Raw genomic sequence first — 72,089 nt, forward strand, 5'->3', positions numbered from 1 at the left:
AATAAAATTAAAACTTCACTAATTACTTTGGAATATTCAAGGAAATTAATTTTTTATTAACCTGCAACAGAATATTTCATACATAAAGTAATAATCACAGATGAAAAATTTATTGCAGCCTTTCATGTCTCAGTCCATCCTAGTACATGTTAAGTTCAATCTCAACGGTTTCCCTATCAAATTAAACGCAAAAAGCACAGAAAGTTTAAAACCAGACGGTCGACTCCCGAATAATTAAAACAGACGGAATCACATTAAAGTTAGTGGTCTGAAGCTCATACTGACAACAACCGAGTGAGATGACCCAATGGTAAGACGTTGTACGACGCTCCCACACCAACACGTTTAAATCACAACGACAGGGTGATCGTAACCGATCGATTTAGAAACACTGTCGGAAAGAGATGGGAAAATTCACATCTACTTCTGAAGCCTACTGACTCCCCTCGCACTGAGCTCTATATTAAAAAAGGCATGGCAGTTTTAATACACGTAGTGCCAATCAATATAAGCTTGTAGGACTTCTGAGTATTTACGTTTACCAAATTAAAAGAAAACGAAATAACTATTACAAAACATTTCGATCGAATGTCCGCAATGGACAATTCCACTGCGCAACTAATTATTCCAACAGCAGTAGTTTTAACTTGACGTACATGCATTTGTTATTAAGTAAATACTCTTCTGTATTACCTCATCCACTATCACATTGTTGGAGGAAAAGACTTTCGGCTCAAACATTCGCCACGTGTTCAGGAACCACAATTCGCTACATTCACACTCGATGCATTGCAAATAGCTGATGCTGATGAAGAGGTGTGTTTCATTTTACGGCATTTCAAAAAGTTGTGTCATATCATCGACTGCTAACCAAGATATGATCGTATACAATATTTTCGCAAGTATGGTACTGGCTCGATTCATTTTTGGTTGATGGAGCACAACGCGCTGTATATGGGGGACGAATGTTCCATAGAAACGGCACTATATGTATAGTATATGTGAATGTAAATACACTCTAAGATGATTAGGTAACACAGCTTTCTTAGGTAACAACTAGTTACAATGCACCACACAGTTACGAAGAGGTGATGTGTTTTCACGACAGTGTACAGCTCTTCATTGGAAGGCAATTGCTGGTTACATATTGTTTAAACATTTTTAACAAAAACGTTTTGTGGACAAGATAACTTGTAAGTAACTCTAATTGATGATTAGTATCAGCTGATTGTACAACCATCTTCAGATCATAAATGATATTTGAAAGTGCACTGAAAGATAGTACCCAGAAAGGATTACAAAATAGTTAATAGTATTATCAGTAGGTCAGTTACATGTTGTTGTTGTGGTTTTCAGTCCTGAGACTGGTTTGATGCAGCTCTCCATGCTACTCTATCCTGTGCAGGCTTCTTCATCCTCCAGTGCCTACTGCAACCTACATCCTTCTTAATCTGCTTAGTGTATTCATCTCTTGGTCTCCCTCTACGATTTTTACCCTCCACGCTGCCCTCCAATACTAAATTGGTGATCCCATGATGCCTCAGAACATGTCTTACCAACCGGTCCCTTCTTCTTGTCAAGTTGTGCCACAAACTTCTCTTCTCTATTCAGTACTTCCTCATTAGTTAGGAGATCTACCCATCTAATCTTCAGCATTCTTCTGTAGCACCACATTTCGAAAGCTTCTATTCTCTTCTTGTCCAAACTATTTATAGTCCATGTTTCACTTCCATATATGGCTACACTCCATACAAATACTTTCAGAAACGACTTCCTGACACTTAAATCTATACTCGATGCTAGCAAATTTCTCTTCTTCAGAAACGCTTCCCTTGCCATTGCCAGTCTACATTTTATATCCTCTCTGCTTCGATCATCATCAGTTATTTTGCTCCCCAAATAGCCAAACTCCTTTACTACTTTAAGTGTCTCATTTCCTAATCTAATTCCCTCAGCATCACCCGACTTAATTCGACTACATCCCATTATCCGCGTTTTGCTTTTGTTGATGTTCATCTTATATCCTCCTTTCAAGACAATGTCCATTCCATTCAACTGCTCTTCCAAGTCCTTTGCTGTCTCTGACAGAATTACAATGTCATCGGCGAACCTCAAAGTTTTTATTTCTTCTCCATGGATCTTAATGCCTTCTCCCATTTTTTCTTTTGTTTCCTTTACTGCTTGCTCTTCAGTTACATAGTGATTAAAAAAAAGACACGTAGTTCCTATGGAGCAGCTCTCGAAAAACTAAATTGTGTCCTAATTAATGCCTCAGTCAATTCAGTAACACAACTAATTGAAAGTTAATACTAAGAAATTCATTGTAGTATGCAGATTATTAGAGTAAATGCCAGCTGTTGCAAAAATAACTAGAACTTCATATTTCATTTACTTCTGGAGGAGAAATGTGTAATTTTGAGTGATTAAAAAAAAAATAGAGGCCCTACGGGTAGAATGGCAAGTGCATCATAGAAGCGTAAGAACTGAAAGCCTGGGTCAGTGGCAGTAATGCTCTGGGTTGGCGCACTGTTTTCGGCTGGTATTTTGCACTGTGGAAGGCCAGGGGCTGATCTCTGTGGACTGTGGAGCTGGATTCAGAAAATCAGTCATACGGACGCTTTCCAAAGATAAGATCTGCTAAGGGATGGCGTGACACCTTGAAGTGTGAGAAGTTCACTTTCTGCATTAAGATCTCTCCTGGCTCAAAAATAATGCCTAAAGTTTGTAAAGCTGACTCAATGGGTTCATCATAATAAGATTGCAGTTTGAGAATGAGACTCATACGCGCCTGTCAGCACAATGTTTATTTGTCAGTGACATAAGAAGGGAGAAGGTGTGGAAATAATTTTCTTTCTGCCTCTCAGCTCCTGCAGTCAGTTCGTAAACAAAAACTTGTGGTTAATTGTGGGTACTGATGTCTGTATGTTGTTTTCTGGTCCTGATTTTTCACTGTACGATTTATGTAGACAATGTTAATTTCCTTGCTTATCATCACCTCCATTCCAAGTTTATCCTCCTTCACCAAGGTATTATTACGAACGTTAATATAAGTCGTTTCTCAAGTCATAAACGTTAGTAGTTACTTGCTTTACCCTTTTATTGTTTAAAGGCGAAGTCCTTGGATATTAATAGCAGCACGGCTTTATCGTGACTGCTAGCTTATTCCCTTTGATTGAGGGAACCCTGTGCTCCTATCTTTGTGAGGTCCCCAGCTTCAAGTCTTAGTAGCATTCAGCGACAAGCTATTTCAATTTGTACCGAAACCAGATGGCAGTTATAACAGTCGAGGGGTATGAAATAGAAGCAGCAGTTGAGAAGGAAGTGAGAGAGGGTTGTAGCCTATCCCTGAGGTTATTCAATCTGTATATTTAGCAACCAATAAAGGAAACGAAAGAAAAATTTGGAGTGGGAATTAAAAATCCATGGCGAAGAAATAAAACATTGAGGATTCCCGACAACACTGTAATTCTGTCAGATACAGCGAAAGACATGGAAGAGCAGCTGAACGGAATATACACGAGGATATAAGATGAACATCAACAAAAAGCAAAACGAGGATAATGGAATGTAGTCGAATTAAAGTAGGTGGTGCCGAAGGAATTTGATTAGGAAATGAGACACTTAAAGTAGTAAATGATTTTTGCTATTTAGGGTCGACATAGAGAGGATATAAAATGTAGGTTTCCTATGAAGAGAAATGCGTTTCTGAAGAAGAGAAATTTGTTAACATCGAGTATAGATTTGTCAGGAAGTCTTTCCTGAAAGTATTTGTATGGACTGTAGCAATGTATGGATGTGAAACATGGACGCTCTACCGGTTAGACAAGAACAGAATAGAAGCTTTCGAAATGTAATGGTACAGAAGAATGCTGAAAATTCAGAAGGATGTAGCTTGCAAGGGATAGAATAGCATGGAGAGTTGCATCAAACCAGTTTTTGGACTGACGACCACAACAACAACAACAACCCCTTGCCAAATAGTGGCAAGTAAGGTAACAATGATGGAGATGGAAAGCAGCCACGCACGATTTTCTCCAGAATAAGGCACAGAAGCTCAACAGTGCTGAGATATGGTGACCTCAATGGCCAGGGGAGACGCGACGGCCTACTGAATCCATTTCTGGACTACGAGAGGTGAGTGACAAGAGCCCAGTCGTCTTGGAACAAGGGATTGCTTTATGCAATACCCACTGCAGCATACAGTGGACCTAATCAGTCAAAATGATCCAATAATTCTTGGCAGTTATGTGACCTGTCAGAGTAAGAATAGGGTCCATGGATTACCATGATACGACTGCCCAATTTATCACCGAATCCCTTCATGTTTAACTCTTGGGACATGAAGTCAACCAGACGTTCTTCCATCACTCCACAGTCCAAGTTTCATGCCTTCGGTGACACATGTCTCTGTTACAGACAATTGCATCACTAATGAGTGTTTTGGGAATTCCCGCTCACCCTGCATTTCGCTGCTTCTGCAGCTCCGTTCGTGTCGTTTGGAGTTCAAAGGGTTCGCGAGGGCGACATACAGTTCCGCAAAGACCTAATCAACTGCCGTCGTACACTCCTGGAAATGGAAAAAAGAACACATTGACACCGGTGTGTCAGACCCACCATACTTGCTCCGGACACTGCGAAAGGGCTGTACAAGCAGTGTTCACACACACGGCACAGCGGACACACCAGGAACCGCGGTGTTGGCCGTCGAATGGCGCTGGCTGCGCAGCATTTGTGCACCTCCGCCGTCAGTGTCAGCCAGTTTGCCGTGGCATACGGAGCTCCATCGCAGTCTTTAACACTGGTAGCATGCCGCGACAGCGTGGACGTGAACCGTATGTGCAGTTGACGGACTTTGAGCGAGGGCGTATAGTGGGCATGCGGGAGGCCGGGTGGACGTACCGCCGAATTGCTCAACACGTGGGGCGTGAGGTCTCCGCAGTACATCGATGTTGTCGCCAGTGGTCGGCGGAAGGTGCACGTGCCCGTCGACCTGGGACCGGACCGCAGCGACGCACGGATGCACGCCAAGACCGTAGGATCCTACCCAGTGCCGTAGGGGACCGCACCGCCACTTCCCAGCAAATTAGGGACACTGTTGCTCCTGGGGTATCGGCAGGGACCATTCGCAACCGTCTCCATGAAGCTGGTCTACGGTCCCGCACACCGTAAGGCCGTCTTCCGCCACGCCCCAACATCGTGCAGCCCGCCTTGAGTGGTGTCGCGACAGGCGTGAATGGAGGGACGAATGGAGACGTGTCGTCTTGAGCGATGAGAGTCGCTTCTGCCTTGGTGCCAATGATGGTCGTATGCGTGTTTGGCGCCGTGCAGGTGAGCACCACAATCAGGACTGCATGTGACCGAGGCACACAGGGCCAACACCCGGCATCATGGTGTGGGGAGCGATCTCCTACACTGGCCGTACACCTCTGGTGATCGTCGAGGGGACACTGAACGGTGCACGGTACATCCAAACCGTCATCGAACCCATCGTCCTACCATTCCTAGACCGGCAAGGGGACTTGCTGTTCCAACAGAACAATGCACGTCCGCATGTATCCCGTGCCACCCAACGTGCTCTAGAAGGTGTAAGTCAACTACCCTGGCCAGCAAGATCTCCGGATCTGTCCCCCATTGAGCATGTTTGGGACTGGATGAAGCGTCGTCTCACGCGGTCTGCACGTCCAGCACGAATGCTGGTCCAACTGAGGCGCCAGGTGGAAATGGCATGGCAAGCCGTTCCACAGGACTATATCCAGCATCTCTCCGATCGTCTCCATGGGAGAATAGCAGCCTGCATTGTTGGGAAATGTGGATATACACTGTACTAGTGCCGACATTGTGCATGCTCTGTTGCCTGTGTCTATGTGCCTGTGGTTCTGTCAGTGTGATCATCTGATGTATCTGACCCCAGGAGTGTGTCAATAAAGTTTCCCCTTCCTGGGACAATGAATTCACGGTGTTCTTATTTCAATTTCCAGGAGTGTATTATTTATCAGCACTGCCCTCTTCAATAACGACACGATCACTCAAAACAGAGTTTAGTATGGGTAGTGACTTATCGGATGGTGTTTTGTTTCATTATGCGATATAAATCTTTGATACTGTGTCTCTTGAAACGCTAAACATTTCGGACGACTTGGCTATGGAAGAATCTACAATACGAGCAGCAACAATGTTTTCACTTCTGAATTCAGTTGAGCCTCATATAATGCACTCACAATTACATGAATCACTTTACTGACCTCAACTGGCACTTACAACATATTGAGGACATTACATAGGTGGCGTTCGTGCTCACTCGCAACAGAGAAATCTCTGAGCTTAGGTAGCAACTCCATTTACGTTCAAGTATGCATTTCTCACGATTTTTCCACAGCCCTCCATGGTATTATAACTGCAATGTAATTGACCTTTTTATTAAACAATTATGGTTTATGTAATCCCCCCTGGTAATCGTCCACAGTAGAATTATCTGTTATTATTCCAGATCATACAATGGCCAAATAGTCAGCTGAAAATAATCATCACTGTACGTTATTTACCTGTTATCTTGATTATCGAATCATTTCATTTAATGAGACCTACGTAAATCTTTCCGATCCCCTTTGTCCATCCCACCTGTCTCAAGAATTAACAGTAACATTCTGATTGTGTTGGTCACTACTGGAGCGATGCGGCACTCTTTGATGTTTAACTAACGATCGCTCTACTTACGTGTGGAGAATCTGGTCACCCTTTGCTTCACCTTTATACCTCATATTTCACAATGTACAGCCTGCTCGAATTTACAGTGCCACCGGAACTAAATACTGCCGCTTTTAATGAAACGTGTTTTCCTAATGCATAAATTATGCTATGTTATCGAGCTGCGCTCGACATAGTTAAATGATATAGTCTTTTGTATACGTTCCCGTTTTCACTTGATAGTAACGGACTCTATTATATTCACACACTATGTGATAAAAAGTATGACTTACAAATTCTTGTCGCCCTCCATGGGTAATCCTGGAACTCAATACGGTGTTGGCCCACCCTTAGCCTAGATGACAGCTTCCGCTCTAGCAGGCATTCGTTCAATCTGGTACTGGAAGCTTTCTTGGAATGGCAGCGCTTTCTTCACGGAGTGCTCTACTGTGGAGAGGTATGAAGTCCGCCGGTGAGGCCTGGCACGAAGTCGGCGTTCCAAAACATCCCGAAGCTGTTGTGTAGGATTCAGGTCAGGTCTCTGGCAGGCCAGTCCATTACAGAGATGTTATTGTCCTGTAACCACACCGCCGCAGGCCGTGCATTATGAACAGATGAAAGATGCAATCGCCGTCTATAAATTGCTCATCAGCAGTGGGAAGCAAGAAGGTGTATAAAACATCAGTGTAGGCATCTGCTGTGATAGGGCCACGCATAAGAACAACTTGTGCATGTCCCCTCCATCAAACAACACCACCTCCAAATTTTACTGTTGCCACTACACACGATGGTAGATGACGGTCACCGGGCATTGGCCATACCCACACATCTACAGCCCGGTTTACCGTTATTCGTCACTCCGCATAACGTTTCTACACAGCTCAATCATTCAATGTTTACGCTCCTTACACCAAGCAATGAGTCGTTTGGCTTTTACCTGTGTGATTTGTGTCTTATGAGCAGCCACTCGACCATGAAATCCAAGTTATCTCACCTCCCGCCTAACTGTTACAGTACTTGCAGTGGATCCTGATGCAGTTTGGCATTCTTGTGTAATGGTCTGGATAGATGTCTGCCTATTACACCTTACGATCCTTTTCAATTGTCGGCAGTCTCTGTCGGTCAACAGACGAGGTCGGCCTGTACGCTTTTGTGCTGTACGTGTCCCTTCACGTTTGCACTTCACTACGACTTCGGAAGCAGTGGACCTAGAGATATTTAGGAGCGTGGAAATCTCGCCTATAGATTATGACACAAGTGACACCCAATCACCTGACCACACTCGAAGTCCTTGAGTTGCGCAGAGCTCGCCATTCTGCTCTCTGGCGATGTGTAATGACTACTGAGGTAGCTGATATGGAGTACCTGGCAGTAGGTGGCAGCAAAATGCACCTAATATAAAAAATGTATATTTTTAGTGGTATCTGGATACTTTTGAACACATAGTGTATTTGACCCCCCCATGAACCATTGACCTTGCCGTTGGTGGGGAGGCTTGCGTGCCTCAGCGATACAGGTAGCCGTACCGTATGTACAACCGCAACGGAGGGGTATCTGTTGAGAGGCCAGACAAACGTGTGGTTCCTGAAGAGGGGCAGCAGCCTTTTCAGTAGTTGCAGGGGCAACAGTCTGGATGATTGACTGATCTGCCCTTGTAACAATAACCAAAACGGCCTTGTTGTGCTAGTACTGCGAACGGCTGAAAGGAAGGGAAAACTACGGCTGTAATTTTTACCGAGGGCATGCAGTTTTACTGTATGATTAAATGATAATGGCGTCCTCTTGGGTAAAATATTCCGGAGGTAAAATAGTCCCCCATTAGTATCTTCGGGCGGGGACTACTCAAGAGGATGCCGTTATCAGGAGAACGAAAACTGGCGTTCTACGGATCGGAGCGTGGAATGTCAGATCCCTTAATCGGGCAGGTAGGTTAGAAAATTTAAAAAGGGAAATGGATAGGCTGAAGTTAGATATAGTGGGAATTAGTGAAGTTCGGTGGCAGGAGGAACAAGATTTCTGGTCAGGTGACTACAGGGTTATAAACACAAAATCAAATAGGGGTAATGCAGGAATAGGTTTAATAATGAATAGGAGAATAGGAATGCGGGTAAGCTACTACAAACAGCATAGTGAAAGCATTATTGTGGCCAAGATAGATACGAAGCCCACACCTACTACAGTAGTACAAGTTTATATGCCAACTAGCTGTGCAGATGACGAAGAAATTGAAGAAATATATGATGAAATAAAAGAAATTATTCAGATAGTGAAGGAGCCGAAAATTTAATAGTCATGGGTGACTGGAATTCGAGTGTCGGAAAAGGGAGAGAAGGAAACATAGTAGGTGAATATGGATTCGGGAAAAGAAATGAAAGAGGAAGCCGCCTGGTTGAATTTGGCACAGAGCACAACTTAATCATAGCTAACACTTGGTTTAAGAATCATAAAAGAAGGTTGTATACATGGAAGAACCCTGGAGATACTAAAAGGTATCAGATAGATTATATAACGGTAAGACAGAGATTTAGGAACAAGGTTTTAAACTGTACGACATTTCCAGGGGCAGATGTGGACTCTGACCACAAGCTAATGGTTATGAACTGTAGATTAAAACTGAAGAAACTGCAAAAAGGTGGGAATTTAAGGAGGTGGGACCTGGATAAACTGAAAGAACCAGAGGTTGCACAATGTTTCTGGGAGAGCATAAGGGAATAATTGACAGAAATGGGGGAAAGAAATACAGAAGCAGAAGAATGGGTAGCTTTGAGCGATGAAGTAGTGAAGGCAGTAGAGGATCAAGTAGGTAAAAAGACGAGGGCTAGTAGAAATCCTTGGCTAACAGAAGAAATGTTGAATTTAATTGATGAAAGGAGAAAATGTAAAAATGCAGTAAATGAAGCAGGCAAAAAGGAATACAAACGTCTCAAAAATGTGATCGCCAGGAAGTGCAAAATGGCTGAGCAGGGATGGCTAGAGGACAAATGTAAGGATGTAGAGACTTATCTCACTAGGGGTAAGATAGATACTGCCTACAGAAAAATTAGAGAGACCTTTGGAGAAAAGAGAACCACTTGAATGAATATCAAGAGCTCAGATGGAAACCGAGTTCTAAGCAAAGAAGGGAAAGCAGAAAGGTGGAAGGAGTGTATAGAGGGTCTGTTCAAGGGCGATGCACTTGAGGACAATATAATGGAAATGGAAGAGGATGTAGATGAAGATGAAATGGGAGATATGATACTGCGTGAAGAGTTTGACAGAGCACTGAAAGACCTGAGTTGAAAAAAGGCCCCCGGAGTAGACAACATTCCATTGGAACTACTGACGGTCTTGGGAGAGCCAGTCCTGACAAAACTCTACCATCTGGTGAGCAAGATGTATGAAACAGGTGAAATACCCTCAGACTTCAAGAAGAATATAATAATTCCAATCCCAAAGAAAGCAGGTGTTGACAGATGTGAAAATTACCGAACAATCTGTTTAATAAGCAACAGCTGCATAATACTAACACGAATTATTTACAGACGAATGGAGAAACTAGTAAAATCCGACCTCGGGGAAGATCAGTTTGGATTCCGTAGAAATACTGGAACACGTGAGGCAATACTGACCTAACGACTTATCTTAGAAGAAAGATTAAGGAAAGGCAAACCTACGTTGCTAGCATTTGTAGACTTACAGAAAGCTTTTGACAATGTTGACTGGAATACTCTCTTTCACATTCTAAAGGTGGCAGGGGTAAAATACAGGGAGCGAAAGGCTATTTACAATTTGTACAGAAAGCAGATGGGAGTTATAAGAGTCGAGGGACATGAAAGGGAAGCAGTGGATGGGAAGGGAGTATGACAGGGTTGTAGCCTCTCCCTGATGTTATTCAATCTGTATATTGAGCAAGCAGTAAAGGAAACAAAAGAAAAATTCGGAGTACGTATTAAAATGCATGGAGAAGAAATAAAAACTTTGAGGTTCGCCGATGACTTTGTAATTCTCTCAGAGACAGCAAAGGACTTCGAAGAGCAGTTGAATGTAATGGACAGTGTCTTGAAAGGAGGATATAAGATGAACATCAACAAAAGCAAAACGAGGATAATGGAATGTAGTCGAATGAAGTCGGGTGATGCTGAGGGAATCAGATTAGGAAATAACAGTAGTAAAGGAAATTTGCTATTTAGGGAGCAAAATAACTGATGATGGTCGAAGTAGAGAGGATATAAAATGTTGCCTGGCAATGGCAAGGAAAGCGCTTCTGAAAAAGAGAAATTTGTAACATCGAGTATAGATTTAAGTGTCAGGACGTCATTTCTGAAAGTATTTGTATCGAATATAGCCATATATGGAAGTGAAACATGGAAGATAAATAGCTCGGACAAGAAGAGAATAGAAGGTTTCGAAATGTGGTGCTACAGAAGAATGCTGAAGATTAGATGGGTAGATCACATAACTAATGAGGAAGTATTGAATAGGATTGGGGAGAAGACAAGTTTGTGGCACAACTTGACCAGAAGAAGACATCGGTTGGTAGGACATGTCCATGAAGGGATCGCCAATTTAGTATTGGAGGGCAGTGTGGAGGGTAAATATCGTAAAGGGAGACCAAGAGATGAATACACTAAGCAGATTCAGAAGGATGTAGGTTGCAGTAGGTACTGGGAGATGAAGAAGCTTGCATAGGATAGAGCAGCATGGAGAGCTACATCAAACTAGACTCAGGACTGAAGACAACAACAGCAACAACAACATTGTATATGACGCGCCTATGCCTCAGTTACAGTACCTTACTTGATGATTCTAGTACTAGTCAGAAATAACTAGAAATAACTCTCATGAAAATTATTAGTCAAATACTCACATATTCAATAGCTTTCCACCAACGGTAGATAGTTTAGTTACTAGTAGAGAGTAGTTTGAGAGGAGCTTAAGGGTATATCGATTGTCAACTTATTCATACCAACTGATGATATAGGATCAGTTGATGTATATATTCGTGTTAGTCACTATACCTGATAACATGTACAAACTGTTTTCCCTAACCATGGCATTGTTTAACTGTAGTGTATGTATTCTGAGATAATACGGTTTCCCTCTTGGCTGGATCTCATGTTCTCATGTTCTGTATATGGGTACACCATATGTTTCTATGATTGTTTTTATAATATGTTTTGCTACAGCATCGTAATGTTCTTCAACTATTAGTGACTGGAACGTGTACTTATACTCACGATTGTAATTAATAATGATTCACAACTGAGCTGAAAGATGTTGCCTGAATATAACTGCAACTTAACTGGCAAACAGTGGGATTAGTTTCCTAAAAACGAGATGGTGTAATTCTTCGTGTATCTGGAAGAATACGCTCCACTGACTGGAGAATATCTTCTGCGTAACCTACATATTTATAATTTTATTTCCATGTAAATATAGAGTTTTGGGAAATTTAAAAATAACATGAAATTTCATGCAAATCCGAGCTATTCTTTTGGAATACAGCAGATGACGAAACTTGCTACACACTTACACACATTTAGGAAGTGCATTTCCACTGCTAAGTCTATGAACAAAGAGTTAGCAACATATTTAGTGTAAAAGAAGTAGAGATACTGATTTAAATATAATTCACAGAGGGGAAGCATAAAACGAGGCTGGTATCTGATTAAGGCATAATCTAATGCTCCGAAATCTGATCACTTGTTTTTATTCACATTTAAAACTAAAAATGATTCACGGTACCACTTTCTAAATTATTTCTATGGTTCCTTAAACATTCGTTACAGTGAAAGGAACTCTAGTCCAGAGGACTTCAAGTGAACGATAACGCCCTTATAATTCGGTAATTAGTGAGTGAAGGATGAACTTTGAGTCCAGAAACACGTTTCCTGTTACCGAAGTTGCTGCTCAGTGCTGATCAATCTCTGATAATTTCGGTGTACAAAGACGTGCTACTTCATTTTCTCCCTGCATTTAGCTACCTTTTTCTCTTCCTTCATGTTTATCCTTTCTTGTGCACTCCATCCCCTCCACTGCTCTCCGCCACTCACCATTCTTTTATTTCTCTCCACGTTTCTCTTTCTTTGCTTCTATGACTCTCTTTTTTCTCCATCACCCCGTTTCCTAATTTTTTAACATGTGCACAGAGCTAATTCTCTATTTCTTTCCTACTACCTTTTTCTTTTCTTTCTCTTTATTCCTCTGTTTCTGATTCCTTGCTCTCTCTCTCCCTCTCCCCCCTCTCTCTCTCTCTGTCTGTCTGTCTGTCTGTCTGTCTCTCTCTGTTTGTTTTGTCATGTATTTGTGGCTGTGAGCAGACATACATACATAGATGTGCACGCAGAGTACGTGCCACATTTTCCTGTCAAAAGAAAATCGATAAACACTCTTAATATAAGAGTTGTTCGTGTCATTAAGATTTACACTTGTTTTAAAATCAGAGTATGTAATTCAGGAAAATGTCGGCAAAATGATCTTCCTTGGGAGTGAGATACAGAAAAAATGAAAAACTTTTGATAATTATGCGACTGATCCGATTTTATTCACGCAAACTGGACATCCCTTAAGACAGATAACTGAAGAAGACATCATAGAACTGTTCCTTTGGTAGATCACCTGGGAGCTCACTAATACAGATATTGATGGCATCACTTGCAGAGAGTCGAAAGCAAACACGTAGATGTTGGGGTTGCCTCCAGGGGATTACGTGAAGATCGGTTTCTTGACAGAAGGATATTCAGTACTGGGTACATATCCAGAATGGTATATGCCACTCCGAGGGTAGCTGGTGTTGTTTACATTCACAGTGGGCCTGAAGCTGTTGGCGCCGAAATTCACACCATACACTCCGATGTGGCCTATGGCCACAGGCTTTCCTTTCTTCTGTGGCTGAGAAGAGCTGGTTCTGGGGCTGACATATCCAGAATGGTAGGTGCCACGCAGAGGGTAGCTTGTATTGTTTACATTCACAGTGGGCCTGAAGCTGTTGGCGCCGAAATTCACACCATTCACTCCGATGTTGCCTATGGCCACAGGCTTCCCTTTCTTCTGTGGCTGAGAGTGGCTGGTTCTGGGTATAACATATCCAGAATGGTAGGTGCCACGCAGAGGGTAGCTTGTGTTGTTTACATTCACAGTGGGCCTGAAGCTGTTGGCGCCGAAATTCACACCATACACTCCGATGTTGCCTATGGCCACAGGCTTTCCTTTCTTCTGATGCTGAGAGGGGCTGGTTCTGGGGATGACCGTCCTGGAGCCAAAATTCACGCCATAAACACCTATGTTGGCTGTGGCTTTGGGTGGTTCATTCTGTTGTGGGCTGCAGGGGTTGGCTGTGGTGGGCTCTGCAGCGGCGCTGACAGCGGCCACCACACTGAGCATCACCATGGTGAACACCTGCAGACCAACAACAACAGTCTTAAAGCCTGCTCACACTGGGCAGTGATGGAACTCAACAGAATGGCAGGTGAGATCACCATCAAATGGCAGTTTGTCCACAGTAACAGAAAGTAAACTCAAAGATCAAAGGGAGGTATGAGATTACGATCCAAGATGCTAAAAGTCGTATCACAATAGCAGAATTAAGGAATTAGCAGTGATGAAGTGTAGTGATGGCAAAGGAAAACTTCATGACAGATGATGCTGATAAAGTTTCCTTAATGAAAAGCAACATGAAAGGTTCTGTTCAAATGTTATAACACACTGACATGCACATTTGAGAGAAAATACATACACAAAACATTAAGTGATCCTGCCAATCTTACTCACTGCATTTTTTCCTTTCTAAATTTCAAATAACGTCTAAATGAATGTACTCTTGTCCTGTGAGAGAGCTGACTTTTCCACTGTTTAAAAAGATTACTTGATGAAAATTCCTTCAGGTCACTTATGTTACTATAATATACAGCCATATACTGTTATATCTAGTCATTTATATTGTTATTACTTACAGTGTAGTGTTTTTCTCTGTGTATCATATTTCACTTTCAGATAACGGTCGTCTCATATGTATGAAAGCGGTATCTCCTTAATGAAACATTTCCATTGCGTTACAAGATTAAAGCATACGAGTGGAAGAATCAAAGAAGACCCAAGATTAACAATGAAGAGCAAAACAATGTTTTACATTACATGTTATGTGATGCAATTTGTGTGTAAATCAAATAAAAGTATACATTATGGTCTAACCAAATGAAGCAATAGAGCTGTTAAATTACCTTTTGTTAGGGAGGGTGAATTTGATATGTCTGGTCATCCTCACGTAGGTTTCCTTTGGTTTCTTTAAATCATTCTAGACAAATTGCCCGATAGTTCCTTCATCATCCGCAACTAATCCACCTGTCTGACCACCGGTCCTACTCTCTTACAGCACACTTGTGTATGTTTTGAGATGTTTATTTCAGGTTCATTGCCATGATTTTTCTTATATAATTGTGAGATGGTCCTTGCGTGAGACAATTAATCAACAAATTAAAAAAATTGCAGCATTTATGCGCATAGGGGATGTATTTATGAGAGATGTTGAAACTGAAAAAAGTTATGTCTTGGACGCCAAACGACTTTTTATTTGATTTGAAGTGGGATTAATCCTAAACAAGAAAATTTTGTTCGACTGAACTTCATTGTCTGTGAAGCACCACATATCACAAAACCTTTCAGCCGTTATGTGACACCATTGTATCGTCCTATCTCTTCTGGTTCCAGTGTGCATCCCGAATGACAATTGTTCTATGATTAGTGTCCAAACAAAAATGTTTCTCTATACAAAATAAGACATCTTTCATGATGTTTCATTACACTCCTACTTCTATGTCTATACTAAACATGTCATAACGAAATGTGTCCCAGAGGCTATTATTTCGTGTTCTATGGAATTATTGTCCTCCATTTCTATTCGAGGGTAGAATGTGATAGTTATTTCGGCCTGTCCACTTCTGTGTGATGTATTACACGACAAACTTCATCTACAGCATCTCCAATGAGATACATTAGCGACGTTCCGTTATTACTAATCAGAGTAAATACATGTACTTCTCAAGCTTTCTGGAGATAATAACGCTTTGCTGCTGCACGACCTGTACCAAGCATGGCCTGCGTAGTAAAACGTTTTCATTGGGACAATTTTTCAGTTGGTTTTTGAGTATCGGTTTTTGAGTGTTCTTCATTTTATGTATCTAAGGCTTCATACAACTACATAATACTTTTCATATTCCCCCTTGTAATGTAAATATGTAGTTATGTGTCATATAAATGTTTTAAATACATACATTAGATTAAATACATTTATCAGTCCAATATATGTAAAGTGAGGAGATCCTCCACAATGCCAAACATGTCAGAAGTAAACAAGACTCCTCAATGCATATATATATATATATATATATATATATATATATATATATATATATATATATATATACTCAGTAAAATAAATATGCTAATCTGCCTTTCACAAAATCCAAGTGGATGTAAAATACTTCAAGAAAATTTAAACCAAATATCCATTTCAATATACCAAATACGTTGTCGTAAAACGTCTAAATGTTCACTATACTGAGGTGCAAATGATACGCCAAAGGATGTTGTAGCCAAGTATTATCATATTGAAAAATCATTTTTAAAAGATTTATTTACAATGTGCAAATTAATTCTTCTACCTACAATGTTTTTTTTTTGCGACTTTAAATCTGAATAAGAAGGTAAAAATGTTGGTGAAAGAGAACGCATCACACTGCCAGCAGAAGAAGAAATACATACTTAAAAAAATTAGAGAGAATGCATTGAACCATATGCTGTTATTATGGCATGAAATAATTCTTTCTTTATTTAATGTGAGTTCAGGTACTGTCCCAGATGACCTAATTGACACGTAGCAAACACAGTGATGTAAGATAATGCTGTTGATAATTATCAATGAAAAGAGTTTGCATAATAATAATAACGATAAAAGTAATAATAACAACAATAATAATAGTACTGCATTCAGACTTCACTAAAAACGCAGTCTGTGGATTGTCTTACAAATGATGAAATGTCTGTAGTGTACAATGCTTAACTGTGTACAAACGATAGGGTAATGCACTCAGCTACAAAAATGAAGTCACACTTGACTTAAAATTTTTATTATTTTCCAAACAATTTATTATAAAGGACTGACACAACCTTCCAGCACTGACCATCTAGAATGCAAAAGGACTGCACATCACTTTTCGTTTTTCTTTTAACAAAAGATACAAAATGTTTTTATAGGCGATTATGACATCGATATAAAATTCATACTCAGAAATATAAGCTTATCTCTAATAATTTTGATACACAGTGCTTGTTACAAATAATAGCATTACTGGGCAACATTTGTACAGAAGTCAGACTGTACTGTTACGCAGGCAAACAACAATATTAGTAATATATACACATCATTTGGGTGTACTTAGAAATTCAGCAGTGAAGTGAAACGATGTACTGTCCTCTAAAACTCAACTTCATTAATGGTTAAACTTCTTATGGCCACAGTCTAGTTATTGAATATGTGTTTTCCTTAGTAATGGACACTCTTCTCTACAAAAGAAAATGGCATTATAACTTCTTATTTGTAATATGGAGTTCTCTATTGTGATATGTTTGTTTGAAATAGGAAAATATTTTTAGTGAGTAAAGTCATTAAGAAACAACCTTGGACACAGTTGCTGTTAAGCATAGTTATTGGAACATGAGCCTGCAGGATTTTATTGCGCATCATAAAAACTCCATTTAAACCTTGTGATGCTGTCAGTATTGATGCTTTATTTCATCCCTACGATCAATATGTTTGGCGATCAAGTGTATCTTAGTATCTGCCCTGAAAAATGTAACATAAAATGGTCGAAGTAGGTTTGTATGAACTGTACAACATGTTTGATCGACTATCTGTCAGATAAAATGTTTCATGATTTCTGTTACTGTCTCTCCTACCGATGAACTCAAGCCTGCCATTCACATTACTTGCAGCTCAGCCTGTGTGGAAAAAGAAATTTCATCTTTCGTCGTTCATACAATAGACGATATTTCAACATAACATCTGACATCCATCAAAGACTTAGATGCAGTACTGCCCAGGTGTAAATAATTACCTCACTGTAAGTCATTTAAATGGTTTTAAAATCAATCACAAAGTTAGTGGAGTATGAAAATTATGATCCGAATATATCATTTAAACCATAGTGGAGTGTCAGATAAAATTTACTCTTTATGATAAAACATTGTCATTCACTTTTGGGTTATTGATAACAACCTGTGCTACATACGTGCTCCAAGTATGGACTTTTGTAATCTGATAGCAGCCATAATAGGAGTAGCGCCTATACTAATCACATTAAAACGCCATCTTACACCGTTCAGAGTGTTCGAAAGCTCATGCGAAGTTTATAGGTCGACCTGGCCCAGGAGGTGGCGCAGTGGGTGAGACCCTTACATCGCAGTTCAAACTAGCGTCCAGATATCCAGAGTCATCTTTTCAATAGGTTTCATAAAATCACTTAGGGCATTCGTCGGGATGCGTCTTTTGAAGTAAACACATTAAAATTCCTTCGCTGCCCTTCCCCAATCAGAGCTTATGTACTGCCAGCAATGACCTGGTCGTAAACTTGGCGTTAGGCCATAATCATTTTAGTTATTTTGAAAATGACATGGAATATCTCAAAATTGATTGCACAGACTATGAATTTGCGTCAGCAGCTATCTCAGGTATACTTCGAGTAATGTGGAATTCACAGTAAAAAAGTCCCCTTCAGGGATACGTAGAAATTTCAATCTCTGACGCACATATTAAAATATTACATGCATTAACATTACTGCGAAAATGATTTATGCCTAGAAACACTCCAAGTGACTGGTTAAAATTATACGATTGCTGTGGATGGTAAAAATTAATGCATTTCCTTTAGTGCTGAACTTAGATCCAAGATGACTGCCGAGTGAGATAGAGAGGTATATTTAGTCTACCAAACATACGAACCTAATATTAAATAGTGTTAAATTTATTTAGTTTTGTATACTTGATCTTGTTTTTCTTCTTGTTACACAAGGGAGTGCTTAGAGTTCCTAATTGATTTTTATTGATAGAATTTGTGTTCTTGCACAATGTATAATTATTATTAAGTACTGCAGTAGGCTTGGTATTTTCGAACCTTATTCTGAGGCTGAAACAATGAGGCTCGATCCCATATCAGATACCATTGGTGCAGACGCTACCATGCCAGAACTAATGGCGGGCGAGGGAACTCATGGATATAGCAGGCAAGGCGGGAAAGAATTCCAGTGTGCGTTCGGTATGTCTGGTATCGTCCGTGATCAGGAGGAGGCCGTTCCAGAGCCTATCGTGCGCACTGAGCGTAACCGGTTGGTTGCATGTAGTGGCAAATTTCTGCACGAATGACGCCTGCCGCTTGAGTTCTGACGCCATCCTCGCTCCTTTGGTGACGTAACCTAGCATCGCACGCAGGGTGCAGGCTAAGCTGTCTTTGTAGCATCGTACCCAAGGTTTATCGCTGTCGTCTGGTTTGAAGAAGAGTGGAAGATCCAAACCAGAGCCTCAGACGCCTCTGCGACCGTATCTGATGCGGATTCCTCGACCTCCACTCTCGGGTACAGAATTATAGGGTTCCCCTTAACAAATGAGGCGTGCACTACACACAGGAAGCGGCTACTAGGGTAGAGAAGTATGTGTGGTGTGCACATGGGTCTTTTTTAGGTTAGAGGAACCCCCCCCCCCCCCCCTTGGGAGCTAAGACGATTTGCCTGTTAAATCAGCCACAGCGACCGCAGAGAATCTTGTTCCTCGTAGATCAGAGATAGAAAAGATTAATATGATTTTAGTAACCTGCAGGAGCATCCAGGGAAAGTTTCCAGAATTAGTATCGCTTACTGAAGGTTATAATGCACAGATAGTATTGGGAAAACAGACCTGGTTGAAGCCAGACGTCAATGACAACGAAATCAAAAGTTCAGACTGGAAAGTAGGTCGTAAGGATAGGCTAGTCGCCAATGTTGTCGGCGTGTTTATTGCAGTAAAGTATTCGATAATATCTGGCGAGATAGTCACGGATTCCGAATGGGAATTAATCTGAGTGAAACTGAGTATCAAATAACGGTCAAAAATGGTGAATGGAAGCCGTTACAGAGCACCTGGGTCAGGATCTGTAGTTGTAGAGCGCTTCGGACAGAACTTGCAGAATATCACTTGTAATTTTCCTGATCATGCTGTTGTAATAGGGGGTGACTTCAACTTGCTAGGTACACATTGGGAGCCAGAGACAGAGAATCGTGTGGCATTATTCTGGATGTCTTGTCCGAAAATTACCTTGAGCAAATAGTTCGAGAACCAGCTCGTGAGGGTAACGTCTTAGACCTCCTGGCAACAAACAGACCTGAACGTATCCAATCAGTTAACGTGGAGGGAGGTATCAGTGATCATAAATCTGTGACAGCGTCTATCACGATGGGTCCTACAAGATTAGATTAGATTAGATTAGATTAGATTAGTTTTTCGTTCCATAGATGTGTGTTGAAGAGATCCTCGTGGATGTGGAACACGTCACTCTTTTTTAAAACTGAAATAACAATACTAATAGTATGAATATATACAAAACATCATTTGTTTCTATTAAAAAATTCTTCAATGGAGTAGAAGGAGTTGGCCACTAGTAAGTCTTTCAGGCTCCTTTTAAACTGATCTCTATTTGTAACTAAATTTTTTATGTTTGCTGGAAAATTGTTGAAGATGAGTGTTCCTGAGTAGTGGACCCCTTTTTGAACTAAAGTAAGTGCTTTTAAGTCCTTGTGCAGATCATTTTTGTTCCTGGTATTGTATGTATGAACTGAGCTGTTTGTTGGAAAAAGAGATATATTATTTAGAACAAATTTCATTAAGGAGGAAATTTACTGAGAGGCAGTACTCAGTATACCCATTTTCTACAAGACGTCAGTGAGTTTACTCCACAAATAATACGTATTACTCGCTTTTGGACTCTGAAAACGTTTGTTTGACTTGAAGAGTTACCCCAAAATATTATACCATATGACATGAAAGTAGACAATGTATGCAAGCTTTTTCACTTTTATGTCGCCTATGTCTGCTGATACTCGAAGTGCAAATACAGATTTGTTAAGGCGTTTCTGCAGTTCTGTGGTGTGCTCCTCCCAACTTAATTTATTATCAAGTTGTAATCCCAGCAATTTAAGACTGTCACCCTCTTCTATCTGCTCTTCTTCGTACTTTATGCATATGCTGGGTGGAAACCTCTTACAGGTTCTGAATTGCATATAGTGAGTCTTTTTGAAGTTTAATGTCATTGAGTTGGCTTTAAACCATTTATTAATATCCATGAAAATATCATTAATAGATTGTTCTAGAACTACACTCGACATGTTATTTATTGCAGTACTCGTGTCATCTGCAAACAAAACAAACTCTGCTTCTGGCAGTGTAACTGATGAGAGATCATTAATGTACACAAGAAAAAGCAATGGCCCTAAGATGGATCCTTGTGGGAAACCACAATTTCTTCCCATTCTGATGATGACTGATGACTTAATTCACTAGTCCCTTGCACTGACACCCTCTTTTTCCTGTTAGTGAGGTATGAATTGAACCATTTTGCAGCACTGCCCGTAACACCATAGAATTCTAATTTATTTAAAAGGATGTTGCGGTTTACACAATCGAATGCCTTTGACAAATCACTGAAAATACCTGCTGCTTGTAACTTGTTATTTAATGAATTAAGTACATTTTCACTGTAGGTGTAAATAGCCTTTTCGATATCAGAACCCTTCAGAAATCCAAACAGTGTTCTTGATAATATGTTATTTGTGGTCAGATGGTTGAGAAGCTGCCTGTGCATTACTTTTTCCAAAAATTTTTAGAATGCTGGCAGAAGTGAAATCGGTCTGTACTTTGACGGTATCTCTTTATCCCCTTTCTTGAATAGAGGCTTAACATCTGCATATTTCAGCCAGTCAGGAAATGTCCCAGTTATAATTGACTGGTTACACAAGTAACTTAGAATTGTACTAAACTCACAAGAACATGTATTAAATAACTTTGTTGATATTTCATCTTAACCACTAGAATGCTTTGTTTTTAAAGATTTTATTATGGAAGTTATTTCTTTTGGAGGAGTGAGTGACATATTCATGCACCTGAAGCTATTTGTAAAGGCTAGTTTTAGATAATCAAGGGCATTATTTACTGATCCTGACAATCCCATTCTATCAGTAACGGATATAAAGTACTTGTTAAGTAGATTTGTCACACTATGCCCATCGGTTACTAACGTGTCATCTGCCCTTAGTGCTATTTGCTCCTGTTCCTTTCTGGTCCTACCAGTCTCCTCTTTCACCATATCCCATATTATTTTTATTTTGTTCCCTGACATTGCTGTCTACTTCTCGTAGTGTATTTGTTTAGATGTCTGAATTACTTTTTTTAATATTTTACAGTATTCGTTGTATTTAGGTAAATCATCAGCATTGAAGCTATTCTTGGTCGACAAATACACTTTTCTTTTTGTCTTACAGGAAATCTTTATTCCTTGTGTGATCCATGGTTTAATTATAGACTTCTTTTTAATTTGAGTAACTTTTAGAGGAAAACAGTTTTCAAACATGGTACTGGCATTCTTCAAGAATGTGTTATGTTTTGTATTCATGTCATGAGCACTATAAACATCTTCCCAGTTCATATCTTTGAGCAGTTTTCTAAAACACTCAATTTTTGGATGATTGAATACTCTCCTGTACTCAGATTTAGCAGTCTTGATAATTTGCTTCGAATTTACATCTAAAACAAGGAGCTGCATGTCATGATCTGATAGTCCATTTATTACAGGTTTTATGATATGATTTTTTTCCTTTGATTTGTCTATAAAAATGTTAGCAATGGCTGTCCTTGAGTATTTAGTGATCCTAGTTGGAAAGTTTACAGTGTGAGTTAGATCGAAAAACAACATTACTGACTGTAGTAAATGTTTACTGGAAGATTGAATTACAAAATCTGTATTAAAGTCACCTGCAATCAAAATTAGTTTGTTTCTTACTGTTAAATAACCCAAAAGAACTTCTAGATAATTTATGAATTGATTATAGTTTCCTGCAATTGTTCGGTAAATAGTTGCTATTATATAGGATCTGTTATGGTACTATACTTCTGTTGCACATGCTTCTAGATGCTGCTCTAAACAGAATTTATTAATGTCAATATTCTTGAATTTATGGCAGTTTTTAATAAATGTGGCAACTACTCCTCCATCCATATCTACTCTGCAGAAGTAGGAAGCTAGCGTAAATCTTGAAATATCAGTGGTCACTTGATGTTAAGAGAGGCAGATTATGTCAATTGGGTAGATGAATTCATTTCATCGATACAAATGAGTAGTTCATCAACTTTATTTCTGAGTCCCGGAATGTTCTGGTGTAATAAAGATAACTGATACTGCATACTATTGGGATTATAACTGCTTTGGTGAAGATGAACTGGCAGTTTCTGATTACTTTCTGTTAATCATTGTTTAAATGGTGGCTGTATGCCAAAATCTGACTCCTGTTCATCTATTTTCTCAATCTGAGTGTGTCTGCCAATTTCTCTTAAAACTCGTTTTCTACCCCCCCCCCCCCCCTTCCCTATCCTAAAAAAGACATCCCTCTCACACCTGTGACCACTGGTATTTTACCACAAGGTATGTTAAGAAAAGTAGGAAGATGCACTCCTGGAAATGGAAAAAAGAACACATTGACACCGGTGTGTCAGACCCACCATACTTGCTCCGGACACTGCGAGAGGGCTGTACAAGCAATGATCACACGCACGGCACAGCGGACACACCAGGAACCGCGGTGTTGGCCGTCGAATGGCGCTAGCTGCGCAGCATTTGTGCACCGCCGCCGTCAGTGTCAGCCAGTTTGCCGTGGCATACGGAGCTCCATAGCAGTCTTCAACACTGGTAGCGAGGGCGTATAGTGGGCATGCGGGAGGCCCGGTGGACGTACCGCCGAATTGCTCAACACGTGGGGCGTGAGGTCTCCACAGTACATCGATGTTGTCGCCAGTGGTCGGCGGAAGGTGTACGTGCCCGTCGACCTGGGACCGGACCGCAGCGACGCACGGATGCACGCCAAGACCGTAGGATCCTACGCAGTGCCGTAGGGGAGCGCACCGCCACTTCCCAGCAAATTAGGGACACTGTTGCTCCTGGGGTATAGGCGAGGACCATTCGCAACCGTCTCCATGAAGTTGGGGTACAGTCCCGCACACCGTTAGGCCGTCTTCCGCTCACGCCCCAACATCGTGCAGCCCGCCTCCAGTGGTGTCGCGACAGGCGTGAATGGAGGGACGAATGGAGACGTGTCGTCTTCAGCGATGAGAGTCGCTTCTGCCTTGGTGCCAATGATGGTCGTATGCGTGTTTGGCGCCGTGCAGGTGAGCGCCACAATCAGGACTGCATACGACCGAGGCACACAGGGCCAACACCCGGCATCATGGTGTGGGGAGCAATCTCCTACACTGGCCGTACACCTCTGGTGTTCGTCGAGGGGACACTGAATAGTGCACGGTACATCCAAACGGTCATCGAACCCATCGTTCTACCATTCCTAGACCGGCAAGGGAACTTGCTGTTCCAACAGGACAATGCACGTCCGCATGTATCCTGTGCCACCCAACGTGCTCCAGAAGGAGTAAGTCAACTACCCTGGCCAGCAAGATCTCCGGATCTGTCCCCCATTGAGCATGTTTGGGACTGGATGAAGCGTCGTCTCACGCGGTCTGCACGTCCAACACGAACGCTGGTCCAACTGAGGGGCCAGGTGGAAATGGCATGGCAAGCCGTTCCACAGGACTACATCCAGCATCTCTCCGATCGTCTCCATGGGAGAATAGCAGCCTGCATTGCTGCGAAAGGTGGATATACACTGTACTAGTGCCGACATTGTGCATGCTCTGTTGCCTGTGTCTATGTGCCTGTGGTTCTGTCAGTGTGATCATGTGATTTATCTGACCCCAGGAATGTGTCAATAAAGTTTCCCCTTCCTGGGACAATGAATTCACGGTGTTCTTATTTCAATTTCCAGGAGTGTATATTTGCTCAACAATGGTGACAGGATAGAAATTTCAGAATATATCATCAGTCAGCATAAAATATTCAGTGATGAGGACGAAGATGTGGAGAACAAATTGAAAAAATTCAAAGGCGTCGTTCAATATGCCCTAGACAAGCATGTTCCGGGTAAAGTTTTGAAGGATGGGAAAGATCAACCAAGGTTTAATAGCCGTATCAGAAAATCGCCATCTATACAAAGAGCACTTCCAATGGTTCAAATGGCTCTGAGCACTATGAGACTTAACTTCTGAGATCATCAGTCCCCTAGAACTTAGAACTACTTAAACCTAACTGACCTAGGGACATCACACACATCCATGACCGTGGCAGGATTTGAACCTGCGACCGTACCGTTCGCGTGGTTCCAGACTGAAGCCTCTAGAACCGCTCGGCCACTACGGCCGGCAAAGAGCATTTGTTCTCAGACTCACGGGTAGTAAAAATCTAACTGACAAACCAAAGCTGAACGAATAAAAAATGAGCGTAAGGAAAGCAATAAGAAAAGCGCTCAATGATTTTGAAAGTGGGACGTTGTCAACCGAACTGAGTAAAAACCCTAAGAGATTTGATCGTATGTAAAATCAGTAAGTGGGCCAAAATTATATGTTCATTCTCTCAGCGGCCACAACGGTATCGAAACGGAAGGTAACAAAGAGAAGGCCGAAATACTAAATTCGGTCTTCCAAAGTTGTTTCACCACGACAAATCATAGCAGTGCCCCTTCTTTAAATCGTCGTACGAACGTGGAAACTGCAGATTTTGAGATAAGCGATCGCGGAACTGAAAAGAAGCTCAAATCGCTTGGTAGTGGAATGGCGTCAGGACCAGATGACATACCTAAGAGGGTCTGTAAGGATTATGCGGAAGAACGTGCTCCCCACCAAGCAGTAATTTATCGTAGATACCTTGAGCAGCGAAAGGTACCAAACAAATGGAAAAACAGCGCCGGCCATTCCCGTTTTTGAGAAAGGCCGTGAGACAAATCCACACAATATATCGTTGACGTCAATTTGTTGTAGAATTACGGGAGAAGTTTTATGCTCAAGAACTATGACATTTTGGAAGATCAACATCTCCTCTATAAAAATCAACATGTATTCCGCAAACAGAGATCCTACGAAACTCATCTCGCTGTGTTCCTTCATGAGTTCCACAGCGCAGTGGAAAAATTTCACTAAGGCATTTGACACCGTCCTGAATTGCCGTTTAATGGGGAAAAAAACGAGGTTACGGAGTACCGGAGCGGACCTTCGATTGGATTCCAAGACTTTCTTGCAGATAGAACTCATCACGTCACTCTTAAAGGAACTATATCGACAGATGTAAAGGTAATATCCGGAGTATCATAGGGAAGTGTGATAGGACCGTTGCTGTTTACAATATATATAAATGATCCAGTAGGAAGTGTTGGATGCTGTGTAAGGCTATTCGCATATGACGCTGTTGAATACACCAAAGTAGCAACGCCAGAAGATAGTATGAATTTTCAGAACGAAGTGCAGAGAATTGATGAATGGTGCGGATTCTGGCAGTTGACCCTGAACGTAAATAAATGTAGGATAATGCGTATACATAGCAAAAGAAATCCATTACTGTTCAGCTACACTATCGATGACAAACAGCTTGAGACAGCGTCTGCCCTAAATTATCTACGCGTAACTATCCCGAACGACCTTATGTGGAATGAAACAGATAGTGGGAAACGCAGACATCGGACTCAAATGCATCGGAAGAATCTTCAGGACATGTAACTCTTCCACGAAATAAGTGGTTTATAAGGCGCTTGTCTGTCAGATTCTTGAGTATGGTTCATGTAGCTGGGATCCGTATCAGGGAGGACTGATGGAGGAGGTAGAGAGGATCGAACGAAGAGCGGCGCATTTCGTCACGGTGTCGTTTAGCTGGCGAGAGAATGTTACAGAGGTGCTAAACAAACTCCACTAGCAGACGATACAAGAGAGGTGTTACTCATCACGGAGAGCTTTACTATTGAAATTTTGGGGCAGCACTTTTCAGGAGGGATCAGACAACATATTACTTCCCCTAACGTACATCTCGCGTATTGACCACGAGGAGAAAATTCGAGAAATTAGAGACAATACCGAGGCTTACCGACAATCATTCTTCCCACGCACTATTCGCGAGTGGTCATGGTTGGAGGGATCAGATAGTGATACCGAAAGTACCCTCCGCCACACACCATTAGATGGCTTACGGAGCGTGATGTAGATGTAGATGATGTAGCTATAGATGATGTAGATGTAGATGAACCGATATGATATGAAACCAAAACAGATAATCAGATGTAGACTAGACAAGTAGAGCCCTGCTAGGAGCCTGACAGGTCAATTTAGTTTGCATCAGAGTGTAGAACAGGCCATTTGGAAATGTTGCGAAAATGTGTGTAGTTCTCGCAACATATTTTGTGAAGAAATGGGTTAGCTGCAGGCGAGGAAATATTTCTACAGTGCAGTATACGTAGAGGTCTCAAAAGGCCTCTAAACGAGAAAAGGGACCATTTGGACAGACTCGAATTCCGTATGTACTGAGACATGAAACACTTTACAAAAAATTGGTAATAGCTCTTTTGAAAGTTGGCATTAGAGAATACGTAATTTTTACGCGTTTGTAAGTTCTCATTAAAAAAGGATGTGCCATATGAGGTACTATGTAGACAAAACCATCTACATCTACATCTACCAGAGTGGTTCCCTAAGCTGAGCGGTAGCATCCGCAAACTTTCGCATACTTACGGCGTTCATGTTGGCTGGACGAGGATATACGACAGCGAGGGCCGTGTGTGTCTTCCTCTCATGGCGTCTGTTCTCTTATATGCATTCGGCAGCTGATGCTGGCCTCGGAGTGCTTTTTTGTCGCCTCAACGAAGAATCAGGGAGGACGAAGGTGGGAGCGACAAGTCGCTATCACGATGTGGTTTGCCTCTCATCCTCCAGTTTTACGGTGCAGAACTCGTTTTGTTGTTTTCGCACAAAGGCTCTCGTAGCTAGCTCCGAATTCTGAGAAGCATGACTTAAGAACGCCGCATGTTGCGCTGGCGCAGCGCTTAAAGAATGGCGTGTGAAGTGGCGGTCAAGAGTTACGTCAAAAAGCGGATATCAGATAGTAACAAAAATTAGCCCAGTTACAGAATCCATTTGGAAACTGTAACGATGTTAAGATTTGTGTACAGTAAAAAATGTATGTTTGTACTTCATTTCCTCTAACGCCATGTGTTTCTCGGCCGACCTAAATGTCTTTTTCCATTTAGTTTAAAATGAATTACTTCTTTAATTATACTCCCTTCTTACATTCTCTAGTCATGTTCTGGTCAACTTATGCATCTTTACCCTACTTTTCCATTCACACATTATAGCCTTACACGAAATTTTCCTCCGTTAAAATTGTTAAGTGCTTGTTGCCCCACTGATTTCAATGACTATGCTTAAAACTCTCGTTTCAGACGACTGTATCCCTCATTTTGTAATTCTAAGTCCTGGATTCATTCGTTCTTATTACCGCAGGGGTAGATATTACTTTGTACTATTTCAACGTTATATACTTCTTTCTCTTGTCAGATTGTTTTAATTACACTCTATTGTAAACCAGTTGAAATTTAGCTAGAGACGTTGTTTTAATACACATGGGAAGTGTCATGCTATGGAGACTTCGTCTTCTTGTCTGTTGCTGCGTGTGAGATTCTTAAACACTGGTCAACTTTCTTGTCAGCTTTGATGTTGTTTCTTTGCTTACCTAAGTTCCAGTCAATGAATCTCCGCATTATATCAATTCCATTTCCCCGCTAGAAATCATTTATATCTCACTAAGGGCTATTTCATGTGGAATGGCAACATCTACTAACAGCAGGAACTCGTTCGTGTGGGTTGTCCGTTTAGTGCAGTGGTGGCCAACTTCTTCGTGGAACATTTCGTAACACAGGCGCTGGACTTGGTACCTTTAAACGTAAGTTGTTGTGCAGATACGCCAATAATACCTTCGTTGTATGGAGCCATGGTGAGGAACAGTATCTGTGCCACCACAAAATTAACTATGAGGTAGAAAATGAACAATAGTGATCCTTTCTAGTTTGGTTCAAATGGCTCAGAGCACTATGGGACTTAACTTCTGAGTGTCATCAGTCCCCTAGAACTTAGAACTACTTAAACCTAACTAACCTAAGGATATCCCACACATTCATCCCCTAGGCAGTATTCGAACCTGCGACCGTACGGTCGTGCGGTTCCAGACTGAAGCGCCTAGAACCGCTCGGTCACACTGGCCGGCCAATCCTTTCTAGCTGTGCTCGTTACGAGTAATGGCGGAGACCTGGATCGCAGCGTGTATCGAAAACTCTAACACAACAAATGTCAAATATTCACCCGTGCCAGAAAAGAAGATGATTAATACGCTAGTAACGCGCACAAGACGAGTATGTGAGCCGCAGCACCTCAGACATGAGACACAACTACTGAAAACGATTCACAGGATCAGCGGGTACTCCATCAGTTATTAAGAAGAGTCACTGAATCAAACAGTCGGCGAGGTAACACGTCACAAGAACAAGAAAAGTCTAACATGGCCTTTCTGCCGTACATCCCCAGGGTGACGACAAGAATGTTCTGTATATTACGCAGAAACAGCGTAGAAACCCTTTATAAAACAACAAAAAAGTCAAAGGCTGTCACAGGTCGAGGAAAAGGACGCTGTTGCAAAGTTGGGAATTTACTGCATATCACACACGTGTGGTTACGTCTGTGGTGGAATGACTGGACCATCAATCAACACCATGATCACCGAACATAGGCGCCATTGTGGGGTGGGACAGATAGAGAAGGACACGTTATAAAATTCGCCGACACGAAAGGTCTTGATGTGGAGAAGAGCTGTAACATCTGCTTCTTGCAGAAGCTATAGAAATACACGAACTCGACCAAAGCTTCTACAAGAAAGAGGAAATCGTCAAGGTGAACGAGTCCTGGATTACGTGCTGCAGCGAACGACCGTTGTAGATAGCAAGCGAAGAACGCAGCGGTAAAGACCAAGGAAAAGGCCTCCGGCTTTGGCACACCAGGGACATGAAATCTGCGGCTGCGAGCTCCACTGGAGACCGCCACAGGCAATGGAGGGTGAAGCTTTGAGAAATCCATCCACTCGTACTGACGAAACGCCAGAAAAATCATCCGACAAATTTCGGTGTGAAGAACCCAAGACAGAAGCTAACATGCAATTTTTCAACAATTGGCCACAGAAGCCTTACCAGTTTTGTTACGTATAAGAGTTCCAGTAGTTATAATAACGAGAGGGAAACCTAAAAACGAGAATGGACCGAGGAACTTATTTTTCTTCTGGCACACGAAGTGTTCAAACATCTTATGGGAATACAGCCGAATGATGTCTATGACAACCGGCGACATTTTGACTGGAATGGCGCAAAGGCTACGAGTGGCGCTGTGGAAGGCAGTTTAAAACCTAGGTATGCGAAACTACACCGATTATGACCAGTATACGGTATATACAAACAGTTCATATACAGTAGCCACTGTCGATAGCTCCTGACGTCTTACATTGTGGAGTATCGCTAGTTGTTCACCAAGTTTGTGTTGTCATTCTCCTGAATTAGAGATCTAGCCGCTTCTATGGTTGGCCAAACACAGCGTTGCGCAGTACAGGTGTTTATAAGAGACTGTGTTACTGCGGCAAATCCGTTAAAGGGCAAACCTCTCGTCTTGTTCAGGGCCGCTTTGGGGAACACAAGTGACATACTCGCCTCTTCCAAATTTGTTAACCAGATATCGCAGAACACCGTTTCTATTGATCATTCAGTGAAGTGCAAACCAAATGAAATTGTGGCGCTGTCTTCAAACTTCTGTGACTCCGTTAACAACAGATCTCTAAATACGGTATCTGTAGCCTCTATCAAGCGGGATGGCGGTTTTCAGTTTGATTTCGCATGGAATACTGTCATACAAAAATTTCTTGCTGTTCATAAAGGCGTTGTTCTGTGATATTATTGCGCAAAGACGATCTATCTGACATGAGTGAGATGAGTTTTCACAACGGAGCTCTCAACGATTCACAGACTTGCATCAGAAGTGAATTCATTACAGAAATAAATTCGCAGCAACAAGTCGGTCGTCACACAAGCGCCGATTGGATTTCAAATAGGGGAGCTCAATGTGTTGTTACCATTACTAATGATAGACACTACGGACTGAAAAAAATCGATTCAGTCTGTGTGGTTGAACAGCCAGAGTCAGTAGAGGGCTCCAAAAGCACCGTAGTAGAGAACAGTGCTCGTTTGTGAATTATTTGTACGTCCTTCAGCGAGGAGCCGATTATTTTCGTTTAACTGTGTGTTAAGTAATTTAGTTGGTAAACTTCTTCCTTTTTTGTGTACTTACTAGGCAGTAACTAGCGGTTTCATAATTCTGAGTGTATCCTTCATCCATTATCTAAAATGAATAGGTACTGTGATTTCTTCGTTCGGACGCAGGCTGAGTTCGTGACCTTTCGTTCACAAGTCCAGACGGTGCTGACTTTGGTCAAGCAGCTTGAGGCGGTTTCCATTTGGTATCACTGTGGAGGACCTGACTCGAGGCTCCAAGTGATGTCCAGAATATCCCACTTGTCCCCTGATCCGTCCACCACTGTGGTTGTCTCGGTTATTAACTCATTGATGCTGATTCCTCACCTGTGGTCAAGTGGGAGGTCATTGGAGGTGTGGCAGGAAACGAAAGACTTTCTGGGTGAGGGGGGATGATCGAAAGGCTTCTCAATTTTCTCTGGCAAAAATGTCTCAGGCGTTTGATAAACGTGTTGAGCTAAATGCAGTCGCTTGCACTTTCTCAGATAAAGTCTCTCCGCTTGCAATACCTTATCATCCACAGAAGAGAGTAAAGAAGAAACGACTGAAGATTAATATTTAACGCCCTATCTAAAAGATAGTTAGAGACAGAGCAGAAGCCTGGACTGTTTCAGGATGGGGAAGGGAATCGGCCGTGCTCTTTCAAAGGAACGATGGTGTCATTTGCCAGGAGCGATTTAGGGAAATCACGGGAAACTTAAATCTGGATGGCTGGACGCGGATTTGACCCATCTTCCTGCCAAATGCGAGTCCTGTGTGCTAACTATTGCGCCATCTCGCTCAGTGCCATTCACAGACGTTGCGAGCTCTAATGTTAGTCATGTAATTAGTCCCCTTTATGATTAAGCTCTCAAATTTGCTCGACTCTGCGACTTTCAGTTACCTGCAACCCTCTACAACGGTACCCAACATAATCAGACATGCACAGTTGCAGAGTGGAAACGGAAAATCTGAAAGCGGTCAAATAGATTGCACAGGAATGCTCCAAGGCTCGATTTGTCGCTCTACCTTTTGGGACATCTCACTCGGGTCTTTGTTCCATCTCACGGTCGACGACTCACGCGTTGTTGAGATGGTGGTACGCCGGTGACTCTTAGTGGTGATTTATGCAGACAACCGGTCGTCTCTAGAAAGCAAAGCCAATGGTATCCTAAACACTATACAATATTTGTGCAACACGAATAATCACAGCCCACTAGAGAGCATACATATTTCTTAACGCTCATTACATGACACCCATCTATGAAATATACATTGATGAAAAACATATTTTCACCCAATAAATACGCATAAACACCAGAAAATCAGAGGAAATGCTGTACAAAGTACCTCACATAAAGAAGACACAGTATAAAATATCCATCACACATAACAGAACGTACCATTGAACTCTATATTAATCGTTGGTAAGATTCAGAATACGTATATTGGCACATAGGCTTCCACTAGTGACCAACATGAGAGCAGCGAATCGTGGACAAAGAAATACACTCATGATGATGTCATGGTGGAGGGAGGTGAGGAATGCGCACTACCTCAGCACAGGTGTTTGTGTGGTGTTTGATATCTTCTCGGTTGTCTTAACGATCAGATATCTAGATTCGTGCTGCTGGTTTACGAGGGAAGACATGATAAAATCATGGATACGAAAACTGAACAGCTGGCAACTGAATGTCTTGCAGCTGGAGTGGGAGCAAAGTGACAAAGCCCGTAGCGTGTACACATTTTCTCCGAACGTAGAACGGATGGTTCATGCCATGTCCTAGTATGCTACTGTTCATTACCTGTTTGATGATGAACGGTTAATGTACCAGGAATTAATTAGACTAGCACATCAACATATCTTAGTGAGTAACCTTGGGACACATTTCACAGAAGTGTCGGGCTCGTGGATGCATTCCGTGACCTCCTCCATGGACACTGCAAGTGAAGGGTCCTCTACTATTCAATCTACCATATTTAGACGCTCTTCTGAAAACGGTATATTTTATTTATAATTTCCTGTTTTCAGTGTGACGTGTAAGACTTTTGTGAGTATAATACATCTACCTTTTAGACAAATACAGAGGACAAAAGGTCTCCATACGGGCCCACGTCCACCTGGTGCAGCATGCGAAACGGAAATAAAATTTCAAATGTATGTGAAAACTTATGGGACTTAACTGCTATGGTCATGAGTCCCTAAGCTTACACACTACTTAACCTAAAATATCCTAAGGACAAACACACACACCGATGCTCGAGGGAGGACTCGAACCTCCGTCGGGACCAGTCGCACAGTCCATGACTGTAGTGCTTGAGACCGCTCGGCTAATTCCGCGCGGCATGCGAAATGGAACCTATGGCCTTACCTGCACTATATGAGAGCTGCACTGTGTGTCCCGTTGGTTCCTGCTAACCTGGAATGACTGGAGCACCACAGCCCACACAGAACTTGCTAAATGGTGGACCCTAGTATTCCAATGCAGCATGAAGAAAAAAATGCAGTGCAGCATGTCAAGGAGGGGATGAAATCCAGTAGGTGCTCTTTGTGTATCATAGGGGGATTCTTGTGCATTCCATGAATAGCACATCGTGCACCAAAATCAGATGGTGGCACACTTCAGTTTTAATGATGTGTGTCCCTTAGGTTCGCCGGCCGCGGTGGTCTCGCGGTTAAGGCGCTCAGTCCGGAACCGCGTGACTGCTACGGTTGCAGGTTCGAATCCTGCCTCGGGCATGGATGTGTGTGATGTCCTTAGGTTAGTTAGGTTTAAGTAGTTCTAAGTTCTAGGGGACTGATGACCTCAGATGTTAAGTCCCATAGTGCTCAGAGCCATTTGAACCATTTTTTGTCCCTTAGGTTCAGAAGAGTTTTTTTGTAGTCTGCTTTTCTACCTGAGATGCCAGTCTTGTTTGCAAGATGAAAGCGCAGTTCACCATGTCTATCATCAACGTAAGGATTCACTGCGGACTTTTCGTATAAAGCCAAGTGGAGAGTCTGAATCAGAGGCTCAGACACACTATGTGATCAAAAGCATCCGGACACCTGGCTGAAAATGACTTACAAGTTCGTGGCGCCTTCCAACGGTATTGTTGGAATTTAATATGGATTTGGCCCACCCTTAGCCTTGATGACAGCTTTCATTCCCTCTGGCATACGTTCAACCAGGTGCTCGAAGGTTTCTTGGAGAATGGCAGCTCATTCTTCACGGAGTGCTGTACTGAGGAGAGGTATCGATGTCGGTCGGTGAGCCCTGGCGCGAAGTCGACATCACAAAACATAGCAAAGGTGTACACACGCTGGCAGATGACGTTCACCGGGTATTCGCCTTACCCACACCCTGCCATTGCACCACAATATTGTGTACTGTGATTGGTAACTCCACACAACGTTTTTTCACTGGTCGATCATTCAGTGTCTACGCTCCTTACGCTACGTTTGGCATTTACCAGCGTTATGTGTAGCTTATGAGCAGCCTCTTGACCATGAAACCGAAGTTTTCTCATCTCTCGTCGACCTGTCGTACTACTTGCAGTGGATTCTGATGCAGTTTGGAATTCTTGTGTGATGGTGTGGATAGATGTCTGCCTATTACACATTACGACCCTCTTCAACTGTCAGCGGCCTCTGCCAGTCAACAGACGAATACGGCCTGTACGCTTTTGTGCTGTACACGTTCCTTCACGTTTCCACTTCACTATCAAATCGGAAACAGTGGACCTAGGGATGTTTAGGAGTGTGAAAATCTAGCGTACAGCCCTATGACACAGGTGACACCCAATCACATGACCACGTATACGGTATCAGGCAAATCTGACACCTTCCATGAAAACCCTGACATGATAAGATAATCCGGCAGTATGTCACATAGCTCCGAATAAATCCTAACATTAAATTAACCAAAGTAATACGATCAACGAGTGAGCAAATGCAATACCACAGACTAACACAAGAACGCCTAAATGCATGTCATACCTTCCCACCGTGAAACAGACGCAGTCCCGAGGGAAAAAAACAAGAACAGGAGCCGAGAGCAGCTATGTTAAAATCTGAAACACGATGATTTATCTGCTATATAATTATTCAGAAGCCACATCAGACACTGTAATTTACGACAAGTTAGATAAGTAATTAAAGATAATTGAGTGTCAATGTAGACCATTTTGATAGTTTTCTCTTTCGTGGAACTTAATTTAAACCTAGATTATAGACGTGATACATCATAGGTCATCCTTCGATACATTGTAGAACTTGGAAACCCGCTCGAGGAATATTGGTTCACGTTTTTGTTGAACGCAGTTGGTTTTTATATTCCTGTATTAAAATATTTCCTTTTATCAATAGCGCAATTTATAAACAATGTTATGTAAGTACAATAAAATTTCCAATGGTAAACTCTGGACAAGTTAGATAAGTAATTAAAGATAATTGAGGGTCAATGTAGACCATTTTGATAGTTTTCTCTTTTGTGAAACTTAATTTAAACCTAGATTATAGACGTGCAATGTCATAGGTCATCCTTCGATACATTGTAGAACTTGGAAACCCGCTCAGGGAATATTGGTTCACGTTTTTGTTGAACGCAGTTGGTTTTTATATTCCTGTATTAAAATATTTCCTTTTATCAATAGTGCCACTTATAAACGATATTTCTAAGTACAATAAAATTTCCAAAGGTAAACTTAACTGTTTTTTCGACGTTATTTTACCAGCTAACTAAAAATAGGAAAGCCTTGAACCCCTTCCTCTAAATTTAGTTAGTATTAAGATTCTTTTACAGGGAGTGCAGTGGAGCTGTCGCTCAAATCATTAAGTATTTAGTTATATCATCGCTAGTCTCACTGAACTCTTCTGAACTCCACATGTCATGTGTGGTCTGGCGTCTCCTTACCAGCAACAGGTCCCAGGTTCAAACTAGTCAATTCCCTAAAAAACACGGTCAGAGCATCGTTACGCGAAAGTGATAGGGAGACACGACTTAGAACAAACAGACACCACATAGAATGTTAGAGAATGCTGACCCTGTTAGGATGGTAAAATACACTCCTGGAAATTGAAATAAGAACACCGTGAATTCATTGTCCCAGGAAGGGGAAACTTTATTGACACATTCCTGGGATCAGATACATCAGATGATCACACTGACAGAACCACAGGCACTTAGACACAGGCAACAGAGCATGCACAATGTTGGCACTAGTACAGTGTATATCCACCTTTCGCAGTAATGCAGGCTGCTATTCTCCCATGGAGACGATCGTAGAGATGCTGGATGTAGTTCTGTGGAACGGCTTGCCATGCCATTTCCACCTGGCCCCTCAGTTGGACCAGCGTTCGTGCTGGACGTGCAGACCGCGTGAGACGACGCTTCATCCAGTCCCAAACATGCTCAAGGGGGGACAGATCCGGAGATCTTGCTGGCCAGGGTAATTGACTTACACCTTCTAGAGCACGTTGGGTGGCACGGGGTACATGCGGACGTGCATTGTCCTGTTGGAACAGCAAGTTCCCTTGCCGGTCTAGGAATGGTAGAACGATGGGTTCGATGACGGTTTGGATGTACCGTGCACTATTCAGTGTCCCCTCGACGATCACCAGAGGTGTACGGCCAGTGTAGGAGATCGCTCCCCACACCATGATGCCGGGTGTTGGCCCTGTGTGCGTCGGTCGTATGCAGTCCTGATTATGGCGCTCACCTGCATGGTGCCAAACATGCATACGACCTTCATTGGCACCAAGGCAGAAGCGACTCTCATCGCTGAAGACGACACGTCTCCATTCGTCCCTCCATTCACGCATGTCGCGACACCACTGGAGGCGGGCTGCACGATGTTGGGGCGTGAGCGGAAGACGGCCTAACGGTGTGCGAGACCATAGCCCAGCTTCATGCAGACGGTTGCGAATGGTCCTCGCCGATACCCCAGGAGCAACAGTGTCCCTAATTTGCTGGGAAGTGTCGGTGCGGTCCCCTACGGCACTGCGTAGGATCCTACGGTCTTGGCGTGCATCCGTGCATCGCTGCGGTCCGGTCCCAGGTCGACGGGCACGTGCACCTTCCGTCGACCACTGGCGACAACATCTATGTACTGTTGAGACTTCACGCCCCACGTGTTGAGCAATTCGGCGGTACGTCCACCCGGCCTCCCGCATGCCCAATATACGCCCTCGCTCAAAGTCCGTCAACTGCACATACGGTTCACGTCCACGCTGTCGCGGCATGCTACCAGTGTTAAAGACTGCGATGGAGGTCCGTAGGCCGCGGGAAACTGGCTGACACTGCCGGCGGCGGTGCACAAATGCTGCGCAGCTAGCGCCATTCGACGACAACACCGCGGTTCCTGGTGTGTCCGCTGTGCCGTGTGTATGATCATTGCTTTTACAGCCCTCTCGCAGTGTCCGGAGCAAGTATGGTGGGTCTGACACACCGGTGTCAATGTGTTCTTTTTTCCATTTCCAGGAGTGTACCATGATTGAAGGTCGACCACATGCCTAACTATGTCAGAAAAATAAGTTGTTGAAAAATTTTTTTAACTAAAATTTTTTCCTAACGTTATAAATAATCGAAAACAATAGCTGCAGCGATAGATAGTAAGAAAGTATTCAATAGAACGTGAGACATTCTTGCAGAGACAACAGCATAATTAAGTTATGAACTTTAATATTGTTATAATTAAGTTATCTCTCCAATGCAAGCGCACAGGCGGCGGATACATCATTGACATGTTGGTTCAGACCCAACAAGTAAGTAAATGGATTGTCAAGTAGCGTGTGCAAAAAGTTTATGAAACGCGTGAGATCGTATGAGCGCATGTTGACGCGAAGTAGGGCGCGTGAATTGCTTTTAAAACAGAAAATAAGGGATTCGAAAAGATTAGCAATGGCAGATCGAGACATTGACCGAATTGAGGTAGAGACCCAGCATGAAGATGGACAGACAATGCAGTATCTCGAGAAATAGAACAGATAAAGCAACATAACAGGGATAATGTACGTCAAGGCATAGAAAACGGAAGTCAGCATACGACAGAGAAGCAGGAAAGTAGAGAGACAGTCGATGAGGATTCTAACTTGCGTCTTGAATACGTAGAACCCATAGTACAAGTAATCAGAGCTCCCTCACCACAGAGTACAAGGAATGCGAGCAGAAACGTGTCACCGCACAGTTCAATGCAATCGGTTGCAAACTAACAATTGTGCGAAAACACAGAGCGTAGGACGTCGGAAGAAAACGCAATACGAGCCACCAATCTGGCAGAATTATTACAATTAATGATGGGAACCATGAGAAGACAAAATAAAGTAATTGTTAAGCAAATTAAAATTCAAAATGCAGAGACGGCGAAACAAATTGCAGAAACCACGAGACAAATGCGTGAGATTAAAGAACATAACAAAAAAAGTCAGTTACACCTATGTCATATTGAAGACGAGGCAAAAGAATCTCGAGAAGTGATAGGAAACTTAGTAACAGGTCACTATCAATTAAGAACAGACGTTGACAAGGTACAAGCGGACGTACAAACATTGTGTAATGACACTCAGGACGAGATCAAAACATTACGTAACAACACCTAGGGAGAAGTGAAGAAATTAGAGAAACAGATAAACGTAATTACTAGACAAGCAGCAGGTACAGCGCGTGAAATTGTTGAAAACAGTGTGTTACACAAACGTATCACAAAAACAGCGCTGAAAAGATATGATAACCGCATACTCAAAATAGAAGCGCAAACGAAGCGACAATTTCAGAAATTGAGAATAGAGCTGTTGCAAACCATTGAAGAGCGTAGTGAACAGTATCGAACAAGCACTGAGTCTGCAACCACATCCGTATCTGTAACAGCACCGAAAAAATAATCAATTAACGAAGATATTCCGCATTTGCGATTCCAATCACAGGCGGAAAGTAACATACGTGAAATCAGACAGCCTGCACAGCAACAAACACTTTTCGAAATTCTAGATGAAAAAACGGCATCACAAACACATGCGGAACCACAAATTTATGGTTCAAGACAGTTTGGGTCGTTCAATGAAGCAGCAAGGTTAGCCAGACAAGATACCCAACTAATACGTGACAATGGAAAGCCAGGTTGCGAAGAGTACAGTGCAATGCATTCAGCTACACGTTCACAACCGATGGAAGAAAATTATTGCATACCACTCCAACGATACTACGCAAGGGTAGGCGAAAGTTACCGTGGACAATATCCAATGGATCTACCACAACCGGAAAGAACGACGGGAGAAACGATCAGAAACAAAAGTGGCGGAGAATCGCGAATTTCATATGGAACTATAACGAAGTACGACAACGATCATTTCCTCTCAGTCAGAAAATTTCAACACTTTCGAGAAGGAAACTCATTGCATCCACGAACTTTTATTGATCAATTTCGAGTAGGATTACGAGAACACTGGACGGTAGCACACAAATTAGACTTTATATGTGCACAATCGCCAGGATCAGTCGCAGAAACCATGCAGAATGTGACTTCTGAAAATTTCCCGGCGTATTTGTTCTTCTAATAATTTCCGGGTATGCAGCCGGATCCCGTCGACATTCTGCCACGGTATTTCGGCCCAGAGACGTCCGGCCATCATCAGGTGAGTACACAGGTGTGTACTCACCTGATGATGGCCGGACGTCTCTGGGCCGAAATATCGTGGCAGAATGTCGACGGGATCCGGCTGCATACCCGGAAATTATTAGAAGACCATGCAGAATGTTGGAGCGACATGCCGATCGTACGAAGATTTCAGAGAGAAGTTTCTCTCACGATATTGGTCCAGCGACGCACAGAACAGAGTGAAGTACGAATTATTACAGAACCCATATTTTGAAAATTCAGGAGAGAAGAGTCCAGTGAAATTTTTCGAATTAATGGCAAAGAAAAATCAATGCTTAGATGTACCATACAGTGATGGAGAGCTGATTAAATTATGCGCAAAGAAGTTACCATTGAAATACCAGCAATCATTAGTAGGTCGCGGAGGCAATGACATCGAAGCATTTAAAGGTATTCTAAGGGAACTAGAGTTTATATTTTGGGAAGATGACGCAAGAAAAAGACGAAGCGCACGTGAAAAGATTCAGTACGAAGAAACAATAATAACAAACCACGTGATAACTTCGCACCAAGAAACGACAATATATTTCAACAAAGAACCGGTTATGGATTTAGAAGAGAATATAGCAATAACTATAATTCACCCAGGAACGGCATCAACAATTACAGAGGGAATAAAGACAATCGGAACGGGTATAGGAGCGCCAATAGACCGACATATTAGCAACAAAGAAACCAATATCAACAAGTGGAGCAAGAAAAGTGAATACAGATAGAAGAGGTGGAGGTAAGACCACCAAACCCCGAAAAACGTTCGAATTGACAGCTAAGCGCCCATGCCAAAGTGAATGACGCACCAACCCAGGACAGTTGCAGCACCTTGAACAGAGAAGTAAATACCATATCACGAGAAGAGAAGAAGGAAGAAACAAATCCGCAGGTACTAGATGAAAACGAATACAAGACAATAACAATATCGTGTTGGGACGAAATTAATTGGGAGAATACTGACGAGGAAGATGAATTACCAGAGGCATGCACAACGAATGTAGGAGGAAAGGACGAAGTAATGAGTATTGCAGAGCTATTTGAGATGGAAACCCGGGAAAGCGAATTCAATGAGGATAATGTGCTGTCGACAGAAGTTGAAAATAAGTTACTAGGGGGCACACAACCCAACATATATAATGAAGGAAGTTATGAAGCGATAATTAGAGCATTTATATGCGATTATGTGGAAGTAGCGACGAAGAAGGAGAAGATAGACGAGGATAAGGAAAAAGTAGGGGATTTGAAGAAATCATAAATGAAGGAAGAAATAGAGAAGAGGAAATAAAAGAGAGAGAAGCAGCAGTCGAATCTTATCCTACAGAAATTTCGAATTCACAAAGGAAATTCATGAAAAGGCTCATGTGTGATTCAGTGGAGGATTCGTTGATGCAAGAAGAAGAAGAACAGAACCAACCCTTCCAAATTCAACCAATTGTGAAGGCCATAGTAAAGCATATACCAGTCAATATTGTAATAGATAGTGGAAGTGAACTGCCTCCGATCTCAGAAAATTTATTCATGCAATGTAATGCCAATGAGGAATTGCCAGTTCTGAGAACACGTTAGATTAAAGTACGATGTACTTTTAGAAACAATGCTGCGGAAGTTACGAGACAAACAAGGTTCACTCTTTCGTGTCAAGGTCAAAAGATCGAAGCCAACTTCGTGGTTATAGCTGAACTATCTGTAGATTTGATTATAGGTGCAGATTTTTTAAATGAGAGACGAGCGATAATAGGTATGTGGAAAGGTTAACGTAACATTCGAGCATGTCACACTTTCCTTTGAGCAAAGGCTAAAATTAGAAGAAATACCAGTTATAAACAAACAATTAAGAATGACGCGAGATAAACAGGATGAAGAATTAGAATGGTATGCACAAAAGGGGGAATCGCCTCAACTCATGTTAGAAGTCCATAAAGAAATCGACGAAAAATTGGAAGAAGTTCAAGGTATTTCGGAACACAGTAAAAGAGAATTAGAGGGTATTTTACGAGACAAAGCATAGGTATTTTTAACTGAGACTGGCAGTATTAAACACTTTGAGTACAAGTTTGAAGTAAAACAGCACAAACCATTTAGAGTGCCACCCTATAAAATACCATTAAGCTACAGGAATAAAGTATTCCAGGAGATATCGAAAATATTAGATGATGATATTATTGAACCAGCTACCTCCACATATAACAGCCCGCTCCATATTGTACAAAGACGGGATGGGAGCATCAGGTTAGTGCTTGATTCCAGACAGATCAACACAATCATAATCACTAAGGCAGATCGCCCAGAAAAATTAGAGGAATTGTTACAAAACTTCCATAGTGCTAAGATATTTTCATCAATTGATTTACGGAGTAGTTTCTGGTAAATAGAATTGGCCCCAGAATGTAGAAAATTTACAGCATTTATCGTATTCGGTAGATGTTACCAGTTTAAACGGTTGCCATTTGGTTTAAACATATCATCATCAGCGTTTATTAGGGGATTTAATACTATACTCACTCCTGAAATTTTACAAAAAATTACTTGTTATGTTGATGATGTGATTATAGCAGAAGCCCCTTGGGAACATCACAACGACACACTAAATCAGTTTTTACAGATCATGAAAGAGCATGGGGTCACAGTAAATATAAAAAAATCCAAATTTGGAAGCCGAGAGGTCAAATCTCTAGGACACATAATTTCGGAGAGAGGGGTAATGCCGGACCCAGAAAAACTAATGGCAATCGAAGAATTCTGTACTGCATATAATAAGAAAACACTCAGAGGATATCAAGGTCTCACCGGATTCTATAAAAAATTTATTTGCATCGACTCTCTCGCAACACCACGCCTATGTGCATTGACTAGAAAAAACACGCCATGAGTATGGGATCAACAAGCCAATGATGAATTTTTAAAAGTGAAAAACGCACTAATAACAGCACCGATTTTAGCACATTCTGATCTAACACAAAATCTTTGTATGGCCACTGATAGCGCGAAAACAGGTTTAGGAGTTGTTTTATTCCAATAATAGAAACAGGTAGGGCTAAGATCATATAGAACAATTGCATTTGCCAGTCGTGTAAACACAAAAAGCGAGAAAAACTATTCAGTCATGGAGCTGGAAGCATTGGCCATTTTATGGGGCTTCCAACGTTTTCGATACTTCCTATTCGGAAGAAAAACGAAAGTATACACTGACCATAAAGGATTAGAATTTCTGTTATCCGCCAAAGTAACTCATTGGAGGTTAGCCAGATGGATGTTAATACTACAAGAATTTGACTACACTATTACACACATACCAGGACCACCGAATGTACTAGCAGATGCTTTATCATGATGTCCACAGGGTGCATCCAATAACATAGGTTTGGAAGCAGCAGAAGACCAGTTTACAATGTACCATATGAAACAAGAACCTTTCGAAAACTGCATTAGGACAGCATTGAAAAACATAGGCAAAGTACAGGACAAGGATCCCGAAGTACTAGGAATCAAACACAAGTGGAGAAGTAAGGATTTTCCAGATATTCAACAGCACTATCTCGTAAAAAACAATGTTTTATTTTTTAGACGAAATGTTGCAACGAATGAATCGTTAATTTATATTCCAGATGAACTAATTAATAAGTACATATGGTATACAAGTTTAAGTAATGGCCACTTTGGACCAATGAAATGCTTTTTAAAAATAAAACAAACAAGCCATCTTCCTAATATGTAAAGACGAATTAGAACAGCATTAGTCAAATGAAAAAAATGTATGAGGGCTAAACACGTCACTTTCCAAACCTAACTACCTATGTTTCCAATAATACCAAAACAATTAAAACAAATAGCTGCAACAGATTTGATGGGGCCCCTCCCACGCACAAAAAACGGATATATTTTCATATTTGTCGTTTTGGAACTTACTTCTAAGTATATTACCTTGACACAATTAAAACCGGCAACAGGTCTTACTATAAGTAAAGCATTTAGACAAGGTTTTCTCAGACAAGTACGTCGAGTGGAACGAATAATTTCGGATAATGGCCCACAATACAAATCAGTGCAATGGCAGAACACATTAAAAAAACACAAAATAAAACCATCTACATATCTAAGTACAAAACTAGCGTAAATCCAGCAGAACGATCTATGAAGGACATAGGCACTTTATACCGATTATATGCAGGTGAAAGACACAACACTTGGGATATATACCTTAAAGATTTTCTAGAAGTAATAATGAAATGCCACATAGCACTACAATACTACCTCCAGTTACTGTACTTAAAAATATTGAACCCCCAAACATAACAAGAGAAAAAGTTAGATTTCCTATTGTACCACGTAGACAGCACAAACAAGTCATAGCGACAGCACTCTCCAACATCAAAAGGAAGTCATTAAAAGAAAAGAAAGAGGAGATAGAATAGCAATTAAAAGAACATTCTCAGTAGGCCAGAAAGTATTTGTAAAAACACACCATCTCTCCAGCAAACAGAAACACAACATACATAAGTTTTACACTGCATACAGAGGACCTGTCATAATTAGCCGAACTGCTCGTGATAATGCTGTGGAACTAATGAACCCAAAAAAAGGCAAATCCTTAGAACTTCACCATGTGAGCCATATCAAAAACTTTGAAGATTAATTTCATTACTGGTAAATAATTAGCACAATATTTCAAGTTTATGTTGCAGATAAGATCGTCAGGAGAAAGAAGAATGAAGAGAGAGGAAGGTGGAAAAAACAAAGTAGTTTCAATAAAAACAAAAACAAAAATATCACCAATAGTAGCATAGATTAAGGTGAAGGGATAAAGCGTAGATAGTCTGACAGCATGAAATACTAAAGTTCGATACGAATTCGAGGATTCTTGTAGAAGTTAAGACTCAAAATATCTTAGAATTGTAACATGGAAAGGGCGTCGAAATTTGTAAAGCTTTTTAAGAAGGCGTAAAACATGTTGGTACTAGACATATATTAGATGAATATAAGTACAACTTTTTGTAGGAACCATTGTAAAAACTCCAGCAATGGCCAAATGCAATGAACCACAACTTGCAAAGTGAGAAGTATCAAGAAAGAAAAGGACGTAATTAGCAAGTCACGATTCCAACAAAGCTGAAGCGTCGAGAGAAGGGAAAGGACAGCGACCGGTGCAGGGACAGACAAGCAAACACCAGACTTTCACTGCTCGTAAACCCCAGATTGAGACCAAGAAAGAAAATGGGTGAAGAATAGACGACATACCTTCCCAAATACCTATCCTATTGTAAACTAGTCGTCTGCGAAGTATTACAACTAAAAACGACCTCTTTCAACGATACATAACGAGGACTTTCACGCATACAAAGCGAGTAAACCACGAGATTCTGCACTCACAGCTCCATTCCATTATGGGACCTCCACAACAGCAACACACACTTGCAAAGCCAACAAGGAACGATGGACGAAGCTGTACATCATATACTTGCCCACATCCATCTCGCTCAAGTCCATCACCTTCGTGCCAAAACATGCGCCAACCTCAAGCTTAAGCATTCATAGCATTTTGTGAATGTGTGAATGAAATTATGTGATGCACGAATTGTGCATAAGAAACGTGTGAAAATCTATATAAGTTAAGCACACCAGACAGCTTTTGAACTACAAAATAACAGTCATTGACTATGGACTTAAGTAAAAAATAGACTATCGATAAAAATAAATCATTAGTTCTGAAATGGACAGTATATAAAGAACAAAAGTCAGGCATAATAAACACTAAAACTATATGTCACTTATTTTCTCCTCATAACAATAAAAAATACCTATATTTTACTTATTTTCTCCTTATAAAAACAAAGAATAAAAAATTATTTTTTCACTGTTTTTAATATTTGTACCATTTGTTAGGATAATATCTCAATATGTATAGTTCTGTGTCAAAGCAATTCTTGGAAATAATTCTTATTTGTTAGTGTAACAATATTGAAACGAGTGTCTAGAAACAAAAACATTTTACTTCTACATGATATTTAGAAAATGTGTTAGGAATAGATTTTACTTAATTACTACATTTATAAAAAAATTATTTCTAAGAAAATCGATGTGAAAGACTCCCCACTTTCGATAAAAAAACTTCTGGAAAAACAGACTTCACACTTAAATAAAGAAAGAAAATAATTAAAAAATAATAATTCTAACAGCACAAAATATTCTTTTCTTGTCAATATAAAAATATTTTTTAGAATAATGTAGAGGAATATAAAAATATAAATTAGTAATACAAACTAGCATAGGACCTGGATAACGTGGCTGAACAGTAGGCAGCAAAATTTAGATACAGGAATAATTTGTGACTGACTTCGACCACGATTCACACATTGCCTAACTTCAGTGCAAAAATTAAGTTAGGAGGGTGGTGATATGTAAGGTGTCAGGCAAATACAACACCTTCCATGAAAACCCTGGCGTGATAAGCAAATCCGGCAGTATGTCACTTAGCTCCGAATAAATCCTGACATTAAATTAACGAAAGTAATACGATCAACGAGTGAGCAAATGCAATGAGACAGACTAACACAAGAACGCCTAAATGCATGTCATACCTTCCCACCGTGAAACAGACGCAGGTCTGGGGGAAGAAACGAGAACAGAAGTCGAGGGCAGAACTGTGTTAAGCTAGAAGGCCCTACGATAAGGGACGGACACCCACGTTGCTAGCCAACCACCAGGACCACCCCCAGCCCATGTTAAAAGATAGAGCCCTCCAGAAGAACAGTATAGATCTTATGATTACACGAAAAGGGCTACACCAGCTGCAAGTTATAACGTGAGACATTTTCGCGTCCCTGGTCCGTTGCAAACCTTAATAACATTGCCCCACCATCAAAAGTATAGGTTTGGTCACTGGATAGACAGAATTTTTATAGGTGGAGCTTAAGGTTATCATTGAGACCCTGACTGGTGAGATGAAAACACTGCCAGATAGTTTTTTTCAAACCAACTTCGGTAAGTTGTAGTAAGGAGGGGTTAGGAGAGAGCTGCTTCATGGACGGCGAGGGGCGTGGAGCTGTGCCGCCCGCCGCCCCGTGACGAACACCGACAAGGAAATGGACGCACGCAATGCCGCATTTTTGAGCGCATAAGGCTTCACTCAGAACTGCAAAAGTCTCATCTGTTACATCCCGTGTTTACGTAATACTAGTGTCGATCGTCAATTGAAGCTCATGGTATTCACATTTGCTATGTTAAAATCTGAAACACGATATTTTTCTGCTATATAATTATTGAGAAGCCACATCAGCCACTGTAATTTACGACAAGTTAGATAATTGAGGGTCACTGTAGACCATTTTGATAGTTTTCTCTTTCGTGAAACTTAATTTAAACCTAGATTATAGACGTGATATGTCATAGGTCATCCTTCGATACATTGTAGAACTTGGAAACCCGCTCAGGGAATATTGGTTCACGTTTTTGTTGAACGCAGTTGGTTTTTATAATCCTGTATTAAAATATTTCGTTTTATCAATAGTGCAATTTATAAACAATGTTTTGTAAGTACAATAAAATTTCCAGAGTTAAACTTAACTGTTTTTTCGACGTTATTTTACCAGCTAACTAAAAATAGGAAAGCCTTGAACCCCTTCCACTAAATTTAGTTAGTATTAAGATTCTTTTACAGGGAGTGCAGTGGAGCTGTCGCTCAAATCATTAGGTATTTAGTTACATCATCGCCAGTCTCACTGAACTCTTCTGAACTCCACATGTCATGTGTGGTCTGGCGTCTCCTTACCAACAACAGGTCCCAGGTTCAAACTAGTCAACTCCCTAAAAAACACGGTCAGAGCATCGTACCGCGAAAGTGATAGGGAGACACGACTTAGAACAAACAGACACCATGCAGAATGTTAGAGAATGGTCCAAAGTCCGTGAGTTCTGCAGAGCGCCCCATTCTGCTCTCTCAAGATGTCTAATGAATACTGAGATCGTTGGTATGGAGTACCTGGCAGTATATGGCAGCACAATGCACCTAATATAAATAACGTATGTTTTGGGGGTTGTCCGGGTACTTTTGATCACGTAGTGTAGTTTGGCGACCGTTTGGGCTTCAGATCCCTTGATTTACGCCACTGGGTGATGGGGTGTCAGGTTCCGCTGAACAGGTCGGGGTCCATTACACAGGAAGCCAGGGATGTTTGGAATGAACTAGGCATTTACTTATGTTTGAGCTTTTTGGGAAAGAGCGAAAAGGACTTCAAATTCGAATTGTGCAGGCCCAACACGATAAGAGGGTGGACATAGGCGCCACAGGACTGCTTCCTCTTGGCGTCTACACCTCATTAGCGTAACATGCAGGGAATCGAATCAGAACATATAAGCACAGAAAGCTAGTACTACCACTGCAATCACTGTCGTCTCCCTCGTTTAAAATTCCAAGTCCAACTGATGAGTTTAATGGTAAGAACAAGCTAATTAATCCCACTACTACTTACACGCATGAGATGTGGCTGGGCTGAATGTTCTGCCACCACTAACACTGCCAGCCCACATGTTTCTGCTGCTTTTCTGAGCCAAGGTACAAAAATCCGTCGTGCTCCAGCCTTCGTCGATTTGTACCTTTGGACTCTTGTCTCGCCTCAAAGTGGCCGTTATCCTCATTGAAGCTACATATGGGGACTATACTACCCAGCGAACAATTAAAAAATATGGCCCTGCGCACCATGGGGCTTAACTTCTGAGCTCATCAATCCCCTAGAACTTAGAACTACTCAAACCTAAGTAACCTAAGGACGTCACACACATCCATGACCGAGGTAGGATTCGAACCTGCGACCGAATCGGTCTAGCGGTTCCAGACTGAAGCCACTAGAACCGCTCGACCACAACGGCCGGCCCAGCGAACACTATTTGCCCTCTCTGCGACAGTAGTGTGGGGCCGTATAGTTGCTATAACGCACTTAGTGCGTACCTCTTCGAGCCATAAAACCCGTACTTGCGTACCAGTTGTGGTTCCTGATTAATGTGAGAATCCATATCGCAGAACAATAAATTGTAATCGTGGTAGAGCAACATTCCAGTCGCTGTTGAATTCTGGCACGTACTGCTAAACGTTTCTGCTTGTTATGCGAGGAAAAATGCGATCTTCTGACAAACAAAGAATCATCAAATACGGATTCTGATACTGAAACCCACTAAGTCATCCTTCCTTACAAGAGAATGTAGATGACGTCCCGTCTACCTTTTTCGCTGAAATAATCATTTGCAAATCCAAGCTTGTAGAACAGTGAATGCCAGTTTATTGTATGTTGGAGGCCGCCTTCAGGCTGTTGCAGTTTTAATGCCCAACAATGTGTTGCGTCTTTCACATTAGTTTGAATAATAATTTGTTAATAGTTATACTATTGAGATCTGTAGTCCCGGAGTCTTGAGTAGAAGTATCGTGCAACTGGCTATTAAGCCACAATTCTTACACCAGATATATTTCACAGCCACCCAATGGCACAAGGACGCTCAGGTGCACCCTTCTGGCACTGTGGTCACCAGAAAGAAGGTGGAGACAGAATTTTGCTTTGAACTTTTAAATTTATTTTCATTACTTTCATTTTTTTAATGTACAATAGCTCTATTCGAACATTTGGCCTGTATTCCCCTAGTTGCATAGATTGCTTCACTTGTCCTGTAGACGCCATTTTTGTGACGCGTATGACGACCAGCGTCCACTGGCATCTCGAGGACCGTCCAGTAGTTCATCGTCGCTGGAGAAGTAAAGGAAACAGAAGAAAAATTCGGAGTAGGTATTAAAATCCATGGAGAAGAAATAAAAACTTTGAGGTTCGCTGATGACATTGTAATTCTATCATGACAGCAAAGGACTTGGAAGAGCAGTTGAACGGAATGGATAGTGCCTTGAAAGGAGGATATAAGATGACCGTCAACAAAAGCAAAACGAGGATAGTGGAATGTAGTGGAATTAAGTCAGGTGATGCTGAGGGAATTAGATTAGGAAAGTAAGTAAAGGAGTAAAGGAGTTATACTATTTGGGGAGCAAAATAACTGATGAGGGTAGAGAGGATGTAAAATGTAGACTGGCAATGGCAAGGAGGGCATATCTCAAGAAGAGAAATTTGTTAACATCGAGTATAGATTTAAGTGTCAGGAAGTCGTTTCTGAAAGTATTTGTAAGGAGTGTAGCCATGTATGGAAGTGAAACACGGACGATAAATATTTTGGACAAGAAGAGACTAGAATCATTCGAAATGTGGTGCTACAGAAGAATGCTGAATATTAGATGGGCAGATTACATAACTAATGAGGAAGTGTTGAATAGGATTGGGGAGAAGAGAAGTTTGTGGCACAACTTGATTAGAAAAGAGATCGGTTGGTAGGACATGTTCTGAGGCATCAAGGGATCACCAGTTTAGTATTGGAGGGCAGTGTGGAGAGTAAAAATCGTAGAGGGTGACCAAGAGACGAGTACACTAAACAGATTCAGAAGGATGTAGGTTGCAGTAGGTACCGGGAGATGAAGAAACGTGCACAGGATAGAGTAGTCTCGGGACTGAAGACCACAACAACACAGGTGTTTCGTTTAATTTAGAGTATGTAGTGTGTCAGTCCCAACGTCGCTGGGATTGCCAGTAATTGAAACGTGTTCGTGGAGCTATCAGTGGCATGTCAGCATATCAGCGTCGTGAGTACAAAGGACGTTTCTGTATGCATGTCCTAATTACTGGTTGATGGCAAGAGGATATGGAGGGAGAGTAAGATTGTCGCAGTAGAGTGCTCAGAGTTGGATATGATTGCATAGTGCATTTGAGTTGGTGTGTTGTAGGAAGTCAGCCTCACTTCGGATGTCGTCAACATTTTTACGTTGGGCTCATGGCGTTCAACTCGGAAATATGAAAATGACATGTATTTCATTTTGCATAGAAATAATCCTAGGTTAGTTGGCCTGTATGATTAGGAAAAGGTTGGATTGGGTTTGGTACATAGTTTGAGATCTGGAAGGGACAGATAATGCTAACTTCTAGCTGCATCTAGGACTTCTTTTCTGGTGCACGTAAATATGTTAGGGTGACAGGCATCATGAGTAATATCGTTGTCAGGATGGGTGTAGATAGGCATACCAATATCATGTGCATTGAGAATGTTGGTAAACTGACACCACCACAATTTTTCAGCAGACATGTGAAAGTGATGATTTAGGTTGGCTGCGATTATGTGTGTGGAAAAGGTTCAGTCTTAATGGGTTAGTAAATGGTGAGGAATGGAATGATTAGAGCGGTGTAGATAGTAGCCAGAGTTAATCTGAATTACAGAAGAAATGTGGTGAGGATGAGCTGCTCAGTTTGATCATTTAGGAACAGTGTTGATATGGTCAATAGCTGCTTCGCCACAGGCAATAGAATGGGGTTCTCATTCTGATGTAGCATCCCAGAAGACGTGTGAGAAACAAGAAACAGTCTTTTTGAAGAAAATGCTTGGATTTCACGTCGTTTGTGTGAGGGTATTGATAAGAGGACGTTTATTGGTGTGAAGGGAATTAATGTTTTAGTATATGGTGTGGTAGGTCTGTGACCCGGTGTCAGTAAAGCGAGGAAGTGTTTCAGGGATAGATTAAGACTACCGTTTCTAGAAGATAAAAAATGATGTGAGCTTGATTTTCGGAAAATATTATATAAGTACTGAGATCCAATAAGGTATGCACGGTGAGGGTTATTTGCCATAGGATATGGAGTTTTCTAAACGTTGTGTGTTTGGCAGGGTTTAGGGTACGAAACTAATTATATCTTCGATAGTGGGTGGAGGATGGAGTGCTGTCCAGCTGAGAGTATGATGACGGTGAGTTCAGGTTTCTGTAGAGGGTGGTTTTGAAATTGTTTATGTTGAAGTAGCTGTGGTGAGGTTGGTCGCAAGTGGGTGAGGAGTTCAGGTTCAGACACTCTTTGTGAAGGTGGTTTCACCTGCAGTGACGACATGTGCGAAGTTTTCTGCAACTTTCTGTCAGGTTGTTTTATGCTGGAGGCATCACTGACATCTATAAGCTTATTTAGTTGATCGAGATGCTTCTACAGGGTAGTTCCTGTGGTACATCAATGCTTCATGTTTCATAAGTTAACCATTGGTGATTCATAAGTTAACCAGTGGTGTAGCGTGATTCTGAGAGTACTCGTACTAGGAAGTGAGGTCCATTATCACTTAGAATGCATGGTACCTCGTGCATATTGATTCCTAGTTGCCAGACGAGTTAACTTTGGATTTATTCATGCGTGTACTTTACGCTAACCTTCTTCATCACAGCTATGAACTTTGGGGGGTTGGTATGGAAGCTGGAGTTGTTTAGGTGGAAGGATACTAAGGGTCGTTATGTTGGTATTTTATCCGAAACAGAGGATAATTCAGAGAAGGAAAGAATGGTAATGAGGATCCTTAATTTGAGTGGTGACAGATTATCTTCTAGGGATGACTTGCTGGATTTGCGTTGTTCGTACATATAGTTGAATGTGAGTGAGGAGTGTCCTAAGACTTAGAAGTTTGGGGCCATATCTACTGCACAAAAATGAGGAGGAATACACTTGGTTTTTCGGTTCTGGGATCATTTCGACCTGCATGTCATCATCAAGTGGCAAAGGTAGCTTGCTTGAACCTGGTATTCTGTTTCAGCAATAGGTTCTTTTGAAGTGTGGAAGGGAAGTTGTGGAATGACTGCAGGTAGGAAATATTTATCTGCTATTATCAGTGTGTGCACCATACCTAGTGACATGGCTGGCGGTGTTGGGGCTACTCCTGGTGATGTTGTTGCTGCTGCTGTTGCTGGTGATGCTGAGAGTGATGAAGGTGTTGGCGATGATGTAGCTGGCGCTGCAATAACTGGTGGTGATTGTGATGGTGCTACGTCCTGTGCAGCCAATGGCATAGTTTGTGGTGCTGGAGTGCTCAAAAGATGCTTCAAACATTCGACATGCAGTTGTTGCCCATGTTGTTAACCAGGTAGCAGGTGGTGTCATGTAGATCTTTGTTGAGGCAGTAGTACTAGGCTACGTCATTCTGATGGCTTGGTCATTGTAGTGGGTAAGTAACTTTTGGTTGTGGCAGAGGAAGCTTTATTATGGTTGTCGATGTTGGAAAAACTGCTCTCAATTGGTGTAGTGGTGATGGTGACAATCCAATGCGGTAGCAGTGGGGTGTTAACTAAAAGACTACGAATCTAGAAGAGTGGCATCTACTGGTTCAGTCACTGTTAGTTAAGGGACTACAAACTATGCAGTGAGTTTCTTCCTTTAGTGTTATTTCATCCCCCTCGCTCCATTTGGGTGACGGAAGGAGTGTCAGTTAATACAGATCGCCACCCATTAACAATATGATTTTTTTAAAAAATTATAAAACTGGGATGATTGGTGACAAAAATAAATGTTCCACACAACAGCACAGATGGCCACTAGCACACATTCAAATTTATAACAGACTGATCTGTTGATCAATCAAAATATAGAGTTAGATGAATGGTAAATGAATGTTTCACACAATACGAACAATGGACAGTTGTATAAATTAAAAGGTAAAGGGTCGATTTGTAAACTGATTAAAATACTTGCATAGATGAGCGAAGTGATGAGTGGATGCAGACTGTCAAGGATGGGGCAGCATTGGAAATGTAGCAGTGGGAATAGTGCATATGAAGCTGTTTCTATAGGGAGACGTTTGGAGGAGAGATTTGTAAAAGTGGAGAGGTATGAGATTCTGGACAAAGCATTAATTCGTGGGTGGAAAGTAGTGGAGAAAGTGGCAGCGTTTACGTGGGGAGGAGGTATGGTTGTCATAGATCTGCTAGGGCAGGTATATATCATGGTGGACTTCATGGTTAGGTAAAGGAAGGCGAATACAGTTCCATTGTGAGAGGATTTGGAGAGTGTATAGGTGTAGTGGAGGAGCAATGTGGTGGTAGATACGTGGTAGAATACCAGGAGCAATAAGCAAAGGGGATGTTAGTAGATGGAAATGTCGAGTGTACAGGTAATGTAGGATACTCAGAGGGATACAAGCTAGAAAAGTAGGGGAGAGAATTTTATAAGCATGTCCGAAAGGCTAGATGGAGTACATGCCATCTGAGGGCCTGTAGGGACTGATAGAAAGTGGGACGAGCGGAAGTCCACAGGGATTTGTGGGTGCGGAGGATTCTCAAAAGGTGAAACCTCATATAGGGCCAGTCAATGGTTTAGGTAATTTTCATCTATTGTGGGCTTTCTGTTGAGTGGTTGGTAAACGAGCCTTCCACGTTAAACGGTGATCAGGTGTTAGTTAGATGAACTTGACAGTTGTAAATGGTAGGGTAAAAGATGTGAGGGTAGAAGCTGCAGATGGTTTATCCTATAATTATTTGATATGATTGATTAGGAGGTAAACTAATTCAGATGCAGTTGCAAGGAACCTTTGGACTTCTGAAAGTTATCGTTGAGGGCGAGGAAAGCAGGGTCATACAGGAGGTAATGAACAAGAAGTGGTGACATTGGGACATACAGGAGAGGAGAGAGGACAGAACCTCCACTGTTGTAGTTAGCAACCTTGTAGCAGTTTGTGATCATTTGTATAATTGGGATTGTGCCTATAGAATTTTGGTAGGTGTGGCATTAACATGGTAAAAGGTGTACCTGCGATGATAGATGTCTTGTACGTATCCTTAGAATTTCATGAACAGAAAATTTTTTGTAATAATCCATGCTATTTAGCAGCAATTCCATTCGGATGAGGAACAAAATCGTTCCTCTCTCCCGTCTCACATTAACTGGATCAAATGGTTCAAATGGCACTGAGCACTATGGGACTAAGCATCTGTGGTCATCAGTCCCCTAGAACTTAGAACTACTTAAACCTAACTAACCTAAGGACATCACACACATCCATGCCCGTGGCTGGATTCGAACTTGCGACCGTAGCGGTCATGCGGTTCCAGACTGTAGCGCCTAGAACCGCACGGCCACAACGGCCGGCATTAACTGGATCTAAAACATGCGAGTACACATCAAGTGCTATAGGAAACCTCCTTCCTGTTTGCTGCAAAAACGGGTATGGTAATCTCGTTAGAAATTCCATACCACTCTTCAATGGTCTGGCTCCGCGACAACACACCATCCATCGACCAAATTTTGATGATGCTCTGTTCTACGACATTTCGGCCTTTCTGTGGGGTGGAAGGGGGGGGAGGGTGGAAATGTGAAATCCCACTGCAGTGCAGCTTCACTCCTGAAGACTGGTTACCATATATCGTCGCTGATTTCAAAAAGCTTCCTTTTCAACACTGCCCAACAAACACGAGGGATGGTTGTCAGATATCGGTGCCCTGCATTCGTGTTAACAGTGTAGGATTGCAAGACCTTGTTCCTTAAATATCAGGACCCACAGAGTACCCGGACGCAGCTGAGTGACGTTTCTGGTGTTCAGTAACAAGACAAACCTCAGTGACTCCAACTGCTCCTGTACCCAGGACATTAAAATGGTGATCAATTGCAAAGTAATCACAGGCAGGAAACGTCAGGCTTCAGGCCAAGCTGAGGGGTTCACATGTGGTGGCGACCAAGGAAGATACGCCAGAGTCGATGATCTATGTCTGTTAAATGACGCTGGCTGGGGCGACGAGCTTCTATAAGTGGTGACTGTAGATGGAGCCACGAATGGTAACCACAGCAAGCAAGATGACCTGTATCACAACAACGTGCTTTCTTGTCATTCATGGTGCTTGCGGCAGCTGTTTGATGGTCGAAGCTGCGGTGGTGATGACGAGCACATCGACATTAGTAGTATGATTACTCAACCTCACAATGACTCCAACACTGCTTCCAACGGAGAAGTAAAATTGATGGGTATCGCTGAGACACAAATAATTTTAGCCACTCGTCGTTTCCATCATTCGCAATATTATGCATATATTCGGATATTGCTTCGTTCAATAAAGCATTCACATGTGTAGCTACGATGTCATCAAGTCCATCTAATAAAAAGACGGGATAGGTACGAGTAGGATTAGCGCCCTGTGGTTTCTGTACAGATTTAATTATGTATGTAGACTATTCATATAGCTGAAACTCAAGAATCTAGACGATTTTTGCCTGTTGTTGACACTGATACACGCAAGATATCGGACCTGGGAGTTTCAAGCCTATCAAGAATGTTTTAATTTTCGAATCGTATAACGAACGAAATAGGAATAATTTTGTGGATATATGTTTACAAACAAAGAATTGTCAGATTTTTTTCCTTTACTTGAACTATGATGCCTTATTTCTTACCAATTTGATGATTGTAGGTTTATGAGAAGTACCATGCAGGCTGTAATGAGTGAATTAGGCCACGTTTACTTACGTGCCTGGCATAAATGGCCATCTTTTGGTTTCGTTATAAATGATTTTTACACCACCAAGAGACCAAAGATCCTAGTATGGAACAAACATTTCAACGTGAAAGTTTTTCCGAATCCTGAAAAAATTGGATATTTGCTGATGGACGGGCAGACAGATAGCCGGATAATAAATGAAAAATCTCTTTTCTTGTGATATGATTGCATACTAACTTCACGCGGATTTCTAACATTACTCGTATTGCGAAAATTTGCTTCTTGGCAAATTTAATGGTTGTAGGTCTGTGGGAAGTACACTACAGACTTTGATAAGTGAGTTTGCGAGGATCAAAATATTTGAATATATGACATATAACAGTACTTTTTATTTGCATTGAACTGGATACCATATGACAAGACAATATTTTTTCGTGTGATATAATTATAAACTACACTACTGGGCATTAAACATGCTACACCAAGAAGAAATGGAGATGATAAACGGGCCTTCATTGGACAAATACATTATAATAGAACTGACATGTGATTACATTTTCACGCAATTTGGGTGCATAGATCCTGAGAAATCAGTACCCAGTACAACCACCTTTGGCCGTAATAACGGGCATTGAGTCAAACAGAGCTTGGAAGCAGTGTACAGGTACAGCTGCCCATGCAGCTTCAACACGATACCACAGTTCATCGAGAGTATTGACTGGCGTATTGTGACGAGCCAGTTGCTCGGCCACCATTGACCAGACGTTTTCAATTGGTGAAAGATCTGGAGAATGTGCTAGCCAGGGCAGCAGTCGAAGATTTTCTGTATCCAGAAAAGCCTGCACAGGACTTGCAGCATGCGATCATGCATCATCCTGGTGTAATGTAGGGTTTCGCCGGGGTCGAATGAAGGGTAGAGCTACGGGTCGGATCACATCTGAAATGTAACGCCCACTGTTCAAAGTGTCACATATACAAATATACAAACAAGAGATGACCGAGACGTGTAACCAATGGCACCCCATACCATCACACCGGGTGATACGCCAGTTTGGCGATAACGAATACACGCTTCCAATGTGCGTTCACCGCGATATCGCCAAACAGGAATGCGACCATCATGATCCTGTGAACAGAACCTGGATACATCCGAAAAAATGACGTTTTGCCATTCGTGCACCCAGGTGCGTTGTTGAGTGCACCATCGCAGGCGCTCCTGTCTGTGATGCAGCGTCGAGGGTAACCGCAGCCATGGTCTTCGAACTGATAGTCCATGCTGCTGCAAACGTCGTCGAACTGTTCGTGCAGATGGTTGCCGTCTTGCAAACGTCCCTATCTGTGGTCTCAGGGATTGAGACATGGCTGCACGGTCCGTTACAGCCATGCGGATAAGATGCCTGTCATCTCGACTGCTAGTGATACGAGGCCGTTGGGATCCAGCACGGCGTTCCATATTACCCTCGTGAACCCACCGATTCCATATTCCGCTAACAGTCATTGGATCTCGACAAACGGGAGAAGCAATGTCGCTATACGATAAACCGCAATCGCGATAGGCTACAATCTGACCTTTATCAAAATCGGAAACGTGATGATACGCATTTCTCCTCCTTACACGAGGCATCACAACAACATTTCACCAGGCAACGCCGGTCAACTGCTGTTTGTGTATGAGAAATCCATTGGAAACTTTCCTTATGTCAGTACGTTGTAGGTGTCGCCAACGGCGACAACGTTGTGTGAATACTGTGAAAAGCTAATCATTTGCATATGGCAGCATCTTCTTCCTGTCGGTTAAATTACGCGTCTGTAGCACGTCATCTTCGTGGTGTAGCAATTTCAATGGCCAGCGGTGTAACAATAGTGGGATTTTTCCTGTTGCTGTAATGTGAGACCTTACGTCTTGCAAAATTGCAAAACATTATTATAGGGAAAGCAAAGAACCTTATATGTTTTAGTGATATATATATATATATATATATATATATATATATATATATATATATATATATATATATATATGTGTGTGTGTGTGTGTGTGTGTGTGTTTGTATGTGTGTGTGTGTCTGTTGCTTTGGATACGTCCACTCCTGGAAATGGAAAAAAGAACACATTGACACCGTTGTGTCAGACCCACCAAACTTGCTCCGGACACTGCGAGAGGGCTGTACAAGCAATGATCACAAGCACGGCACAGCGGACACACCAGGAACCGCGGTGTTGGCCGTCGAATGGCGCTAGCTGCGCAGCATTTGTGCACCGCCCCCGTCAGTGTCAGCCAGTTTGCCGTGGCATACGGAGCTGCATCGCAGTCTTTAACACTGGTAGCATGCCGCGACAGCGTGGACGTGAACCGTATGTGCAGTTGACGGACTTTGAGCAAGGGCGTATAGTGGGCATGCGGGAGGCCGGGTGGACGTACCGCCGAATTGCTCAACACGTGAGTCGTGAGGTCTCCACAGTACATCGACGTTGTCGCCAGTGGTCGGCGGAAGGTGCACGTGCCCGTCGACCTGGGACCGGACCTCAGCGACGCACGGATGCACGCCAAGACCGTAGGATCCTACGCAGTGCCGTAGGGGACCGCACCGCCACTTCCCAGCAAATTAGGGACACTGTTGCTCCTGGGGTATCGGCGAGGACCATTCGCAACCGTCTCCATGAAGCAGGGCTACGGTCCCGCACACCGTTAGGCCGTCGGAAGCTCACGCCCCAACATCGTCAGCCCGCCTCCAGTGGTGTCGCGACAGGCGTGATTGGAGGGACGAATGGAGACGTGTCGTCTTCAGCGATGAGAGTCGCTTCTGCCTTGGTGCCAATGAAGGTCGTATGCATGTTTGGCGCCATGCAGGTGAGCGCCACAATCAGGACTGCATACGACCGAGGCACACAGGGCCAAGACCCGGCATCATGGTGTGGGGAGCGATCTCCTACACTGGCCGTACACCTCTTGTGATCGTCGAGGGGACACTGAATAGTGCACTGTACATCCAAACCGTCATCGAACCCATCGTTCTACCATGCCTAGACCGGCAAGGGAACTTGCTGTTCCAACAGGACAATGAACGTCCGCATGTATCCCGTGTCACCCAACGTGCTCTAGAAGGTGTAAGTCAACTACCCTGGCCAGCAAGATCTCCGGATCTGTCGCCCATTGAGCATGTTTGGGACTGGATGAAGCGTCGTCTCACGCGGTCTGCACGTCCAGCACGAACGCTGGTCCAACTGAGGCGCCAGGTGGAAATGGCATGGCAAGCCGTTCCACAGGACTACATCCAGCATCTCTACGATCGTCTCCATGGGAGAATAGCAGCTTGCATTGCTGCGAAAGGTGGATATACACTGTACTAGTGCCGACATTGTGCATGCTCTGTTGCCTGTGTCTATGTGCCTTTGGTTCTGTCAGTGTGATCATGTGATGTATCTGACCCCAGGAATGTGTCAATAAAGTTTCCCCTTCCTGTGACAATGTATTCACGGTGTTCTTATTTCAATTTCCAGGAGTGTATATACCACTGACGTGCTGACAGCCAGTGGTCTCTCGTGCGCAGATGCACAACATGCTCGAACTCTTACGATTATTTGCGAAATGCCGCGAGTAATGAGGATAACGAGCTACATTAGTAGTGGGTAGAGAAGTTGAGAATTCGTATCTGATAGGGGGCATGCTAGCGTTTGCCGTGCTGTTGTGATGACCACCATTCCGAAAGGCGCTGGGGTCAGCACGTCTGCCTAGTAAGCAGGAGACCTGAGTTCGGATCCCAGTCAGCCTCAAACTTTCGACTTTCCTCAGTGACTTAAATTAATACCCACTTGCAGCCAGTGTCTGTAATTACTTTGTGTTTTAATGGTGAGTTTGCGGGCATTCAAATATGTGATATAAATTGCGTATCTTTTGATTGCTCCGACTTTCAAGCTTATATTTATAACAATATCAAGAGACCTGCACCAAGAGACCTTATACCTCGATGTGTAACTATATTTATAACAACACCAAGAAATCTTATACCTCGATATGTAAATACATTTCAACTTGATATGTCTAACCGTTCCTAAGAGAAAGGTCTGTTAACAGTCAGACGGACAGACAGGCAGACAGATCCTACAATGGTTCCGTTTGTACTCACTGAGGTACAGAAAGCTAAGAAATAAGAAATATATATCCTAGCCACTCTAGGCAACCGTAAATTATTATTATTATTATAGATACGAAATACTCTCCTGGAAATGGAAAAAAGAACACATTGACACCGGTGTGTCAGACCCGCCATACTTGCTCCGGACACTGCGAGAGGGCTGTACAAGCAATGATCACACGCACAGCACAGCGGACACACCAGGAACCGCGGTGTTGGCCGTCGAATGGCGCTGGCTGCGCAGCATTTGTGCACCGCCGCCGTCACTGTCAGCCAGTTTGCCGTGGCATACGGAGCTCCATCGCAGTGTTTAACACTGGTAGCATGCCGCGACAGCGTGGACGTGAACCGTATGTGCAGTTAACGGACTTGGAGCGAGGGCGTATAGTGGGGATGCGGTAGGCCGGGGGGACGTACGGCCGAATTGCTCAACACGTGGGGCGTGAGGTCTCCACAGTACATCGATGTTGTCGCCAGTGGTCGGCGGAAGGTGCACGTGCCCGTCGACCTGGGACCGGACCGCAGCGACGCACGGATGCACGCCAAGACCGTAGGATCCTACGCAGTGCCGTAGGGGACCGCACCGCCACTTCCCAGCAAATTAGGGACACTGTTGCTCCTGGGGTATCGGCGAGGACCATTCGCAACCGTCTCCATGAAGCTGGGCTACGGTCCCGCACACCGTAAGGCCGTCTTCCGCCACGCCCCAACATCGTGCAGCCCGCCTTGAGTGGTGTCGCGACAGGCGTGAATGGAGGGACGAATGGAGACGTGTCGTCTTCAGCGATGAGAGTCGCTTCTGCCTTGGTGCCAATGAAGGTCGTATGCATGTTTGGCGCCATGCAGGTGAGCGCCACAATCAGGACTGCATACGACCGAGGCACACAGGGCCAACACCCGGCATCATGGTGTGGGGAGCGAGCTGCTACACTGGCCGTACACCTCTGGTGATCGTCGAGGGGACATTGAATAGTGCACGGTACATCCAAACCGTCATCGAACCCATCGTTCTACCATTCCTAGACCGGCAAGGGAACTTGCTGTTCCAACAGGACAATGCACGTCCGCATGTATCCCGTGCCACCCAACGTGGTCTAGAAGGTGTAAGTCAACTACCCTGGCCAGCAAGATCTCCGGATCTGTCCCCCATTGAGCATGTTTGGGACTGGATGAAGCGTCGTCTCACGCGGTCTGCACGTCCAGCACGAACGCTGGTCCAACTGAGGCGCCAGGTGGAAATGGCATGGCAAGCCGTTCTACAGGACTACATCCAGTATCTCTACGATCGTCTCCATGGGAGAATAGCAGCCTGCATTGTTATTATATGTGGAATAAGTAATATTAAGCATCCGCTTCCTGACGCCCAAATGTCAACCTCTACGAGCCCTGACTAGAAAATGGCGATGACGGTAACACCTGTAGAATAAAAACAGAGATTCTAGTGCGCTGCATGCCCATGTGAAAAAAATTAAGACACATACATATAAATTTGTAACTTTGCATCCACCCTCCTGCAAACGATGCGTTAGGAGAGCCACAGCTTCATATCAAGAGGTAATGACGCCCTGCTGCTGTTCTGTTTGCATAGAAGTGTGAGAGCATTCAGATCCACAGAAAAGAAAAAGATTTTATATGTATTGTCTACAGCACTTTTCTTAAAATTATGTGTATCACATGAATGTATATATACTTAAATTTCTGCTAAAGATTTTGGAGGAGAGCCATATTTTAATTGTCAAAGAGTGATTGTATGTCGGCATCACCTTACAAATGAGGACGCTTACCCCGTCATAACGACTAGCACTGCCAGATTTGTAATTCATATTCGCGCTTTGTACATCAATGATAACCAGACTTAAGACGAGTTGCTCAGACCGACCTATCTATATCCAGCATCTGATGTTGCTATTGTCAGCTCGTTCTGTGGCACGGAAGCTGCCGCCTCTATGTGCATAATTTAAGGAAATCGAATCACGCAACACTGTTCTTCTTTGCACTGTTGAGAGTGCGGTATATTAAACACTGATAGCTGCGCACATACGTGTTATCTCAGGAATTCGATCACGTCATGGCATTCACATGTGTACTCTCACAGTGCACTTATTGTTATGCAGAAGCGCTGTTTGGCAAGCCGAGATATAAACTCCATATGATCCGCACATTAATACGAATCCAATCTGGCCACTGCACATGGAGAAAATACTCCTTAGCTAGGAGAATCTATATCGAATATGGATTTAAATTCTCCAGCCAATATTTGACAAGTAAAAAAAAAGAAAGTGAGTTATTTTACTTCTTGCGTCCTAGATAAGGCTATTGCTGAAACACTCGGCATGTGTCTGGATGTGTGCTGCAAGTTCCTCTATTCCACATTCTTTCAGAATGTCTGTATAGAGCTTTAAGTTAAAAGTTGTGTAGCAGACGAATTATACTTTTCTGTCCGTTTTAAACTCTAAAAACGCCTGTTACGTCATGTGTAACAAAATTGATGGCTACTTAGCATCTAAACGCGGTGGTCTAGATGTTGTACACTCTGTCCTAGGCATAGAAGTAGCAATTTAGCAAACAATTATTCTTCTTTGCTTTTTGCCCTCTTTACTTTGGAGTTGCACATGTACAAGGTATATAGGCTGCCAAAGACGGAAATTAATCTACACAGCCTGAATAACATCTAGTCTACCGCACTTAGATTCAATGTGACAATTCTTTTTAAGCAGGTTCTAATGATAATGAAGCCTTACAAACACACTTCTCACTTGTCCCTCAATCCAGTATATGTGCTCGATTGGAGCATTTTCGACCCAACGTATAGCTGCTCACCACTACTGTTTACAGGAAACGTTAATCCAATATTTAAGCCTTGTTTGGACATTTTGCAGTAGTTTCTTCTTTTTCCAATTGTAGTTTATATATATTATTCCTTTAAGACAACTGCTTAAACTAGGTACTCCAGTTTTTCGTTTCTTTATTTCGATTTCTTAGGAAACTTCGAACATTTGTTGTAACGCGGATGCAATACGGCTCCGTACTCTGTTTAGGAACAATTGTTGTCCTTCCACGCAGACCGTCAGTTTCTGGAGACATGTTCATAGGACGTTTTTTCTTTCGCTTCGAGCTAGGAATCTGTTCCTGCAGTTTTTTTGGTTTTATTAAAGTTCACCTTCTACGTATACTAGCCGTTAGAGTATTAGGTAACACAACACGCCAGGATAACTATGCATCACACTGCACCAAATACTGATGTTCATTGGATAGTAATTGCTAGTTGTTGATGCAATCACGTCTGAAAGTTTCTTCGTTAGTGATCAGTACAAACACATTACATCAAAAATTAGCAATAAGATATTGACAACATTCTAGTTCTCTTGGTTAACACTAGTGCACTGCGGCATTCGTTTATGTTTACATAGTGATCGCAATACTTACGTGTGTGGAGCAGCAGCACACCCTGTGTTTCACAGCCATGCGTCCACATAGTTCCCAGTAGCCAGCCTGATATAAATTATTATGCCACAGCCAATGCAGCTGACAACGTCACGTGCCATTCTCTTTATAACGTTTAGTTATGTGAGTATGCTTTGGTCGATGTAAAAAGTTATATAGCTTTTAGTAGAACCTCCTGATCGATGTTTCAGGGCCAGAGCCGTGCGACTGCTACGGTCGCAGGTTCGAATCCTGCCTTGGGCATGGATGTGTGTGATGTCCTTAGGTCAGTTAGGTTTAAGTAGTTCTAAGTTCTAGGGGACTGATGACCACAGCTGTTAAGTCCCATAGTGCTCAGAGCCATTTGAACCATTTTTGATGTTTCAGGCAACAGAAAATGCTACATTCATGTGCCTATTTAATATGTCATAACACGGAACCTAACTACCACACGAGGTACAAACTTGGTAACATTCATGCCAAGGACATAATGCAGAATCAGTTAACTTGAAACACTTTTTATGATCTTTTATGGTACATCGTACCACTACACATCGGTACCATTACTGCTGCAAAAGACGACAGTTTGTCGCCCATCAGTGTCCAGAACTGCCTGAAAGTGGATGATTGCATTCTGCAAAGCAGGACGAAGAGTGTCCAAACGTAGCCGGCCGCGGTGTTCTCGCGGTTCTAGGCGCGCAGTCCGGAACCGTGCGACTGCTACGGTCGCAGGTTCGAATCCTGCCTCGGGCATGGATGTGTGTGATGTCCTTAGGTTAGTTAGGTGTAAGTAGTTCTAAGTTCCAGGGGACTGATGACCACAGCAGTTGAGTCCCATAGTGCTCAGAGCCATTTGAACCATTTGAAGTGTCCAAACGCATACTGGCAACCCCTGTTTATTTGCTGCGCTTCAGATCAGCACATATGTGAACGTTCCTCTGGTACATCCTGTAAGAGGTAGCCCCACAACCAGAAGTCATAGGCAGTAAAATCAGGTGATTGTGCCGACCAAGCGTTTGGAAACGATAGGCTGATAAACCAACCTTTTGCAAATGTGTTTTGGGAAGCAGGTAAAATTCACGGGCGATTTGAGGTAGGGCTCCATCTCCCATGAAAATGTCGAATTCAATGCGTCTCTATCCTGTGGGGTGGGTATGACATGATGGCGATGCATATCGCGGTAACGTTGGCCAGTCACACTGCACGTCTTTGGTCCTTGAGCGCCAGCCTTTTCAAAGAGATGGGCCAATGATGAAAGCAGCCGCGAAGCCGCAACGTGCTGTGACGCGTTCACCATGCAGAGTAACTTCACGCACAGTGACTGGAGGTGACTATCCCCACACTCGACAACTTCGTTTGTTAACCTCACCATCAGAGGTGAATCAGCTTTGTCTGTCAATAGGATGGTCCACTGCCAGCCCTCGTCAACTTCAGTCCTTGCGAGGAAGTGGAGATCGAATTCAACATGTTGTTGTGCATCCTGTGGTGCAAGCTGCTGTACGATATGGATCTTGTACGTATACCATTTGAGAATGGTTCGAGGTACTTTCCGTACAGCGGACCACAGGATGTTCAACTGGCATGACTGCGCAATGCCTAACCATCAGGGATTGTGCGCAGCATTGTCTGCTAAAGCAACAGAGATTCCATCAACCACCTGTGGTGCAACCGGTCGTCAGCCTTTCCCGGAGCGACGCCAACATCTCCACTTGATTCGAACTTCGTAACGCTGCAGGTGGAGAAAGAGGACACTTCCGTAATCCTTTCAGCCGGCGATGTTCTCGAACTGCAGCTGCATCATTATTGTTATTTTGATAATACAGCTTCACCAATAATGCCCTGCTCCTTTTCTCCAAGTTCATATCGACACGTCAACAAGTGCATTGCGACTGGTCAGGTGTGTGAGACTATGAATCACTATGACTCATCATGGCACCTGGGCGCCGTAGTTGGAACTGGACGGTGGCGCTGTGACGTATGGAAATCATTTACTCCATACTCTGGACAATAATGCTAACAAGTATGATACTCGTACGGTAATTACTTTCCGTGTAATAACGTGTTAAAAATGGAAAGCTCTATTATAACCACCCAGTATAATAATCTCATGACCCTACGGTAGTAGCTCGCTTTTTCTAGCTGTAGTATTTCATTATGAATGTAACATTTCTGTCACTCTGATACTGCAGTAAATTTGTGAATATCGTTATTCTCTGAAGAGTACCATCCTCCATCATTTCTAAGTATTTCTGAACACACTACACTACTTCCACTCCATACTGACATACTGTGGATGTGTTGGTGCAAGTAGTAAAATTTATCCATTTGTAACAAGAATTATTTTTGATGTTCCTGTGTGTACTGTCCTTTACTACATCTGTTCTTTAATGAAATCTGTCATAACTATTTTAATTCTTTTTATAATCTGGAACTTGGTTTGTGGGATCATTATCAGAGATAGCCCTTAAGAAGATAAAAACCCACTCGTTCTGTTATAGGAAGTTTTCATTATTCAAAAATATAAATATGCAGTAGCTTTCTAACAATGAGAGAAAGTTTTATTAATAAAGATAAGTATGAGAGAACAAACCCTTAAATATTGATTGATTTCGAACCTATTTCAGTCCATTGATTCAGTTGTTATTAGGATTAATTGATGTATTCTACATTAACTACAGAAGATAAAAATTACCATGTTTATGTAAATGTAGCACATCATCAGTGCAGTGTATCTGTCCTGACATAATCTGAGTTCACTGTTGGCCTGATATCTCACTGCTGTATCTGAGTGTACTGTATGTTCCTGTGGTCATTTTTTATTTAATTTGCAACAATGCTGTAATGTTCTCACGCTGTTAGTGATTGCAACAAATGCTTCTATTGCTACAGACAGCTGATAAAGATTTGTAATTGAGTCGAAACTTATTCTGTGAACGAAACTACAACACGATTGCCAAATGGAGTGTTTATTTTGGTTAATATAGGGTGGTGCATCTACATTTCTACTGTTTCATGAATATTTATATATGGTTTTTGGCCACTATAGAACCCCACGATAATTTTGAGAACTGAGATAGACAGTCGGTATACAGTACATGAGGAAGCTTACTACAGGACACTACATAATTAATAAGGATCTTTCAATTTTAAGTCTAAGGATTAATAAGGGTGTTTCCGTTTTAAATCTATGGACGAAGCGTTTGTCAGCTTATTCGATGTACGTGAAGATGAGTCATTGTTTTAAATATTTTGACAGTGAGATCCACTTAAAGTAGATTGTCATTCGATTCACACGTAATGTGGCGTGCTGAAAAGAGGCCAGTTGTTATTAATAACATTTAAAACTATAAATGATAGATAGTACAAACTTGTGAAAAAATTTTAGAGGTCTGGAAACAGTCTCTATAGTGGAAGGAAGTTGCATCCAGACGACTGTAAGTAAACTATGCCGCTCATGAACCTTGCTGCCAGATTAAAACTGTGTGCCGGACCGAGACTCGAACACGGGCGTGAGTCGTGCTTCGTTAGCTCAGTTGGTACAGCACTTTCCCGCGAAAGGCAAAGGTCCCGAGTTCGAGTCTTGGTTCGGCACACAGTTTTAATCTGCCAGGAAGTTTTATATCAGCACATACTCCGCTGCATAGTGAAAATCTCAGTCTGATGCCGTTCATGTTCTTCGTTTATTATAATTCCATATAATAATGAACTTTGCGAACAAAACCACTTTTTGTGAAACGCAACTACTGCTCAAACCCCCAGCTCGAAATGGGTTAATGCTGCTGTAAGAAAGCGTGGTACTTTACATTCGCGTTGCATTTTGCTCTCTTCTTCCCTTTCCTTCCCCTCTTCCATCTTCCTGTCTCCTATTCCCTCTACATCCCCTATCTCCCACCTACTGTCCCTCCCATTCAGTCTTACGATTTCTTACTTTCTATGCCTTTCTGGCCCTCTGTATCTCCCTCTCAAAGCTTTAACATCCTCTCTAACACCTGCTAACTCCCTTCCTACCACTACATTTCTGTTAGTTTTATCTTCTCATCTCTCTCTCGCGATCTGTCTCCCTCGCATTCTCTCTGCCTTTCTCCCTGTTGACTGGTTTTCTTGCTCAGTTTCTAACTCGTTTAGCCATCTCTTGCCTCTCTGTCTCTCTCTCTCCCTCCCTTTCTCTGTATTATATTTGCGGATGTGTTCACATAGTGTCCATGTATAGGGTATGTACATAAGACGTATGCAATTTTTTTCCTGCATGTATATATAATGGGCTTATTTCAATAGTGGTAGATATACCTGAATAATTCTGGTATTTCAACCGCAGATTTTTCAGCGCTCAGTTAACTTTAGTACTTTGTATCTCGGAATGAACAAAAATTGACTTGTACCACTGTTGAAATAAGCCCATCATATGAAGATTGACGATGGCTCTTTATGTAAGTGTTATTGGTGTCGATAGAGTTTACACGTGTTTTAATATATGAGTATGTAATTCTATAAGAATTCGATAAAAAAGGATGAATCTTTTGAAATGTGGGACGTGAATTGAATGACAAATCTTACACAGTGATGTCACAAGAAATATTTTATTCAAGTGAAACGGACACATCTCTACAGATATGTAACTGCAGAAGATTTCAGATGAATCATGCATGGATGGACACAACCCAAAGAGTGGACGACAGCACTGGGTTTGAACCCAGAGCAGAGTTCAATAGATTAGCTAGAGATGAGTTTATTAACAGCGGCGTGCTCCCTGGCAGGGCACATGATGGTTATATCTGTTGTTTCTGTTGACGCTGGGGTTGAAGCTGTGGCCGCCAAAGTTCACCCCTCTCACTCCTTGCACTCCGATGTCACGTCTGCCCCTAGACAGGTACTGCTCCAGCTCGGCGATCCACTGGCTGGTACTTGCACTGGCGGGCACCTCAGCTGCGCTCGCGGGCACCTCAGCAGAGCTGGCGGCGGCCATCGCACACAGGACCATCAAGGCGAACACCTGTGGGTCGAAATGTACAGGCTAAAGACGATTCCATATAGACCTCGATGGAACTCAGATTCAGCTGACGTCTTTGTAAAACCATGGTTTGTTCACACTAGAGGAAAGTAAACACAATGTCTGTTCGCCTTTCCCCCATCATAGAAAGGTCAAAGTGAGGTTCTGAGAAACATTTCATGAATAAACAGTAGTAATACAGTGTGAGAATTAAACAAGTAGTGGCAAACGAAAGCTTCATAATCGATGTCATTTTAAAGTTTGTTTGGTAAATCGCTTGAAAGTGGAAGAAGGAAAAGTTTCGACGAAACATTTCGTAATGTCGACAATCACCTACCAGCAAATATATGTGTTCATACTACCACATTAGGGGTAAGATAGATACTGCCTACAGGAAAATTAAAGAGACCTTTGGAGAGAAGAGAACCACGTGTATGAATATCAAGAGCTCAGATGGCAACCCAGTTGTAAGCAAAGAAGGGAAGGCATAAAGGTGGAAGGAGTATATAGAAGGTTTATACAAGGGCGATGTACTTGAGGACAATATTATGGAAATGGAAGAGGATGTAGATGAAGACGAAATGGGAGATACGATACTGCGTGAAGAGTTTGACAGAGCACTGAAAGACCTGAGTCGAAACAAGGCCCACGGAGTAGACAACATTCCATTAGAACTACTGACGGCCTTGGGAGAGCCAGTCATGACAAAACTCTGCCAGCTGGTGAGCAAGATGTATGAGACAGGCGAAATACCCTCAGACTTCAAGAAGAATATAATAATTCCAATCCCAAAGAAAGCAGGTGCTGACAGATGTGAAAATTACCGAACTATCAGTTTAATTTGTCACAGCTGCAAAATACTAATGCGAATTCCTTACAGACGAATGGAAAAACTGGTAGATGCGGACCTCGGGGAGGATCAGTTTGGATTCCGTAGAAATGTTGGAACACGTGAGGTGATACTGACCTTACGACTTATCTTAGAAGACAGATTAAGAAAAGGCAAACCTACGTTTCTAGCATTTGTAGACTTAGAGAAAGCTTTTGACAATGTTGACTAGAATACTCTCTTTCAAATTCTGAAGGTGGCAAGGGTAAAATACAGGAAGCGAAAGGCTATTTACAATTTGTACAGAAATCAGATGGCAGTCATAAGAGTCGAGGGGCATGAAAGGGAAGCAGTGGTTGGGAAAGGAGTGAGACAGGGTTGTAGCCTCTCCCCGATGTTATTCAATCTGTATACTGAGCAAGCAGTAAAGGAAACAAAAGAAAAATTCGCAGTAGGTATTAAAATTCATGGAGAAGAAGTAAAAACTTTGAGGTTCGCCGATGACATTGTAATTCTGTCAGAGACGGCAAAGGACTCGGAAGAGCAGTTGAACGGAATGGACAGTGTCTTGAAAGGAGGATATAAGATGAACATCAACAAAAGAATAACGAGGATAATGGAATGCATTCAAATTAAATCAGGCGATGCTGAGGGAATTAGATTAGGAAATGAGATACTTAAAGTAGTACAGGAGTTTTGCTATTTAGGAAGTAAAATAACTGATGATGGTGGAAGTAGAGAGGATATAAAATGTAGACTGGTAATGGCAAGGAAAGCGTTTCTGAAGAAGGGAAAGTTGTTAACATCGAATATAGATTTATGTATCAGGAAGTCGTTTCGGAAAGTATTTGTTTGGAGTGTTGCCATGTATGGAAGTGAAACATGGATGATAACTAGTTTGGACAAGAAGAGAATAGAAGCTTTCGAAATATGGTGCTACAGAAGAATGCTGAAGATAAGGTGGATAGATCATGTAACTAATGAGGAGGTATTGAATAGGATTGGGGAGAAGAGAATTTTGTGGCACAACTTGAAGAAGGAATCGGTTGGTAGGACATGTTTTGAGGCATCAAGGGATCACAAATTTAGCATTGGAGGGCAGCGTGGAGGGTAAAAATCGTAGAGGGATACCAAGAGAGGTATACACTAAGCAGATTCAGAAGGATGTAGGTTGCAGTAGGTACTGGGAGATCAGGGAGCTTGCACAGGATAGAGTAGCATGAAGAGCTGTATCAAACCAGTCTCAGGACTGAAGACAAAAACAACAACAACTACCACAAGGAAATATCTCCTGCACTTTTTAATGTTGTGATGGAGGGAGTGAATAGGTCAGTTAAAGATATAGTAGTAAAAGGATTAGTCAAAAAGATGATTTTTGCAGATGATATGGTAATATGGGGCGATAAATAGGTAGATGTACAGATACAACTTGATGCATCGAAGAAAATAATGAAAAGGTATGGATTAAAAATAAATAAAAATAATAGTGAAGTAATGGTATTTGGTAGAGCCAAAGGGAGCATTGGGAATATTACTTTGAACGGAGAACCCCTCAAAGTGGTAGGCAGTTTCACTTATTTAGGGAGTAAAATATCTACTGATGCAAGAATTACCAACGAAATTAATAGGAGGTTAGAGAAGGGAGGCAATTTCTAGGAAACAATAAAACACCTGATTTGGGATAAGTAAGTTTCAGAAAAGCAAAACTCATTATATATAACAGTTATTACTTCCATATTATCACCTATGGAGCAGAAACATGGCCAACGACAGAAAGTGACTGGAGCAGAGTGCCAGCAGGAGAAATGAAATTTCTCAGAGTAGTTCACCAAGGCAGAAACAAGAATGGACAGGGTAAGGAATGTAGATAATGCAAAGGACCTTAATCAAGAAAGTGTGAGAGAAGAAATCGAAAGAAAAGACATTAAGATGGTACCGGCATGTTAAGAAGATGCGTGGGCAGAGGCTCCCAAAATTGTGGAAGAGCTAAGGATGGATGGAAAAAGACCTAGAGGGCGCCCAAAAACACGGTGGGAGGGGTGAGTGAGGATGTCAGTGGAAAGGAGACGAGTGATATGGCAGCAAGTGGAGGAATTAAAGTGGTGGGAGGACCGAGCCAAATGCAGAGGACTCGTCAGCACCCAGACCCGGCAGTAGCTGGAGTGGGATCCAGTTATAGATAGGTATACTACCACATCCGACAATATTTATAAGTCAATACGTTTAGCATGTTTATCTCAATTATTGCATTTGTTTAACCTTAAATGAAATAACGTCAAAGAGAAGTGTATTTTCTCCTTCTTTACAGCTGACGTTTTCACTACTGAGACATGTCATTTGATAAAAATTTCTTCATCCATTTAGGTTCTTATTCACACACACTACAATATTTTTGTTTGTCTACTTTCTGTAAAACGTAATTCATCTCTCACTATCTGACATGTGGCTCCATTGTCCAAGAACGCACAATTCGAAAAATATGTGAGACTTAATGGAACATTTGCATAGCATCAAAAATACAAAACCAAAATAATAAAGACAACCATAAACGGTTCCGAACCATGTTGAGAAAGGAGGACGGGGAAGAGTAAGAAGCTCGTTAAGACATTTCTGCTGTTCTGCCTGACAGTACCCGGTGAAGGCACCTCCTCG

The 72,089-nt window shown here is 42.2% G+C and overlaps 1 protein-coding gene across 1 annotated transcript; it reads right to left on the reverse strand.

The window, feature by feature from the left end:
• Nucleotides 1–13,182: 13,182 nt before the first annotated feature.
• On the reverse strand, nucleotides 13,183–27,600 carry LOC126284622 (uncharacterized). Its single transcript, XM_049983691.1, has 2 exons — nucleotides 27,551–27,600; nucleotides 13,183–14,061 (listed from the first exon to the last, which is right to left on the reverse strand). Exons 1-2 carry the CDS (start codon nucleotides 27,557–27,559, stop codon nucleotides 13,369–13,371), a joined length of 702 nt encoding a protein of 233 aa, XP_049839648.1. The 5' UTR covers nucleotides 27,560–27,600; the 3' UTR covers nucleotides 13,183–13,368.
• Between the last annotated feature and the right edge of the window lie 44,489 nt (nucleotides 27,601–72,089).

Source organism: Schistocerca gregaria, chromosome 8, assembly GCF_023897955.1.
Source record: "Schistocerca gregaria isolate iqSchGreg1 chromosome 8, iqSchGreg1.2, whole genome shotgun sequence".
NCBI classification, from domain to species: Eukaryota; Metazoa; Arthropoda; class Insecta; order Orthoptera; family Acrididae; genus Schistocerca; species Schistocerca gregaria.